This window comes from Oreochromis aureus, linkage group 3 (assembly GCF_013358895.1).
Source record: "Oreochromis aureus strain Israel breed Guangdong linkage group 3, ZZ_aureus, whole genome shotgun sequence".
NCBI lineage: Eukaryota > Metazoa > Chordata > Actinopteri > Cichliformes > Cichlidae > Oreochromis > Oreochromis aureus.
Genome location: NC_052944.1, coordinates 132,459,697 through 132,531,785, shown reverse-complemented (window position 1 = coordinate 132,531,785; position 72,089 = coordinate 132,459,697). Strand labels below are relative to the sequence as shown.

The following is a 72,089-nucleotide window of genomic DNA, read 5'->3' as shown; positions in this document are numbered from 1 at the left end:
CTCAGACAAATCACCCAGTCACTCAAATCAAATACTGACAGCATTCACACAATTAAAATCACTCGAAATACGCTTTCATACGAGTATTTTAAACATGCCTTTCATAATCAGAAAGAGCAAGTCAAAAGAAAAAAGAAAAAGAAAACTGAAACCTCTCATAACATCACTGAAGGTCAAATATCTTCATAGACCCAAAAGTAAGCATATTATTTCCCTAGTCAAAAGTCAAACCGTTACTCACAGTAATTTTAATCTCACAGCCTTTGTGTTTTGAAACTAAAAAGAGGAAGGAACAACGCCCAATTTAAACTGCGCATGTTGTCACTCAACAACACACACACAGAAAATGTAACTGTATATATTATCTCAAACTGAAACAAAACCCATCTAAAAATCCTAAAACATCTTACTTGACACCCCAAAACACACATAAACACAGACATCTTTATTAATTAAATTATCTCAAATTCAATTTCAGTTCTCAGAACCCAGGTAACGGTCTTAAGTATCAACAGTTTATGTATCCTATCTCAAAACCCATAAAAAGTCATACAGTCATGGCAAGAAATAAAACTTTACTTACATATTGTAATAAACAAAACCAGCGTACATGCATCAGCAATGTCTAGCAATCTCTATAAACTTCCTCATACTCTATTGACCTCTCAGCTGCCTTATTTGCATTCTCACACACACACACAGTCTAAAAATAATACCAGCCTGACTCACAGACTCAGACAAGTCTCTTAATATATTTACACAGACGTCCTATGATTACAACTGCCCAGATTTTAGGCTTCTCATTCCAAAACCTACACAATTTAGACAATTTTAAATTAACCCTCCAAGGGACAAACTCCCTGAGTTTTTGTGATCAATTTAACCAGTCTCGGCCCCGGACCGTGGTCACATATCTAAGACCCTACACAATTTAAAAGCATCAATCAACTCAACCCGAAAAGCCCCGTTATGTGGACACCCCACATCCCAGGCTTCCCCGAAGTTTTAAGTTAAAAGGTAGACGCCCGAAACCCGGTTTCTACTGACCAAAAAAGTGCAAACCACCGCCCCGGACGGCAAACTGACCCAGTCAGTGGCCTATTTTGGAGTTTCCCAAGTTCTCCACGAAAGGCCAAGTCGGACTATCCCTATCCAAGGAAGATCGGCGTCCTCAGGAAATTTGGAGCGTCACCTCCGAGAAATGCACTTGTTAGACTCCCAGAGTCCCGCTCTATACAATTTAATTATTTTGAAGACACCCCAAAAATCACAAACCCACCATATCGGTGTCCAAGCCCGGCTTTATATTCAATTGAGACTTTAATGTCACAAACTTCACCAATTACCTATTATTCTAAATTCTCTTTATCCTAAATCCTCTTTATTCTTATTCCTTTGGGACTTTAACCCGGTACCTTTAGTGAGACTCTAACTCACTTTTACTCTTTTTCTTATCATTACTTCAACTTCAACTTCTCATGAGATTTTCACCAAAACCAAAACAGACCTTTACCAGTAATTTTCAGTGAGTAGACTTTCAATTTTGTCAGAACCAATTCAGCACTGTTTGGAAATAATTCAACAGGTAGTGCCTTACCTTTGAATAAGCCGGCTTATGTCCACTCACTTCGACCACTGACTCGTGTCTGCCTGTTTGAGCACCTTGGACCCTCTCAGTCTCAACCTCCAACTTTTCTCCCTCAACCGGCCAATGCACCAAATGTTACGGGTTCAGAAATTGAGGATGAGAGTAAAACAATGATGGTCCAGAAGAGGTCAATCAAACAATTGATTTTAATGAATACACGCAGCGTGGAGAGGTGCAAACTGCAAAGCAGTTGTACATCTCTACCCAAAATACACTCTAGATTGCTTTTATAACATCAGGGTATTGTAACGCCCCTTCTTGCGTTTACAAGCACATAATTTGCATGTACAGAACATTCATGTATTTTAAGAATTAACTGCAACATAGAGGTTCCTCTTTCTGGCATCCTCTTAAGAATATGGTGATGATCTAAGGCCTTTGAGGTCACCATGGACTGGACATCCTTCCGTCACCTGTAACTAAGCAAACTCAAATACCACAAGAAGCTGAATACATTCAGGCCTTTGCTCAGGTACTATTTTACTGTAACAATATACTCAGCATATGAGTTATGATACATATATATTTAACTCAATCATTTTAAAGTAGTTATAACTGCACCTGTAATAAACATGTTAATATTTGATTAGGATAACCCCTATAATATAAATTATAACATAATGCCAGCAGCTTCAATAAACACTTTGATGAAATGATACTTAATGCAATGATAAGATGATGGTTATGTAAAATAATCCCTGTAATTCCACAACAGTCAGGAGGGATCTGATTGGCTGCTGCAGGACGTGTGGTTATCCAGAGACGAGCAGAGGGAAGCAGTTTCCCCCTGATGAGGTTTATCAGCAGCACATCCACTGAGGTGGACTTTCTAGAGTCAGTTAGGATTGTAGTTTTGTGGAAGTCCAGAGGAAGTCGACACTCATCCAGACCATCAAAGATGAACACAACCTGGAAGTCTTCAAAGCTGCAGATTCCTGCTTCTCTGGTTTCAGTAAAGAAGTGATGAACAAGTTCCACCAAGCTGAACTTTTCCTCTTTCAGCACATTCAGCTCTCTGAAAGTGAATGGAAATATGAACTGGATGTCCTGGTTGGCTTTGTCTTCAGCCCAGTCCAGGGTGTATTTCTGTGTTAAGACTGTTTTCCCAATGCCAGCCACTCCCTTTGTCAGCACTGTTCTGATTGGTTCATCTCTTCCAGGTGAGGCTTTAAAGATGTCTTCTTGTCTGATTGTTGTTTCTGGTCTGTCTGGTTTCCTGGATGCTGTTTCAATCTGTCTGACCTCATGTTCATCATTGACCTCTGCAGTCCCTCCCTCTGTGATGTAGAGCTCTGTGTAGATCTGATTCAGAAGGGTTGGGTTTCCTGCTTTAGCAATGCCCTCAAACACACACTGGAACTTCTTCTTCAGAGTAGATTTAAGTTCATGATGACAAATTGCAGCAAGATGTTCTGAATAACAACAAAAATACAACATCGACAATCAATTCATGTTGTTTGCAAAATTCTCATGAGAATTTCAATCTAATTCAATTCAATTTTATTTATATAGCGCCAAATCACAACAACAGACGCCTCAAGGCGCTATATATTGTACAGTAGATCCTACAATCATAGATACAGATAACCCAACAATCATATGACCCCCTATGAGCAAGCACTTTGGCGACAGTGGGAAGGAAAAACTCCCTTTTAACAGGAAGAAACCTCCAGCAGAACCAGGCTTAGGGAGGGGCGGGGCCATCTGCTGCGACTAGCTGGGGTGAGAGAAGGAAAACAGGATAAAGACATGCTGTGGAAGAGAGACAGAGATTAATAACAGATATGATTCGATGCAGAGAGGTCTATTAACACATAGTGAGTGAAAAAGGTGAATGGAAAGGAAAAACTCAATGCATTATGGGAATCTCTGTCAGCCTACGTCAATTGCAGCATAACTAAGGGAGGATTCAGGGTCACCTGGTCCAGCCCTAACTATATGTTTTAGCAAAAAGGAAAGTTTGAAGCCTAATCTTGAAAGTAGAGATAGTGTCTGTCTCCCGAATCCAAACTGGAAGCTGGTTCCACAGAAGAGGGGCCTGAAAACTCAAGGCTCTGCCTCCCATTCTACTTTTAAAATACTCTAGAAACAACAAGTAAGCCTGCAGTGCGAGAGTGAAGTGCTCTAATAGGGTGATATGGTACTACAAGGTCATTAAGATAAGATGGGGCCTGATTATTTAAGACCTTGTATGTGAGGAGCAGGATTTTGAATTCAATTCTGGATTTAACAGGAAGGCAAGCCAATAGTTCCAGTCAGGACTCTTTCTGGAGCATTTTGGATTAACTGAAGGCTTTTCAGTGAGTTTTTAGGACTTCCTGATAATAGTGAATTACAGTAGTCCAGCCTGGAAGTAATAAATGCATGAACTAGTTTTTCAGCATCACTCTGAGACAGGATATTTCTAATTTTAGAGATGTTGCGCAAATGGAAGAAAGCAGTCTTACATATTTGTTTAATATGTGCGTTGAAGGACATGTCTTGGTCAAAAATTACTCCAAGGTTCCTCACAGCGTTACTGGAGTCCAAGGTAATGCCATCCAGAGTAAAAATCTGGTTAGATACCATATTTCTAAGATTTTCAGGGTCGAGTACAACAACCTCAGTTTAATCTGAATAAGAAGCCGAAAGTTAGTGGCCATCCAGGTCTTTATGTCTTTAAGACGACATTACTGCACTTTAACTAATTGGTGTGTGTTACCTGGCTTCATGGACAGACAGAGTTCTGTTTCATGTGCATAGCAGTGAAAATGTATCCTGTGTCTTCTAATGATAGTGCCTAAGGCAAGCATGAATAATGTAAAAAGAATTGGTCCTAGCACTGAACCCTGTGGAACACCATAGCTGACCTTAGTGTGTGAAGAGGACTATTAGATAGATATGATACAAAACACTGCAGCGCCGTACCTGTAATACCTACAGCATGTTCTAATCGCTCTAATAGATCAACAGTATCAAACGCTGCATTAAGGTCTAGAACAGGGGTGGGCAATTCCAGGCCCCGAGGGCCGGTGTCCCTGCAGGTTTTAGATCTCACCTTGGGTCAACACACCTGAATCACATGATTAGTTCGTTACCAGGCCTCTGGAAAACATCAGGACATGTTGAGGAGATAATTTAGCCATTTAAATCAGCTGTGTTGGTTCAAGGACACATGTAAAACCTGCAGGGACACCGGCCCTCGGTGCCCACCCCTGGTCTAGAAGGACAAGCACAGAGATGAGTCCACTGTCAGAGGCCATAAGAAGATCATTTGTAACCTTCACTAAAGCTGTTTCTGTGCTGAGATGAGCTCTGAAACCTGACTGAAACTCTTCAAATAAGCCATTCCTCTGCAGATGATCTGTTAGCTGTTTGACAACTACTCTTTCAAGGATTTTTGATATGAAAGGAAGGTTGGAGATTGGCCTATAATTAGCTAAGACAGCTGGGTCTAGAGATGGCTTTTTAAGTAAAGGTTTTCAATTCAATTCAATTCAATTCAATTTTATTTATATAGCGCCAAATCACAACAAAAGTCGCCTCAAGGCGCTTTATATTGTACAGTAGATAGCACAATAATAAATACAGAGAAAAACCCAACAATCATATGACCCCTATGAGCAAGCACTTTGGCGACAGTGGGAAGGAAAAACTCCCTTTAACAGGAAGAAACCTCCGGCAGAACCAGGCTCAGGGAGGCGGCCATCTGCTGCGACCGGTTGGGGTGAAAGAAGGAAAACAGGATGAAAGACATGCTGTGGAAGAGAGACAGAGATTAATAACAGATATGATTCGATGCAGAGAGGTCTATTAGCACATAGTGAGTGAGAAAGGTGACTGGAAGGAAAAACTCAATGCATCATGGGAATCCCGGCAGCCTACGTCTATTGCAGCATAACTAAGGGAGGATTCAGGGTCACCTGGTCCAGCCCTAACTATATGCTTTAGCAAAAGGAAAGTTTTAAGCCTAATCTTGAAAGTAGAGATAGTGTCTGTCTCCCGAATCCAAACTGGAAGTTGGTTCCACAGAAGAGGGGCCTGAAAACTGAAGGCTCTGCCTCCCATTCTACTTTTAAATACTCTAGGAACAACAAGTAGGCCTGCAGAGCGAGAGGCTTAAGTGCTCTAATAGGGTGATATGGTACTACAAGGTCATTAAGATAAGATGGGGTTGATTATTTAAGACCTTGTATGCGAGGAGCAGGATTTTGAATTCAATTCTGGATTTAACAGGAAGCCAATGAAGGAAGCCAAAACAGGAGAAATATGCTCTCTCTTTCTAGTCCCTGTCAGGACTCTTGCTGCAGCATTTTGGATCAGCTGAAGGCTTCTCAGCGAGTTTTAGGACTTCCTGATAATAGTGAATTACAGTAGTCCAGCCTGGAAGTAATAAATGCATGAACTAGTTTTTCAGCATCACTCTGAGACAGGATATTTCTAATTTTAGAGATGTTGCACAAATGGAAGAAAGCAGTCTTACATATTTGTTTAATATGTGCATTGAAGGACATGTCCTGGTCAAAAATGACTCAAGGTTTCTCACAGTGTTACTGGAGGCCAAGGTAATGCCATCCAGAGTAAGAATCTGCTTAGATACCATATTTCTAAGATTTTCAGGGCCGAGTACAATAACCTCAGTTTTATCTGAATTAAGAAGCAGAAAGTTAGCGGCCATCCAGGTCTTTATGTCTTTAAGACATTCCTGCAGTTTAACTAATTGGTGTGTGTTACCTGGCTTCATGGATAGATAGAGCTGCGTGTCATCTGCATAGCAGTGAAAATTTATGCTATGTCTTCTAATGATGTTGCCTAGGGAAGCATGTATAATGTAAATAGAATTGGTCCTAGCACTGAACCCTGTGGAACACCATAATTGACCTTAGTGTCTGAAGAGGACTCTCCATTTACATGTACAAACTGGAGTCTATTAGATAGATATGATACAAACCACTGCAGTGCAGTACCTGTAATACCTACAGCATGTTCTAATCGCTCTAATAGGATATTATGGTCAACAGTATCGAACGCAGCACTGAGGTCTAGCAGGACAAGCACAGAGATGAGTCCACTGTCAGAGGCCATAAGAAGATCATTTGTAACCTTCACTAAAGCTGTTTCTGTGCTGTGATGAGCTCTGAAACCTGACTGAAACTCTTCAAATAAGCCATTCCTCTGCAGATGATCTGTTAGCTGTTTGACAACTACTCTTTCAAGGATTTTTGATATGAAAGGAAGGTTGGAGATTGGCCTATAATTAGCTAAGACAGCTGGGTCTAGAGATGGCTTTTTAAGTAAAGGTTTAACTACAGCCACCTTGAAGGCCTGTGGTACATAGCTGATTATTAGAGATAGGTTGATCATATTTAAGATCGAAGAATTAATTAATGGCAGGACTTCTTTGAGCAGTTTTGTAGGAATGGGGTCTAAAAGACACGTTGATGGTTTGGAGGAATTAATTATTGAAGTTAACTCAGAAAGATCAATTGGAGAAAAAGAGTCTAACTTAACATCAATGGTACTAAAAGTAGCTGTAGATAATATTACATTTGTGAGATGATTATGGGTTATTTTTTCTCTAATGATTTAAATTTTATTTGTGAAGAAGTTCATGAAGTCATTACTAGTTAACGTTAAAGGGATGGTTGGCTCAACAGTGCTCTGACTGTTTGTCAGCCTGGCTACAGTGCTGAAGAGAAACCTGGGGTTGTTCTTATTTTCTTCAATCAGTGACGAATAGTATTTCTCCAGGCTAAATGATGATCCTCTAAATTTGTGACACGCCATTTCCTCTCCAGCTCACGAGTTATCTGCTTTAGGCTACGTGTTTGAGAATTATACCACGGAGTCAGGTACTTCTGATTTGAGGCCTTAGTTTTCACAGGAGCTACAGTATCCAGAGTCGTACGTAGTGAGGAGGTAAAATTATTAACAAGATAATCGACCTCTGTTGGGGTAGCGTTCAGATAGCTGCTCTGCTCTATGTTGGTACAGGGCATTGAAGATGATAACAGTGGGTGGATTATATTTTTACACTTAGTTACAGCACTTTCAGAAAGACATCTACTGTGATAAAGTCTACTCTCCACTGCTGTGTAATCAATTATTGTAAATGTTATCAGGAAATGATCAGACAGCAGAGGGTTTTCAGGAAACACTGTTAAATGTTCAGTTTCTATACCATATGTTAAAACAAGATCTAGAGTGTGATTAAAGTGGTGGGTGGGTTCTTTTACATTTTGAGAGAAGCCAATTGAGTCTAATAACAGATTAAATGCCATGTTGAGGCTGTCATTTTAGCATCTACATGGATGTTAAAATCACCCACAATAATTATTTTATCTGAGCTGAGCACTAAATCAGATAAAAAGTCTGAGAAATCAGAGAGAAACTCTGTGTAAGGCCCAGGTGGACGATATATGATAACAAGTAAGACTGGTTTCTGAGTTTTACAGCTGGGGTGGACGAGGCTAAGCATCAGGCTTTCAAATGAATTAAAAGTCTGTCTTTGTCTTTCGTTAATTAATAGACTGGTGTGAAAAATTGCTGCCACACCGCCCCTCGGCCTGTGCTTCGAGGTTTCTGGTAGTTAGAATGACTCGGGGTGTTGATTCATTTAAACTAACATAATCATCCGGCTGCAACCAGGTTTCTGTAAGGCAAAGTAAATTGATTTGTTGATCAATTATTAAGTCATGTACTAACAGAGACTTGGAGGAGAGAGACCTAATATTTAATAATCCACATTTCATTGTTTTACTCTTTGGTTCAGATGTGGATACTGTATTGTTCTTTCTTTGTGATTTTTATGTTTAAGTTGTTTATTGCTGGTTTTAGTTTGTTTTTTGTCTTTTGGGAGCTGACACAGTCTCAATGGAGATGGGTTTTTGGGGGTAGCAGGAGGAGAGAAGCTGCAGAGAGGCGTGTAAGACTGCAACTCTGCTTCCTGGTCCCAACTCTGGATAGTCATATTTTGGGGGTTTAATAAATTTGTCCATATTTCTAGAAATGAGAGCTGCTCCATCCAAAGTGGGATGGATGCCGCTCTCCTAACAAGACCAGGTTTCCTCCAGAAGGTTTGCCAATTATCTATGAAGGCCACATCGTTTCTGGGACACCACTCAGACAGCCAGCAATTTAAGGAGAACATGTGGCTAAACATGTCACTCCTGGTCTGATTGGGGAGGGGACCAGAGAAAACTACAGAGTCCGACATTGTTTTGGCAAAGTTACACACCGATTCAATATTGATTTTAGTGACCTCCGATTGGCGTAACGGGTGTCATTTCTGCCGACGTGAATTATGATCTTACTGTATTTACGTTTACCCTTAGCCAGCAGTTTTAAATTTCCTTCAATGTCGCCTGCTCTGGCCCCTGGAAGACAATTGACTATGGTTGCCGATGTCTCTAGCTTCACATGTCTGAGAGCAGAATCACCAATTACCAGAGTTTGACCCCCGGCGGGTGTGTCGCAGAGTGGTGAAAAACGGTTAGACACATGAACAGGTTGGTGCTGTACCTGGGGCTTCTGTTTAAGACTATGCTTCCTCCTCACCGTCACCCAGCCCCCCTCTTTCCCCAGCTGCTTGGGGTATGCCGTTACCTTCTGCTGCACCAGCTACAGAGGCCTGGTTAGCTACGGGTGTATCAAGGGTGCGAAGCCGAGTCTCCAGTTCAGTAATTCTGGCCTCCAGAGCTGCAAATATGCTACATTTGTTACAAGTATCATTACTGCTAAAGAAGGCCGAGGAGTAACTAAACATCTGACACAATGAGTAGGAAAGCGCAGGAGGGACAGGTGTTAATAATACGGGTAATACTACAGGTAATTTCCCCGTAGGGAAATTACTCCTCTGCATTTAACCCATTCACCCCAGTGAAGCAGTGGGCAGCCACTAATGCAGCGCCCGGGGAGCAGTGTGTAGGGAGGGTACCTTGCTCAGGGGTACCTCAGAGTACCTGTTCAGTGGAGTCGAACCCCCGACCTTCCGATAATAGGGCAACCACTGTACCTACTGAGCTATCAGTGCCCTACTGAGCTATCCCTGTCCTGTTTTGGAGGAAGGTTCAGAGGAGGGTGGAGATTGTTACCATCATGGCTCATCCGGTCAAGATGAGAATGAACAGTCACTTTAATACAACAATTACGGCTTTTTTTTTTTAGGCAGAACAAAATGGCCTGCATTTGTATAGCGCTTTACTCAGTCCCTAAGGACCCCTTTACACTACATTCAGTCATCCACCCATTCACGCACACATTCACACACTGGTGATGGCAAGCTACATTGTAGCCACAGCTGCCCTGGGGCGCACTGACAGAGGCGAGGCTGCCGGACACTGGCGCCACCGGGCCCTCTGACCACCACCAGTAGGCAAACATGGGGTTAGTATCTTGCCCAAGGATATTTGGCATGCAGCCAGGAGGCAGCCTGGGATCGAACCACCGACCTTCTAATTAGTGGCTGACCTGCTCTGCCACCTGAGCTACAGCCACCCACCCAGAACAATGTTCTGTTTGATGAGGGTAAATAAGGGTTTATTAGAGGTGCCTCGACTTTGCTGAGGTCTGAGTTATTGCAAAAATAGAAGAGATGAAGAAAAGTTAAAGGGCTCTAAGATTCGTGAGGAGAAAGCGTGCTAAAAAAAAAAAAAAAAAAAAAAAGAGGTCACTATGGTAGAAAGATTTCTTATTTACACATTTAAGTAAAAGTTAAAGGATCAAGATTTTAGTTTGAGGTCTTGTCGGAAGAGGCCATGATGCTAGCGAGTTTGCTACGAGCTAAGCTAAGGTAACAAAACAGTAAAGACACAGTGATTGAATACTTTTCTTTAAATTAGGGAGTGAGTACACAGAGTGTGCTTCTGATGAAGCACGTGAAGCTTATACTATGAAAAAGAAGGTATTTAAAAGTTTTTAAGTAAATTGCTATGCAGATAAGGTACTCAAAAACACCACTGTGTGTTGGAACAGGAAGTGACACTCTACCTGAGAGAGAGCGAACACCAAGTGACAGCGCCTACAATCCCCCTGACAATCCCCCTAAGAAAAGACATTAGTATCTTCAGATAAATCCTCTTACTGCTCTGCAGACAGTCAGCCAGCTCCTCCTGCTTTATTCTCCTCAGGAAGTCCACTGTGATCTTCACAAATGCCTCTCTGCTGGTGCTTCTCTGACTCTCTAAGCATTCTGGGTAATCTGGACTCAGAACCTTCTGGATCTTCTTCAGCTCGTTCTTCACAAAAGTGATGATGTTGTCCTCCAGCAGCTGGAACAGAATACTTTATGAATGAGCCAATCAGACTGAAATCATGGAGCCAAACATCAGATCCATGTTGGACACACGGACAATCCACTGGTCTACAAAGAGCAGCATGGAGATGACTGTGAACAGAATAGATGTAACAGTAGTTGTTGTACATGTACAGACCATAAATATGGAGTCCAGCTGTGTTTGATGCTGCTGGGCAGACTGACCACTGGGAACCTCTGAGCTCTGCTGGTCCACTCTGTGGAGGAACCATGAAGGATTAGTTCAACACTCCAGAAGATCCAGATCCAGAGGTTTCTGCCGAAGTAACTTCATGTGAATCAACTTTGTCAAACTAAACTCTCAGATTTTGAATATATCAGGCATTTTCAGTCTGTTTTTATGGACTCCCTTTCAGTGGTGATGAATGAAGCTCATGGTGGTTGTGAGTTCTCAGAATTTACTCTTTGAGCACAAGATTGATAACCTCTCGGAGAAGCTCATGGCTCTCCAACGGGATATTGAGAGACCAGTGACGGATTGTTAGACCAACTGTGAAATTGACATGCAGTTGTTCGCACTAAAGGAAAAACCACCATCATTTCATGCGGCTACCATATCAGCGCCACCTGTGGTCTCAAGGCTGGAGCTGAACATCACCCTGATAACAGACGGTGTTTAGACTGTTCCTCCCTATCCTGCGCAAGGCCATCTGGGTTGGCTGGAAGAGTGTTTACTTAGCCTGGCAGGGCGAAGGACACTGTCTCAGCTAAACTCAGGACACACACACACTCATCCCCCCTCCCTTTCCAAATGCCTCCAATGCTTGTCCCCTCCCGGGAAGATGGCGGGTCGACTGAACCAGCACAGACATGCTGCAGGACCGAATGCGCTGTCTACACCGGCTCTCTCTTACCCTTTACCCGCCCCTGTTGCTTGTCATGTGTTTCTATGGTGTATTGATTGTCATGTGCTTTTTGTGCTGGGGTGTTTTTATTTCTGTTCTCAAACTGTTCTCCCACTAGGAGCTCAGTCTGAGTGGAGTTTTTTGCTCTCCTCCTCTCACCTCATGTTATGTATTTTCGTTGTTTTTTTCCTATCAACCTACCTCTCTGACACGTCTTCCCAATGTGAATTGGGATTAACAATGTGAATTATAATGTGAATTGGAATTATGAATTCAGTGAAGCTTCTGTCTGCTGGAGTCAAGAGTCCACAGGTGCGTATACTGAATTACTCAACACAGGTACGGTAGCTCATGACAGACAAAATGGTGCACAATGATCATTTCACCAACTGATCTAAATATATGAATAATTATCCTAGGTGTGTGCATTAGTGTTGGACTTTGAGCTGTGTGCTGTTCCTGTTCTTCACCCTTTCTAGCAGCTGTCCTGTAAAGGTTTGTCAGCTGCAGTGAATCTACAACAACAGCAGGAGATGTTTCTGGAGTTTAAACACTCACAGATCTGACTTTGGGACTGACCTCAAACAATATGTTGTCATGGTAATAGTCTACACTAGGTGTCGGAAACCCTTGGCACGCGTGCCACAGCTGGCAGACGAAGGGTTAACTGATGGCATGACCATAGCTGGACTGGTGATTTTTCGTTTTTATGGACCGATGTTTTTTTTTTGTTTTTTTTTTAGTAACGGTATAAACAATTAAAGGTGGCGGATTGTCCAGATGCTGGCTGATGTGTAAAAATAACTAAGTTGTTTGGTGGTGGCTATGGCGGAGCTGCCACAGTGACCAGCTGGTGGATGAGGGAAAGGGGAGGCAGGAGGAGGAGAGACCCAAAGTGGGCCGATCCTAGCGTCAGGTGAACTGAACTTCAGGTAAGAAGATATGACCTGCAGTCTATCTGGGTCAGATATAAACCAAGTTTAGGTGGAGTTTATTTTCGTTGTGCTGACTTTTTACCATCAGTTACAATAACTGGTACTGCGTGCTAGCTAGCATGACGGAGTTTCTATACAGCTGGGTGGGTGCTATGATGTTACTGATAGCGAACTTTATTTTATTCATAAGGTTAGTTAGTAGAGTTGCCAACCGTCCTGTAAAAAAACGGAATCGTCTCGTATTCAAAGAAAATATTATGCGTTTCGTGTTGAGCTGAAAAGGAACACAGTTTGTCCCGGACTTCAGCCAGGATGGAAAAAGACACATAGCTGGAGTTATTCTGTCTTCACGCTGCACAGCTGCCTCCTCTTCTCTCATTCTCTCCCCCTCCCTCTCCCGTTGCTACTTCAATCATGAAACTGATCAATGATCAGCTTATCGGCTCTCTTGTTTGTTTATCGCCCACTTTGCACCAGAAAAAGCAACACAGAAAACACAACAGCAGCACGTTTAAGCTTGATCAGCTGTTGTTAGAATTTATTTAATATTAATTTCTAGTATCAGCTGATGTTTGCTGGAGCCACAGCTGTAAAGCTGCTGGTCATGATGTCGGTTTGGTTATCTGGTGAGAGGGAAACATGCAGATGAAACCAGGAGATGTCCTTACTGAATCATCAGAGCTGAACAGGTGATGGAGAAACAGGTTTACCTTTTAGGTGACATGAATGAGCTGAAGGGAAGTTATGAACTGTTTCTGAGAGACAAATAACACCAGGATCCCTTTCTAAGTGGCTGACTGCTAGACCCACCCCTGCACAGTTACCAGCTAAGTTTTGCCAGGGGGGCAGGTAGGACATTAACAGGGAAAGGGGGGCACAAAGAAATACGTTTCTTTCTTATTCTCATTTAAAATGTCGAGCCTTTAATAAATAATTATCTGAATCTTACAACCAAAGTTTTTATCTGTTTTCATTCAAAGGCTTTATGGCTTTAATACCTGGTGGGCCGGTCTCTAGTCAAAATGCCCGGGCCGATTTTTTGTCCCAGTCCAGCCCTGGGCACGACACACAGTGAATTAATCTGAGAAGGTGCATTAAAAATTAAATTGCCGGGCCAGCAGTGCACATCACAAATTAGCTCACATAGACACATTAGTTATGCCGCTTCTTAATGACGGTGTCTTAGCTAACAACCCCAACTACCAGATTCAACTTGTAATTGACTAAAAATAACTTAGCCTACCGTTGAGAGGGACGTTGCTAGCTGGCAGTTTTTTCAAGCGATGTTGAAATTTCCACATTCCAACACTTCAAATGCTTCATGAGCTGTCTGCTCACCGCGGAAATACACGGACACATCCGTAGACTCGAGACAGAATTCACAGTGTGTGTTTGGGACCAATGTTTTATTTTCTGGTCAAAGCAGAAAGCTTTAATGAGCAGCTGGATTTCTCTCGCATTAACTGGCTGAGTTAATTCCAGTTAATGCAACATCGAAGCAGCTGGAATCTACAGCTGTGCATCTTCATGGAGCTTTCATTTTCACCTGCTGGACATCACTACCTGACAAGTTTAACTGTCTTCAGAACATTGCAGAGGCCTTATTGACAGTATTTGGCTCTACATATCTGTGTGAGGAGATTTTCTCTCACATGAGTGTCCTCAGGTAGCTGTCTGAATGCTGGACACTCGGAGACCTGTGTCTCTGAGTGGGAGACCAGAGATCACATTAACATGTGTATCTCTGTATTAACAAACATGCCATATTGGCTTAGTTTATTTTTCTTATCATTGTTGTGAGGAGACCATAAATAGCATTTGCATTTTCTGTTGTACAGTTCATTTGCTGTTATGGATAAAAAGTGTCTTTTTTTGTTTCAAAATAGCTGATAACTATTCGCTGATAGCTGCCAACATCTGCGAACAAATATAATTCTATAAAGTTGTTCTATATAGTGTGTAACTGTTGATATAGAGCGTTATTAAATTTATTGTTAATGCAATCATATGGCACATTGACTTCTGAGGAAATTTTAGATGGCACTCATCATCAGAAAGGTTGCCTACCCCTGGTCTACACACTCATTGGCTCACAGTCAATGTAGTAATCTTTGTGGTTTCAATGTTTACTTTTTAATTAATTTGTGTAAAAATCTGAGGATGTTTCAGGTCATATTCATCCAGGAAAGCACAAACATCTAAAGGAGCTCATCACAGTTTTCTGACCTCGTTGGTCCAGGTTCATCACCAAAGTTTGGAGGGTCACCTCTGGACCGGTCACTCCTCAGAGACGGACGGCTGGATCCTGCAGACTGTGACCTCTGACCTCTGCAGACACAAACATGTTTTATTCAATGATAACTTATCTGATAAAGTGATTGAAGCAGCTGTGATCACACAGACTGCAGATAATGCAGCTGTTTCCTGTCAGTAACATCCTCTTAGATTAGAGTTCAGCTTTTTACAGGAAAACTGGACAAAACTGATTTTTGTTACAAATTCATTTTCATTTCCTCTCAGCTCACAAACAGTCAGAAAATCAACCAGAATCAACACTGATTATAATGTCAGAGCAGAATTATTTCTGTAACTCAGTGAGTTCAGCTCTCTGACCTCGTTGGTCCAGGTTCAGCACTGAAGTTTGGAGGGTCACCTCTGGACCGGTCACTCCTCAGAGACAGATGGCTGGATCTTGCAGACTCTTCAGTCAGTCTGAGAGGTAAACCACAAACACTCAGTGAGTTCATATTAACAGGAGTAACTGAGTTACAGTCGCTGACCTCTGACCTGTCATGTAACCTAGAAACCAGGTTAATATGTCTGTAGGTTCTCAGTCATCCAGGTCATGTGATCTAAGGAGCTTGGAAAGAGACTTCTTTAATTTTCTTATACACGTTTCATAAGTGAAGACGTTTCATCTGAGAAGCTTCTTCAGTTCTAAAACCGAACAGTGGAGAGTCCCAGATATTTAAATCCTCAAGGTAAAGAAAGCATGTCATTGACCAGCTATTGATCATGTGATCAGGCACATGATCAATGGTGGGTTTTTTGATTCTCAGTAGCTCAGCCGGATCTCTGCCGCTGACGGCAGCCGGATCGCTGCTTCATGTTTAAAGGAGCTTTCTTTATCAGTCACTTCATTATAGGAACAAGAAGCTCATCAGATCCTGTCTGTGTGACACTGAAGGTGAGATTAACATTGAAAGATGCAGTCGCAGTGTGAGCCACTAACATTATCATTTATATATGAACTCACAGGAAAAGAGTAAACACACTCGTATGTGAGAATGAGGCGAGTATCAAAGTGCTCAGAGGAGAAAAGCTCCATATAAGAACCATTGTTCCCAGTATTATTCCAAACTGTTCCAGCCTATGAAGCTGAACTCTGTGTGAACAGCTGACCTGTGTCATGTGACCAAGAACACAAACATGATCTACTGTCAGATCAGGACACTTCACAGTTATTGTGTTACTGTTTAACAGCACACTGCAACATTCACACGTTCATCTAACAAACTGGATCATTAACATTTTCACACACATTTCACTTTGATTCTCTACAGATTCAGCAGACAGAAAGAAGTTGATGAGGAAACAACAGTTCAGTTCATTTCTGTCCTCGTTGATGAAAATGGCAGCGCTGCTGAGGAGCAGGAAGTGGGGATCAGACTGAGTGAAGAGTTTTAGGTCAGAGAGTTTGAGAACATCTCCCCTTCCTAAAATAATCTCTGAGTATCTGCTGTGTTTGTGGAAACACTGCAACACACACCGCTGCACATATGAACATAGAAATGTGTGTGAAACAGAGCTGACATTAAACATGATGGAGGATTTATTCACAAACACACAACATTTACACACACATTACCTCTCTGCAGGACGACACAGGCCTGATTCAAAGTAAATACCAGCATCTTTAGACCCATCACTCTGTAAGGACACAGAGCTGGGTGGAGGTCCAGGTTTGAGTCTCTGATGGATCCTGAAAAAAGTTATAAATCTTCAGTAAAATTCTCATCACATATCAGCTGATATTATGGGTGTTAGCTTACTTTTTCTCAGCTGACTGTTTTTGCTCAAATCTCTTAAGTACATCTTTGACTGAGTTACTTTCATTGGCCACACAGCTGGGTGGAGGTCCAGGCTGGTTCCTGTGAATAATGATGGAGCAGTGATGTGAGTGCTGAGCTGTGACATGGAGAAGAGTCATGGACAGTTAGAGATGGTCATCTCACCTCTGAGCTTTGGTCTGGCTCTCATGTTCCCCACACAGAGTGCTTTTAGAGGGAGGGACTCCCTCCTCTCTGTCCTCACACTGATCCATGCTGCTCAATTCAGCTCACACACACTTTCTACCTTCACCTGCAGAGGAAACACAAATCATTCATGTGCACATCAACTGAAATCCTCCTTTCCATCATGTGTGCTGTCCAAATATCAGCTGCTTCTTTTCTGCTTCATCTCAGTGTCAGCTGAATGCAGTCAGACAGCAGTGTGAGGCAGAGGAAGCTGCCATCAGCTGCTCTACTATCAGTCCACTAGATGGAGCCGTGAAGCACACACGATGCGTTCACTGACACACACTGATTCACTGTGACTGGAAGCTTCAGTCAGTCCAACACGTCTGAACAACATTTTAAACATTTCAGCTGATCCATGATTCAAAGAGGATCAGCAGAGTTAAAGCTACACACTAATTATTCCTGCTGAGTTTGCAGAGAACTGCACACACACTGATTTACTGCTAATGAGAAGCTTCTTCCATCCAGTAATTCATCATCCATCAACTCTGCTGCTGCTCTCAGTCCTGGATTCTGTGACGTCATCACGTACGCTGCGTCCTCTGTGGACTGAGTGAACTCACAAAGTACAAACTACAAGTACACAAACACGAACGTAGCTCAGAGTGACGGACACACTCGGCCTCGTTGGTCCAGCTGTGAGTCCGTTACCATGAACTATGGAGCGGCAGATTTGTGCTGAACTAAGCTGCACACAGCTAATGTTAGCCAGGAAACATTACACACTGACTTTAATGGAGAGACCGGAAATACAAACACAAACAGTTTGTTGTCTGTGAAGGTTCTCAGTCATCCAGGTCATCGTAGTCAAAGGAGTTTGCAAAGAAAAGCGTCTGGACTTCTTTGAGAAAAGAAGTCCAGACGCTTTTCTTTGCAAACTCCTTTGGCCAAACAGTTTGTTGTGTGAAGAAATCAAACATGAGCTGAACAAACAGTAAAGTTCCTAAAGACAAACTGTTAAAGGAGGAAACAAAGCAAACTTACAGTTTCTTCACAAACACCAACAACAAGCTCCACTCCACACCTGGACACTAAACACGGACACACAGGTGAGCTGCTTCCTGGAAGGAGGCGGGACTCCACCTGAAACTCAGCACAGGTGGGAGGGGCTCAGCTGTGGGTGTTGATGTGTTAACTTTAAAAATATGCCATCTGACTGCTCAGACTGAGTCAGAGTAAAGTTCACATGCTGACGTGTGAAGACATGAAACTTTGTTGTAGCTGCAGGTGTGAACACACTGATCCCAGATCAGCTCTGCTGTATTTGTAACATGAACATTTCTGCTGCAAAGCTTCAAATGTTCAGCATGCAGAATGCAGTCAGACAGCTGTGTGAACATATTTGGTTACATCAGTCATCCATATTTACAATAAAAAAACATTACAGTCATTTTATTTTTAAGGACAGCCAGGAAAAAGCAGTACAGTGCTGTGTGTGACTTTAATGGAGAGATGAAGGTTGTAGAGAAAGGCACACACACTGATTTACTGGTAATGAGAAGCTTCGTCAGTCAGCTACTGACCATCAATCATCAACTCTGCTGCTGGACCCTGGTCACACACACTAAAAGATCTCCACATGTTATTTTAGAAGAGACTATTAAAGGTCATGAATGAGACAAAGGCAGGGAGGCGTCCTTTACAGCTAAACAGCAGAGTGAGAGAACAGCCAGCACCTCTACATTTATCACATACAGCACATGTATGATACTGACAGGGATGATAAGAATTTAGTGATTCCATCATTGATATTACTTATTGATCCTCAGTAGCTCTGCTCTGACAGTCACCACCATCACTGAGCAGCATATCAAAGACATTTGTGCACATTAACTGCAAGTTGTGGGTCAAATGTTTGTGCATGTTGTTTCCTCTTTGTTGTGATCAGTGTTGGTCATTACTCAAAAAAGTCTTTATTACACAAATACTTCATTATACTCCTGTTACTTTGATGTTACTGTGTAAAATGAGCTGAAACACTGTCTCATAATCACCATAATATAAAGCTGAGGCTGCAGCCCCACACACCTACACAGATCCTGATGAGGTCACGTGATGTTTCTCTGAGTGTTTATGAACACAAATCAAAGATGAAACAAAGACACTTCAAAGTGATTCTACTGTAGAAACATGAACAGGTAGAAACCTGCAGCCTGACTGCTCACCACTTTGTTACCTGTCCAAGTTCAGCAGCAGCAGCTCACTTTATCACGGTGCTGGTCTGGGGTCAGTGTTTACTCAGCTTTAACATCACTCTGGGCTCTTGGCTAGCTTAGTGTTAGCTTAGCTTTAGCTTAGCGTTAGTACTCTGCAGGTGTCTCGTCTGTAAATATTAATCACAGTGAAAGTAAAGGACGTAAAGGCGAGAAAAACACGTCACCTGAGTTGTGACGTCATCACGTACATTGCGTCCTCTGTGGACTGTGAGTGAACTCACAAAGTACAAACTATAAGTACACAAACAGGAACGTAGCTCAGAGTGGCGGACACACTCGGCCTCGTTGGTCCAGCTGTGAGTCCGTTACCGTGAACTATGGAGCGGCAGATTTGTGCTGAACTAAGCTGCACACAGCTGATGTTAGCCAGGAAACATTACACACTGACTTTAATACAAACACACACAGTTTGTTGTGAGAAGAAATCAAACATGAGCTGAACAAACAGTAAAGTTCCTAAAGACAAACAGTTAAAGGAGCAAACAAAGCAAACTTACAATTTCTTCACACACCAACAACAAGCTCCACTCCACGAAGTTCAGGAAGTGAAAGTAAACTTTGAGCCTAATGCGGCGTTTGAGGACACTCGGGAGCATCGAAACAATGTGCTGCGTTCAAGATAACCTCGCAAAATCCCAAACATCTGGCAGGTCGTGATTTATTTCTGCTGGTTTTCCTGTTTGAAGCACAAAAACGCATTAAAAAACGAAACCTTGCAACTCAAAAAGGAAAATTCACAGAAGAATGTGGAGTAATTGTTATATATATATATATAAGAGATTCATAAAACTGAGGACAAAAGATGCTGAAATAAAGTACAAGTTATATAAAAATAGATTAGTAAATATTATAAGAACAAGTAAGAAAGAATATTACCACAAATTATTGGAGCAAAATAGAAGTAACACACAAGAAACATGGAGGATATTAAATAGCATAATCAAAAGGGCTCAAAAAATAAGAATTATCCAGACTATTTTAAAAAGATAAAGATATTGTGCTTGATAAAACTAAAGACATTGTAAATGAATTTAATGATTTCTTTGTAAATGTTGGCTTTAATTTAGCAAAAGAAATTCCAGAGTCAAGAAATAATAATGACCTAAATAAACATATTACTCAGAATGTGTCCTCCATGTTTATTGGTGCTGTAACTCATAGAGAAATAATTAACATTGTGAAGACATTTAAAAATAAAAAGTCCACTGACTGTTTTGGTATTGACATGATGTTAGTTAAAAGTATTATAGAATATATAGTGCAACCTTTCGCATACATTTGTAATCTGTCCTTTCGAACTGGTGTGTTTCCCTCACAAATGAAAATAGCAAAAGTTATAAAAACGGAGAGAGATGTCAGTTTACCAATTACAGGCCAATATCACTACTCCCACAGTTCTCAAAAATTTTAGAAAAGTTATTTGTTAATAGACTTGATAAATATATAGAGAAGCATAATCTCCTAAGTGATAACCAATATGGCTTTAGAATGAAAAGGTCCACTTCGATGGCAGTGATGGAACTTGTAGAAGGGATATCTAATGCAATAGATAACAAGGAATATACTGTTGGTGTTTTTATAGACTTACAAAAGGCATTTGATACAATTGACCATTCTATATTAATGAATAAACTAGAGAGATATGGTATAAGAGGGATAGCATATAAGTGGATGAAAAGTTACCTGGATGACAGATATCAATATGTTGAAATCAATAATGTAAAATCTAATCAGTTGAAGGTATCTTGTGGTGTTCCTCAGGGCTCTGTGCTGGGCCCTAAATTATTCATATTATATATAAATGACATATGTAGTGTTTCCAAACTGTTAAAATGTGTATTGTTTGCTGATGATACCACTCTGTATTGCTCAGGTAAAGACCTAGAACAGCTTCTGACTACAGCGGAAAAGGAGTTAAATATATTAAAAACTGGTTTGATGTAAATAAGTTATCGTTAAATATAAAGAAAACAAAATTGATTATTTTTGGCACTAGACAAATGAAAAATGTATCTAAAATCAGGGTTAATGGAATTGAAATTGAAAGAGTGTATGAAAATAAATTTCTTGGAGTGATAATTGATGATAAGTTGAGCTGGAAGTCTCATATAAACCATGTGAAAACAAAAATGTCAAAACCATTGCTATTCTCTACAAAACAAAGCATGTCCTGAACAAAAATCATTATACACACTTTATTGTTCTCTGTTGCTTCCATATATGACTTATTGTCTGGAGATATGGGGTAATGCATATAAAACAAATACTCTTCCTATTTTCAAGTTACAAAAAGAGCTATAAGAATTATAAATCAATCAAACTATATAGAACCAACTAACATTTTGTTTATTAATCTGAATACCCTAAAATTTTATGATTTAGTCGAATATAAAATGGCACAGATAATGTATAAAGCACAAAATAACTTGCTTTGCCGCAGTATTCAGAAGCTGTTTAAAGTCAGAGAGAGTCAATATGACTTAAGGGGAACAGATGTCTTTAAAACAAACAAGATAAGGACAAACATAAAGCAAAGATGTGTTTCTGTTAGAGGAGTTAACCTGTGGAATCGTTATGACAGTGATTTAAAAGGTGTCGTTCATTTTTCTTGTTTAAAAACATGTTTAAAAATAGAGTATTAGAAAAATATATTAATCAAGAATGAAAAGAGCAAAAATAATAATTCTGAAACTCTTGATTGTTTTGCTGTGGAAATTTTTGTTTGTTTGTTTGTTTGTTTGTTTTTGCTTTGCTTTGTTTTATTCTTTGCTTCGAGCCCTGTGTACAGGAGCTGCATGCAAAAGATTTTTTGTTAAAAGGGTTGGCATAATAAGCAAATGCTTCAGCCAATACCTTTTGATTAGCCTTGGCTCATGATTTTTTGCTTTTTGGTAATCTTTATTTTGTATTCTGTATGCTAATCAATAAAATCAATCAATCAATCAAAAAAACATCCGTCATTACTTTGTTGTTCTTCTTCCTGCAGCCTTTGAATAGTTCAGCACTAAACTGATGTTTCTTCAAAGCTCATTTCAACCTGTTGAAGTCATGAATGAAAGTGCAGACTGAGTGGAAGAGCCAAAGTGAATGTTTATGTTTTGTTTGTTATGGTGGCGCAGGTCTTTAGATTGTCCTGCACCTCAGGTAATTGCATCCCGCTCCATAGTGTCATCACATCTACAGACTGTTACATATTCTCACCTGGTAATAAGAAGCTGCTCACAGCTCCAAGATTAACAGACTGAAGGAAATACAAATGAAAGTTACAGTAAACTGAAATCTTGGAAACATGAAACAGCTGGGAAATATGTTCATGTTGCATAAAACACGTGTTGCATTACAGATATTTATATGATCCATATTTAAGGTGGGATGGGCTCATCCAGCCACTCTCACACCATCATATCACCATCCTGGGTTAGTGTCTTGGTCTCAGGTCACAACATCAGCACAGTCTTGGCTTGGCTGAGGTAGCTGAGTGGTTCTTGTTGTCCCTGACAGCTGCAGGGACAGGGCCATCAGCCATGCAGCAGCACAATGACTGCTCAAAGTCAGTGTGGCTCAGTCTACTGTAAACATTGTCCTAAAGTGGTGGCAAAGTGGCTGCAAGCTGGCTGTACATGCACTGTGTCCAGTACTCCCAGTACGTGCACCTGCAGATGATATCCACAAAGCTCTGAGTGTCACAGAGTGGGCCTGTGCTCAGGTCACTCTGCCCCATTGAATTCTACTTACAGAGTTTTACAAGTGTGAGTAAAGTTATATATACAAGTTGGTGGCTGATAAGTTCTTGTAGTGACCCCTGACCCCGTGGTTCTTATTGGTTAATAGTAGCTTAGAGCATCTGCACCAATCATAAAGCACCAAGTTTGGAGCTCGTGGGTCTCTGCAAGTAAGTCCCTGTAATGTTGGCCAAGCCTGATATACTAGAAACATCTGTCATTACCAGCAGATGAAGCTGCCCTTAAAGCAGGATCTCACTTTAAACCTGACAAAAGAATTTGCTATTAGCATACTATGGTTATATGTCTCTCTCTCCTGTCTCTCACCTGTCTGCCTGGGCGGAGCTCAGCTGGGCTCCGCCCTTGGCCCACGCACCTGCCGTGAATCTACCTGATGACCTGGACTCCTGGGCTATTTAAGCTGAGGCTCAGAAGGCTTCTTCACTGGGTCGTGTAGTGATGTGCGATACCACTGATTTTCTTTCCGATCTGATACCAAGTAATATTCAGGGTGGTACAATACTGATCCGATACTGATACTTTGTACAAAAATTTATTTTATTTATTGTATCTCAAATTATAGCATCATAATGATTACAGGACATCAGATTACTTGTTCTTATCACTTAATAATGCAGAGTTCATCATACAGAAATAAAAAAACTGAAGTTGTGCTATTTGAACACCTTGCCTGCCTGCAGCACTAAAGGACTCCGTGAGAGACGTCTGTCTCGCCCTAGCAGCACCTGTCCCTGTCCTCCTCTACAGTTCGTCTCAACATAAGCTGTGATATGATTTACTCTGAGGTGTTTGACAAGGTTAGTGATGTTGCCACAACCATACATGCCAACCCTCCCGATTTTTCCGGGAGAATCCCGAATTTCAGTGCCCCTCCCTAAAATCTCCCGAAGCCACCATTCTCCCGATTTTCCACCCGGACAACAAAATTGAAAAACCATATCGCAGAATTCATAGCGCGGCCCAGCCAATTCCAGTTTCCAACAATGGCTACTACTACTGCAGCTACTTAGTTTTAATATTACTCTTATTTCTCTTTCTGGGTCGGAAAATAAACTTTTAACATATTTTCAGGTGAGAATGTAGCTGTGTAAACCTCAAAATATCTGAGCCGATCGACACATCGTTTTCAAACCCCCGTGGTAAATGGTAAATGGCCTGTATTTGTATAGCGCTTTTCTAGTCCCTAAGGACCCCAAAGCGCTTTACACAACCAGTCATCCACCCATTCACACACACATTCACACACTGGTGATGGCAAGCTACATTGTAGCCACAGCCACCCTGGGGCGCACTGACAGAGTGCCCCAGTAGTCTTTCACTACTCGGGTTAAACATGATATATAAGTCACTTTGATAACTTAAAAATGTTATTGTTTGGCTTTTTTCAGTGTTTTATTTGTTTGTGAGTAAATCGGTTTGGCTGAGATTAAAGTTATTAGATTAGATTAAATTAAATGTAACTTTATTAATCCCTCGGGAGGGTTCCTCCGGGGTTTTCACACAGCTGAATAAACGTCAAACAGAAAATGATTAAACAGAAGAGTTTACGCCAGCGCCCAGTTATATTTTAAACAGCATGGAGCAGACAGCAGAGTTTCACTCCACCGAGGGAGCTCGTGACGTACTACCCGGCTTTCTTTAGACCGCGATGGCCGGGTCCTCAGGTGGAAGCAGCCTCTGAATTTGGACACCCCCGCTGTTTCCGGGCCGGCCAATAATAACGGTGACATTTAACGTATTTTATCCGATAAATAAACACTGTAAAATTTATTTATCACCCCCCCCAACAGCCCTTTTGAATATCTCCCTAATTCTGAGGTCACAATGTTGGCAAGTATGGCCACAACACCTCACTTTTTGCCACATGTATCGCAAACCACGGCTCAGCTGTTTGTGGAGGTAAAATACGTCCGCACAATTATGCTCAGCCATTGTTGTGAGTGCGCACGCCAAGGGGCTGCGAGACATTTATACAGCCGTATTTCGCACATGATTATGAAAGGCGGAAGAGGAAGTAGTTCCTTTGAATGTAGACAATCCGAATGTTATAGTTTCTTCTCACTGTGTTCCTGTTAATGATAAACTACAAATTTACCCTAAATTACTAAAATATCGATATTTTAATGTGAAAATCGATTCTAGAACATAAATGATTGGTATCGGAGGAATCGATATTTCAGGATCGATCCGCACATCACTACTGTGGAGTTACGGAGCGAGTGAGCGGAGCGTGTGTTGGACTTTGTCCCTTTTCCCCTGGACCGTTGCACATCCTGCCCTGTACACGTGGGGTTTGTAAATAAATGTACGACTGCTGTTCTAGTTCAGCTGCTCTGCGCCTGCTGACAGGTGCAGTTATTATATGACATTTTATTATTGTATTGTGGCGAGCTCAGGAAACGGAGGAGACAGAGGTTTCTTTGGTCTTGCTTTCGGCGAGCTAGCCAGAAAGCACAGCCGTTTATTAAGCCTTCTTCTGAGAAAACTGCCGCTAGCAACTGCTCAGCGGCAACCAAAAACAACAACACAAAAAAGGCGCCCTCACCGGAAAACACACACAGAGGGAGCGTCACCTGTTACCATGACAACATAACAACAAACGTAACTGCAAAAGAGAACATAAATGTCCATAACATCCCCCTGCAGCCCTGGCCCGCTACATAGCCCCCACCTAAGGGGTCAGTCGTCCCCGACAACCCCATTACCCCACACAAAGTCCTGCAAACGTCCCGGTGCCTTCTTCTGGCGCACCGGCCGGTCTCGACAGGCGGGGAAAAGTCACTCAGGTCAGAACATGGGCGCTGCCAGCATCCCTGCCCGGCATCTGCCGGAGCGAGCGGTCGATACGGGCGAGAGTCTGTCCTGGTGCAACACCACCAGGCGCCCGGCCCGGCATGCGAACACGGTACACCACTTCTGTTAGCCGCCCACGACCTCCGCCGCCCTTGCCAGTGACTGCAGAGCTTGGGGACACTCCTCTCTTCTTGAAACGGGCAGTACACCCAAACCTTGTCGCCAGGCACGAAAGCCCCCGGCACTTAGTGTCGTAGGCTCTTTCTGTCGCACTCCGCGCTGGCCTGGGCCTGGCGGGTGTAGTCATGAACCACCTGCAGCCGCTCCTCAGCCTCCTGTAGTAGTCCATCTCCGCCCGCCGTCAATCTCCGGCTCAGGGGGGACCCGAACACCAGATCCACGGGCGTCCGGAGCTCCCGTCCAAACATCAAAGCGGCAGGTGTGCACTGGCTGGACTCCTGAACCGCAGTCCGATACGACCAAAGGACCAGGGGCAGATGTCGGTCCCAATCCCGCTGGTGGCGGCTGGTGAGAATGGCGAGCTGGGTGGCCAGCGTGCGGTTAAAGCGCCGACCAAGCCGTCGCTTATGCGGGTGAAGCGGTGTGGTTCTCGCCTTCTCCACCCCAGCCGCCGACAGATCTCCCAAGACCTTCGATTCGGGTTACGCCCCTGGTCACTGTGGAGCTCAGCGGGACCCCAAAACGGGTGAACATCTCCTCCACCAGCTTCTCCGCCGTCGTCGACGCACTCTGGTCCGGCACAGCGTAGGCCTCCGGCCACTTTGTGAAATAATCCATGGCCACCAACACGTACCGGTTCCCTGCCTCCGTAACAGGGAAAGGCCCTAGGACGTCCACTCCCACTCGCTCCATCGGGGCCCCCACCAGGTACTGTTGAAGGGGGGCAGTGGAGCGTTGAGTTGGGCCCTTCTGTGCCGTGCAGGTGTCACAGCAGTGCACATGAAGTTCCACATCCCGTCGACAGCCCGGCCAGTAGAACCGTCCTCTAAGACGGCGGAGAGTTTTGGCATTCCCATAGTGGCCGGCCCCCACCGAGCCGTGGACGAGCTCGAGCACCTGCGACCGCAGCGACCGAGGCACCAACAGCTGCAGGAGATCTCTGCCCTGCCCGGGGGCCCGCCATCTCCGGTACAGGAGGCCGTCGTGGGTCTCCAGATTGTTGTACTGGGAGTAGTAGGCCTTCACTTCGGGCTCCTGTCCCGCCACCCCCGTCCAGTCGGGGCGTTGCGCCACCTCCAGCCAGGCCCCCACCTGAACCAACGTTGCATCGGCCTCCTGCTCCCGCTTCAGCTGCTGCGGGGTCAATGGGAGCCACCCCCCTCCGCTGGCTGTGGCCTGAGCAGCAGCCACCCCCAGCGCCTCCTGGGCTCGTTCCTCCTGTCGCAGACAGTAGCGACACTCGACGGCCATGCAGGGCCTTCTGGAGAGGGCATCAGCGTTGCCATGCTGTCGACCTGCCCGATGCTGGATCTCAAAGTCGTAACCCTGAAGGACCTCCAGCCAGCGGGCCACCTGACCCTCCGGTGTTTGAAGAATTCAGGAGCCAAGTCAGAGATGCATGGTCGGTGCGCAGGAGGAACCGGCAGCCGTGCAGATATGGCCGGAAGTGCCGCACCGCTAGCACCACAGCCAGCAGCTCCCGCCGGGTCACACAGTAGTTCCTCTCGGCTCGCCCCAGAGCTCGGCTGAAGTACGCCACCACTCGTTCTCCAGCATCGTCCTGCTGGGAAAGGACCGCCCAACTCCTACATTGCTAGCGCCAGTGTCCACAATGAAGGGTTGCGGGCGCCGGGTAGGCCAAGACTGGGGCTCTGGTGAGGGCCTCCTTCAACTGTGCGAAGGCCGCAGCGCAGGCATCACCCCAGCCAAACGGCTGGCCCTTGTCGGTTAAGCGGTGGAGGGGGCTGGCTGTCGTCGCGAACCCCTTAATGAACCGACGGTAGTAGGAGGCTAGGCCCAGGAAGCTCCGCAGTTCTTTGACGTTCGAGGGAGTTGGCCAATCCCGGACCGCAGCCACCTTTGCGGGATCGGTGGCGATACCCTGAGCGCTGATCACATGGCCTAAGAACGTAGTCTCTCTTGTCAACAGCCGGCACGCCGCAGGGTTGAGCCGCAGCCCAGCTTGACGGATGGCATCAAGACCTCGCTCAGGTGGGACAGTGCACTGTCGAAGTCGCCACCATGTACCAACAGGTCATCCAGGTACACAACACAGCGGCTACGAGGGATGTTCACGAGCACCCTCTCCATCAGCCTCTCAAACGTCGCTGGCGCATTGCAGAGCCCAAAGGGCATGACCCTGAACTGCCACAGCCCCTGTCCAATGGTGAATGCAGTCTTAGGCCTTGCTTCGGGGGCTAGCTCCACCTGCCAGTAACCGCTGCGTAGGTCGAGGGAGCTGAACCAGCTAGAGCCGCTGACGTAATCTAGGGCCTCGTCGATCCGTGGAAGCGGGTACGAGTCCTTCTTGGTGACTGCGTTGAGACGGCGGAAGTCCACGCAAAACCTCGGGCTGCCATCCTTCTTCCCCACCAGGACCACGGGTGCCGCCCATGGGCTGTTGGACGGCTCGATCACCCCAGCCGCAGCCATCTCACGGATCTTTTCCTCTGCCACCTGCCGTTTTGAGAGGGGCAGCCGATGTGGGCGCAGACGGATGGGTTGGGCAGAGCCGGTGTCGATGGTGTGCTGGACCAGCCCTGTCTGCCTGCAGTCTTTGTCGCTGGCGGCGAAGATGTCCGCATTCTCGTCCAGGAGGCACCTCAACCGCTGGCGCTGGTCAACGTTGAGACCTACGCTGCTGCGCTGCCACAGGTCACCAACAGCCTCAGTTGTCTCGGTCGAGGGAGATTTATCGGGTTGAGAGGCCGGGGCTGAGGTGCGTAGAGATGACCCAGAGCCACCGGCACCCGAAATCTGCTGAGCGGCAGCCGCCCGACGCCTGTCTCGTCTGGCTCGGGTTCCTCCGCCTCCTGCTTTTGACCGCACTCAAGGGCAAGAGTCTCTGTGCCAAGAGTGATAGCCCGCTTATGCGGTGTCGACGCAGGCCCCCAGCGGTCAGCAGATCCAGGCCGATGATGCACTGGTCTTGAATGTCAGCAAGCCAGAAGTCGTGAATCAGCTCCAGATCCTTCACCGGATCCGCAACGGTTTCTTCCCCGCATATCAGCTCTCTCCCCCGTCACTGTCATCAGCTGGGTGTCGGTGGGCGACCAACCCTCGACCAACGACCCGGACGTTCCAGGAAGCACGCCAGGTCGTATCAGGGAGATGGTAGACCCCGTGTCCACCAGGGCCCGGCATGGCTGGCCCTCAACGCAGCAGCTCAGGTAGAGTCCCTTGAGGTGCCCAACCCGCCCACCACCGTGCATCGCCCTTGGAGGGGGCAGGGAACTGGGGCGGTGGTCCCTCACTACACCGCTCCCACCCCGTTTCCCTGTGGCTTCGTGGTTCTGGCCGCCGGGCAGGTGCTGGGCAGTCACGCGCCACGTGGCCAGGCTCATCGCACCTGTAACAGCGGTCGGTGGGACGACGACGACGCCTCCGAGGCACCGAGGGCTGCAGCTGGCATATCTCCGCGACCGCCCCCTTCCCGTCGCAGTCTGCGGCTCTGATTTGAGGGTAGCTTGGGGGGCGCACCTGCTGGTTAGGTGGCGAGGTGAGCACCAGCTCGGCCCTTTCAGCCTGAAGGAGCGCCTCACTGAGAGTCTGAGGCATGGCCAGGCGGACGTGTTGGCGCAGTCGCTCTGGAAAAAGTCCACGCAGGAAGGCATGCAGGCTAAGCTCCTCACGGGCTGCTGCGGGAACTCTGGGTAGCCACGACGAGCATACAGCAACACATCCGCTGCAAAGGTGCCCAGGCTTTCCCCCGCCCACGGCTCCGGTTGGTCAGCTGCTCCCTGCTCTGATCAGTGGAGTGCCGCTGCCCAAATCGCCCTCGAGTGCTATGGTGAGGGCCTGGAGCTCATGCTGTTCTGACGTGGCTAGGTCAAGGAGTACCTGCAATGCATCTCCTTCCAATGCTAGCGCTAAGTGTGTAGCAGCCTCGCCGTCCTCCAGCCATTATGTCTCGCGACTAGCCGCACTTGTGAGAGGTAGGGCTCAGCGGGGTTAGCCCGTTATATTTCGGTACCTTAGCTGGCGTTGCAGGCGTCACTGCTCGCCGTCGGGGCCCGTGTGTCGGCCGACGGAGGCAGCCCATCAAGCATTGCCCTAGCATCGGTTGCGGCGGGCCGCCGTCGCTGTGCACTCGCGCCGCCGGGACCCGTCGGGGGACTTACATGGCCGCTAGCTTCCTCTCTCCTCGATCGCCAGCTTCCCAGGCGAGCAATGTTCTCCTCGATAGCTTGCTCTAGCCTCCGAATGTCTCTCTCCATTCCGGCGAGGGTGAGCAATCCCACTTCTGACACCAATGTGGCGAGCTCAGGAAACGGAGGAGACAGAGGTTTCTTTGGTCTTGCTTTCGGCGAGCTAGCCAGAAAGCACAGCCGTTTATTAAGCCTTCTTCTGGAGAAAACTGCCGCTAGCAACTGCTCAGCGCGGCAACCAAAAACAACAACACAAAAAGGCGCTCCCTCACCGGAAAACACACACAGAGGGAGCGTCACCTGTTACCATGACAACATAACAACAAACGTAACTGCAAAAGAGAACATAAATGTCCATAACATCCCCCTGCAGCCCTGGCCCGCTACAGTATTATCCATCCATTCACCTCTACTTTTCTTGCATTACATCACATAGTCAGCATAATATGTTTTTTAATGAATGATGAAAGTGGGATGAATTTAATGAGCCCTTGTTGAGAGAGGTGGGACAGAGAGAGACAGAAGTCCCCCCCTCACCTCTTATTGCCTGTACTGGATCTGGATTCATCGTCATCCCTCCAACAGCGACACAGCGATCGGGCTCACCAATTGGTGATAACGACCTACTGTTTCCTGGAACAGGACCAATTGAACAATTAGATAAAGCAGATTTAAAAACTCTTCATGCCATCTGTGCTCATTAAAGTGATATCATGCAGTTCATCTTATCAACAGCAGAGGGCCACAAACCACCATCAGTGAAGAGTTCAAGGAGATGTTAGTGACAGAGCTGTAAGTATTGATCTGATCAATATGGAAGTTCATGTTTCTTTGATTGGATCAGCTTTTAAAAGCAGCTGTTTTTATACATGAGAGAAACATGAGAGATGCAGATTGTTCACATTATCCCCATACACAACATGTTTGTATAGAAATCATTGTGACACAAAGATTTAGATTCTTGTTTCACAACGTGCATGAACTTAAAATCTTTAGTTTCATACTTGTAAAGTATCAAAAAGAATACATTTATTCCAATGTACTTCTTGTACAAAAAACTGATTGGAAATGCATTTAAAAAAGCTCCTGCCATGACCTTCCTTGTGTGAGCACACACACACAGTAGCACATGCAGCGTTGCACACGCACACACGCAGAGAGAGAGAGAGAGATCATTAATACAAAGGATTGCAGCAGCTTTTGGATTTTCACGCTTTGTTGGATAATATGAACAGCCACATAAAATGTATTCCATTTTTTTGCCTTTTGATTCAATTAATGTGTCTTTAAATCTACCATACCTTTCTTGTTCAAAAAGTTTACTGACGTAGTAAAGAAGTAGCTAGGGAACTCAGTAAGTATGAGCCACAGTAGCTTAGGGACACTTTCTCAAATAAAGAGGATTTCATCATCTGCAGTTCATGAAAAAAAAGTTTCTTAGTAGCCTTAGAATTAAACATCTACAGTATAAAGAGACATACAGGTCAGTATCTCTCCAAAAGTTGAATCTGTTCATCTGGACGTAGCGTTTTGTGGGAGAAACATTTCGTCACGCATCCAAGTGACTTCTTCAGTCTCAGCTGACTGCAGGTTTCCAACCTTATAAACAGTACATTTGCATAATGACTCTACATTGTGTGTGACAGTGGAGCTGTTCTCAGAGCAGTTCACTCTGCAGCACTGACTGTCATCTGCACTTCTTCTCATTCCTCTGTCAGTCACTGCTGGATGAAGCTCTCCTCTCCACCTCCCAGTAACATGGCCCAGTCAGAGCGTCTCTACACACAAGCTGCTGCTGCTTCAACCTCTCTGGATCATCAGGACACAGCTCCTCCTCTCTCAGCACACACACTGTCCTGTTTACCATCATCACCTCCACCTGCAGAGAGAAGGAAGAAGAGCAGAAGAGATAAACGAGTGTTTCCAGAGACTCTTCATCAGCTGTCAGTCAGTGATGCAGCACATCCAGTATAAAGAGCAGCAGGGACTTCAGTGCTGGGACTGTACTAGGACTCATTGTTGCTTCACTTTTTCTAATCTTTGGATTTTTATTGAAGTTGATGAAAATGTTTTTCCCTCCTAGTTTGAGTTTGGACTTTCATTCATTAGAAGAACCTTGGTGTGTCCACTCTGAGCTCTGTAGGAACCCCAACAACAAGCCCAACAATCCAGATGGACGGTTCCAGCTGTTAACTGGAGGAATTCCATCCAAACATCTGCTCTCACTAAATTCTTCCTCACCTACAGACTGTGTTCTTCACTGCTTTAAACTTGGAAATGAATGCAGTCATTGGTCTGCGTGCTGCTTTGTTCAGAGAGCTGATTGGCTGTTGACAGCGTTTGATCAGAGCGTGTCAGCCATTACTATGGTGACCATAAAGGTGAGAAACAGGAAGTGTTTAGTACAATACTGCTGACAGCACCACCCACTCACTCCATCACTCTACTGACCTCAGAGTCTCCAGTCTGTACGCTGGACTCTCCCTAAGATCCCACAGCTGCTTCACATCTGGATCCTTTAGCTTGTAGTTTCCTCTCAGGTCCAGCTGTCTCAGATGGGAGGGGTTGGACTTCAGCGCTGCTGCCAGATAATCACAGCTGATCTTTGACAAACCACACCTCATCAATCTGTATAAAGAATGAAAGATGTAAGTTTATTAGACAAAGTGTGAGCTTGAAATCATTCAGTGTTTCATTATCTATTTATTTATTTCACAATCTGTTTGAGCATCTTAATATTATTCGAAATAAATTTTTTTAATGGCTAATGACTAAAGCGTCCTTTACGCTGCTGCTCTGCTCTCCACAGTAAATAGAGAGGGAGCCTCTCTCTTCAAACGCTAGCTTGACAGCTGCCATCTTGCAAACATACCACCTGGCAATACTTCCTCCCACATTGCCGCTTCATGCACGTGAAAATTGCATTTTTTTAAAGTGCGACCAGTTCGCTTTGGATGCGGTCCGAGGTGCGAATGTGCACGCGACCAGCTAGGGGCGTGTGGCGCTCTTTGGTTGTGTCTACTGTGTTCAACACAATAGACACAATAGTCATTTCCTCATTCATGAAGTCAAAGCTCAGAGGAGAGATTTCATTTGCAGATGTTTACATTTATACAAAAAATAAATCACAGTTTAACATTAGTAAGCATTAACCAGCATGTGATGCAGCAGTGTCAGTTGGTAAATGTGCAATAATTCCTGCTCCAAACTGTTTCTGTTTCACAGATTGCTGTGTGCCGTGACCTTTGACCTGCTAAAGAGAGTCAGCTGTGGATTATTCATTGTAGTGTCTGATACTTAGAACTGTGAGGAAGAACACTACACAGTTAATCAGTCTGGTCTGCATCCTGTGGAGGGCAATGGGCCGTAGGTTGAGTATCACTGTTTGATATGCGAACATTGTTCTGCTGCAGTCAATGGACTAAACCAGAGAAGAAGAAAACAGACTTTACCATGAAGATCCTCAGTGTGGATCAGTATAATATCAGCCTGATGTCTGCAGTTTAGTGTCAGCACAACTTTCACATCATATTCATCTCAGCACAACTAAAACATGGTGACTGACCTCAGAGTTTCAAGTTTACATCCTGGACTCTCCAGAAAACCACACAGATGCTTCACTCCTGGATCCCGCAGGTTGTAGTTCTCACTCAGGTCCAGCAGTCTCAGATGGGAGGGGTTGGACTTCAGCTCTGCTGCCAGATAATCACAGCTGATCTCTGACAAACCACAGTTAAACAATCTGTATAAAGAATGAAATATGTAAGTTTATTAGACAAAGTGTGAGCTTGAAATCACTCAGTGTTTTATAATCTGTTCAGAGCTGAAGAAGGTTCAGAGTGTAGAAGTTTAGAAAATGGATACTCCAAACAGCTGAAGCCAACAGGAAGCAGCTTCAAACAAACACAACAAGAGAAAAAACTCTGAATTTTGCTTCCACTGTGGCGTCATGTTACTTTGTGTCAGCTCTGTTCTCACTTCCTTCATTATCCTTCTGTGTTTTTATGTCAGAATCTCCCTCGGTTTTGTGTTGCGATCTTGCCTAGTTTGTTGTGTATCTTCAGTTTAGTTGGTTTTGTTTTGTCTGGCAATAAATCTGTTTTGAGTGTACTTTTCGTCTCCTGGAGTCTGCATTTTGGGTCCTCCATTTGTGCCTGCCACACACAGTTTTTGACACAAGGATACTCATGTTTATTTGTATCGGGAAAAGCAGGGAAGACATGGACATGAAGTCTGTCAGGCTGCCTGAGTCCCCTCACTCACATCAGCTCAGAACTCTGCATTATTTACTGAGTAAGACTCAGAGGATCAGATGTTCTACAAAGAGCCAAACAAGACTTCCTGTCTGGTCTGTGGGCCTTCTGATCCACAGTGTCAGCACAACGTTCACATCCTCACAACTAAAACATGATGACTGACCTCAGAGTTTCAAATTGACATCGTGGATTCTCCAGAAGAACACACAGCTGCTTCACTCCTGAATCCTGCAGGTTGTTGTAGTCTCCACTCAGGTCCAGCACTCTGGGATACGAGGGGTTGGACTTCAGCGCTGCTGCCAGATAATCACAGCTGATCTCTGACAAATCACAGCGGTCCAATCTGTATAAAGAATGAAAGATGTAAGTTTATTAGACAAAGTGTGAGCTTGAAATCATTCAGTGTTTCATCATCTGTTCAGAGCTGAAGAAGGTTCAGAATGTAGAAGTTTAGAAAATGGAAACTCCAAACAGCTGAAGCCAACAGGAAGCAGCTTCAAACAAACAAGAGAAAAAACTCTGAATGTTTCACATTAAAGTCGTACATTTTTCATAAAAACATGACAAAGACTTGAAAAAGTCGTGTTTTCCTTCCAAGAACCACATGGCTTCACTTTTAAAGGTGAAGTGTGAAAGAAATGGACATATTTGAAGTCCAACACCTTTTTCCAGTCACATTATTAAAGCAGACAAACTACAAGCTCATTTTCATTCCAACAAGTCATCTTCTGACCTGGACTAACAACACTGGTCTCTATGTGCAGCTGGCTGTGAGACCAGTGCTCAGGGAGCGTCTACAAAGTGCAACACTGAAAGAACATCACACACTCATTTGCTTCCATCACACAAACATCTACTGTCATTATTGTCACCAAACTCTGTGGATCCTTTATTGCAAATTCAAATAGGATTCAAATGGTCAGACAAAAGAGGGTTATGAGGAAATATGATGAAATGTTGTGTATTAGCAGGAAGTTATTGAATCATTTTTCTCAGAAGCCAAACAAAATGATTGACAAACATGTTTTTACAAACTCAGTGTTGGACTTGGATCAGCAGGATAACCTGGTGTTTAAAGACCAGTGTTATTGGTCCATGTGGGATTAATCCAGCCACACAGAATTAGAATAATCACAGAGGTACCCTGGGTAATGATGAAGCAGAAAGTGGCGTTTGTCATGAATCAGCTGATGGGATTTCCTGCTTTTATTATTGTGCTGACGCAAATGACAGCTGTGAGCTCGTTCTTCAACAGTCGAAAAACGTGTGAATTTTGGACCCAGACGTGTAACACAATTCAACACACCGAAGCATCCGACCTGAACAGTTAACAGAGAAGGCTCCCCTTCAAAGTAAAAGCAGTATCAAAGAAAGTCTACAGTATAAAATAGAAAAGACAGAAAAAAGCTTGGTTGTTTTGAAATTGGGCAGAAATGAAACTACACTAAGATCAAACGTGACAGACATTTCATCCCATGTCAGTTTGGCCTCATCCTGGGCCGGATTATCCAGCACACACTCTGACCTCAGGCCCAGGGGCCACGCACAGCTGGGCTCCATCCAAGAGACAGGAAACAAACCAACATGATAATAAAGAGCACCATGTGATCTTCTTACATTTTAGCTTTTCAAGACAAACATAGTAAAAACATGACCATATATATGTTTTCTGATAACATGATGTGACAGGTAGAACAGAGTAAAGTGGTGGTGTTACAGCCTTTCTCCCCTCTGCTGCCGAGGCTGTTAGTCTCTCCCAAACTCAGCTACAGGACTTCCACATGAATGAAAGCAGCAGAAGTGGCTTTACAAATGAAAGAGGAAGAGGAGAAGAAGAGGAGAGGGAGGCCACCCTGACCATCACTCCAGCTGAAAGCATCACACTTCCATTAAAGTTGGTGAGAAAATGTTGAGCAGGATGAGCTGCTGGCTAATCTGGAGGCTGTAGCAGCAGCTCACAGTCACAGTGGATTTCCACTCATAAAAAAGCTCTGGCTGCTTCATTTCTCATTTCATATGAGAGACTTTAAAGCTTCAGTAAAGTTTTACTGTGATGCTTCCATATTCCAGTGAGGCCTCCATAATGATTCCAGCTGTTCTGTACACACACTGTGTGCCCTGTATGTCTAATTATTGAAGAAGGAAAAGAAGTCGAGCGATCGAATCCAGCTGGCGAGGGTCCATCACACATTTGTGCCCAGGGCTCATCCGGCCGTGGCCACATGGAGCCATCATGGCTTTAGTGTGAACAATAAAATAGGCAGTGGTGTTTCCACAACTGATCCACAACATAATGACATTAAAATGATGGAATTACATGGAACTGACAGATCCTGGTTCAGCTCCAGTCTGCAGTCATGTCAGCATCATGTCCCACCTTCACTGGAGGCCTTCTTTGGCTTTATTGTCAAACTCTGCTCTGATTGGCTGGCCTTGAATCCCTGTTACCCATAATGCAACAGGCGTCAGACACAGGCAGAAAGACTGTGAGATGTTTTATAAAGTGAAAACAGTTCTTTTGTTTTTAATAACGTTGAGCCAAAGTGAGAGAAAAGGAGCTTCATGGAAGGAATAAATGTGATGAATGAGTCATTACATCTACACCTGAATCATAACACCTTCAACACTGCAACAGGCGCAGCCATCGGCAATCAGCTGTGCAACACTCACACACATATAACAACTGTTTTTAATATTTAGGCACGTAGATCATTTATGTGCTTCAGCTCTTCTTACATTTTACCACCAACACGTTTCAAAAGCAGCAGCTTTTACTTTGAAGGCCAGCTGTCTCTGTTTCCTGTTTTCATTGTTGGATAATGAAACAAGTCAGATCTTCAACAGCCTCATTCACATCCCTCACACTCTACAGCCTCATCAGGACTGACTTCATCTTCACTGACTGATGGAGCACAACATGAACCTGTGGAGGCTGAAACACTGTCCTTTCAAACATCTCCCCGTCACCACTCCACTTCTGTCAGCCTTTAAATGAACCCTGCTCAAGTCTGTCACTTCTATTTGGAGCCAAAAGAATAAACTGTTGTTCAGTCATTTGACAAAACACAACATTTATGAAAGCACTCAAACTTCTTCACATTTGTCCTCAGACACATCTTGATCATTTAGGAACTAAAGAAAGTTTCAAACATCAAAGACCTGAAACATAGAAAAACAACAACAGCTGTAGTCAGTGAACTCACCTCAGAGTCTCCAGTCGACAGTTTGGACTCTCCAGTCCAGCACACAGAAGCTTCACTGCTGAATCCTGCAGCTCGTTCCAACTCATGTCCAGCTCTGTCATATGGGAGGGGTTGGACTTCAGAGCTGAGGCCACAACTTCACAGTGAGACTCTGAGAGCCAACACTCAGTCAGTCTGTGATGATAGAAAATATAAATGTGTTATTATAAAAGCAGAAAATCTGCATTATAAACAGACTGAATGTATATGAAGACAAAACAGAGTGATGTCATAATCTGATGAACATCTGCTCTTCACATCTGTGCTTCAGCTCCTCTTACTGTGTTTGACATGACACAACGATTATGTTTATGTGTCTTACTTTATTTCCTCATTATCACAAACATGATCAACTCAAATAGCTAATGGAGAACTAGTGACACATACACATGATGAAGGCCGTGTCCACTTAATACTACACTATACAGGGTGGGCCATTTATATGGATACACCGTAATAACATGGGAATGGTTGGTGATATTAAAGTCCTGTTTGTGGCACATTAGTATATGTGAGGGGGCAAACTCCTCAAGATGGGTGGTGACCATGGTGGCCATTTAGAAGTCGGCCATCTTGGATAAAACTTTTGTTTTTTTCAATAGGAAGAGGGCCATGTGACACATCAAACTTATTGGAACAGTCACAAGAAAAACAATGGTGTGCTTGGTTTCAATGCAACTTTATTTTTTCATGAGTTATTTACACGTTTCTCTTTGTTCACAGCCATTGACATGTCGAAGAGGTTAACACTTATTAATACAAAGCACAGCATTATTGAGGCACTTCAAATTATTTAATCCCAACAAAACCTACTCTAACAGCAGGGACAGTTACAGGAAAACTTTTCCTCCCCCGTTTGTGTGTTCCTCACCCGATCCAGTTTGCCCGGCTTAACGCTTGCTCGATTACTAACAAATCGTTTATTTTAAACAATCACTTTATGAAGAAATCTCTAAACTTCATGTGTTTAACTGAGACATGGCAGCAAAGCATGGATGATATTTACTTGAAGTAGAGCAGGCGATATGGCCAAAAATATTTATCACGATATATACAGTGGAACCGCGACTTACGAAATTAATTCGTTCCCGAGGGTCTTTCGTAAGTCAAACATTTTTGTAAGTTGAAGCACCCATTGCGCGTTTTGAGTGAGGCGATGCTGAACGATAGGCTATAGGCTAATTGCTTACTAGAACAACAATACGTTGTTCAAGTGGGGGCCAAAGGGTTGTCACGGGATTCAGAAGGCATTGTGAGCATTGTAGGCTCAGCCAATCAGAGCCAGTGGATTTCGTTACTGGGGCATTTTGTCGTAACACGGGCAGAAATATTGCTGTTCAGTGCCTTCGTAACTTGAATTTTTCATGAAACAGGGTATTTGAAAGTCTGGGTTCCACTGTATTAAAAAATTTGTGATAAAGATATAACTGACGATATAATTGATGCTAGACAAAATAGAACTCCACAACTTTACTAGCACAAAAAATCCATCCATTTATTTTCACTTAAACAAGCAGCTGTTTATTTATGTGCATTAAAGCTATATAAAAATTTAACAGTGCAAATGCAAATTCCTTGCTGAAAGTTTAACCAAAAGGCAGTAGAAATGGGCTGACACATCCTGAGCATAACCATGTATAATATCCACTGAAGTTAAAAAGAGGTGCTTTGCAACATTACACTGCAGTGTGCCAAATAAAAATATTTTAAAACTCCTTTTTTGCGTTTACGTGTGGACGAGGAATACAGAGTTCTTCACGCAACATCAAAGGTGTATGCCTTTTTTCACGTCACGCTCTGCACCACGTTATTGTTTACATGAGATGAGAATAGCAGAACAGCAGATAGAGACGAAATACTGTTAATCTGACTAGCTTCAGGTTTTACACGCTTACATATACACACCAGCTACTGTCTCTCTATTTAGAAAGGCAGAGGCATCACGGTGTCATTATTTTACATGTAGTTGTTTTTTTTCCTGTGTAATAATATTCAACATTGCTTTCAATACATTTTTCAATCCCTCTGCAAAACTGTTGGATACTGTTGGTCCGGGGAGAAAATTGTGTCAGGATCAGCCTGATATTATTTGTATCCCGCTGTAACTTTACTGTATAAAGAGCTAACATCTCCAAAATGCCAGGAGTAGTTAATCATTACAAGAAGTGTTTGTGAACTAAAAATCAAGAATGTGGGATACTGTTTGTCTGGGATTTTGACAGTCCAAAGCGTGCTCCCGATGAATGTAATACCAATTCTGCAGGGAGACCTACCTCAGCACTTGTGCAGGTGAAACCAAAGGGCAGAATTGCTTCACCATATTTTCTAGTCTTTGGCTTAGAATGAAGTTGGTTTGGAAACATATTCAGCGATGCTTCATCTCCTGCTTTGCGTTTGTGTGGGCGCCCAGTGCTAGCAGTGTCCAAGCGTTGTTTTTCTTTGTTTGTCCCCCCCCTGCAATGGCTCTGCGGGCCCCACACTTTGGGAAGGTCTGTGCTATATCATGCTTAGGTAACTAGCGAAACTAGCGAGTTAATTTCCGCTAACTTCCTGCTAGCTTCTAACTCCATTAAATGTAATAAATAAATTCTGTTTTCATGGATGCCTGGATGTTAAGCTTCATAGTTACACCTGGTAAAGCAGCAATGCTGATCGTTTTATTAAAGAAGAAATAATTTAGACCGTTTTTAACTCTCAGTGATGCTGCAGTGTTCATTTGACTTTGGGATCTGAAGCGGACGGTGTTTAGGACCCAGATTACTCCCAGATTTACGTAGGATGAACAACCGTCCTCTTTTCCCCGGACATGTCCACTTTTCACGTTCTGTCCGGGGCGTCCGGTGGGATTTTTGAGATGGATGAAATGTCCAGGTTTTCCTATAGGCATACAGAGGACCCTTATGTGCAACTTCGTTCCCGAACTTCTGCGTTGTAAGTAGTTGTTCCGCGCTCACAGACGGGACAGAGTGTGCAGCATCTAGTAAGTTGACTGAGTTCTTTGTTACACCTGGGGAAAACGAGGATGTTGTTGTATCTGCAGCAGAAGGTGCACTGGCATTTCATATTATGAAGCGTCACAATAGCTACAGACCCATGGATTGCACTTGTCTGTTGCTAAAAAAAGAAGCCTTTCCAGACTTTAACAAAGCAAAAAAGTGCCTGCACCGAGACTGAAGCTATTGTCAATGCTGTCATAGTGCTACATTCAGTTGAAGTCACTCCTTGAGCTCTTAATGAAATCCAGTACTGTGGCATTTCTCATACTTAAGTAACTATGGAACAGCAGGGCTCGCAAAACTTCAAAATCCCTGGTAGCCCTTCGAGCAGGGACTCTTCAGTTTGTGGTAGCCCAAAATAAATTTAAATAAAATAGAGAGCAATTTTTTGAGTGATGTTTTGTTTCCGTTACAATATTATACTATAATACTGTAACGGAAACAAAACATCACTCAAAAAATTGTTAAAACACAAATTACAACATTGTATAAAAATTACAATCATCAACTCAAATACTTGGTTCTAATTGAACAGAAATTTCTATGAACTTGTAAGAACTGTGTAGAACATGAATCATTCTATCAGATCCTGAATTTGAAATTTCCACTAAAGTCACTGGTAAGAGGCAAGTGGAACCAATTTTGCCAGTGGTAGTTCACTCTTTGCAACATAGCACGCTGTTCTAAACAGATTTTTCAGGTTTATTTTTAGTATGTTATTTGCAATTGTTTGCAAGTGTTCTGGCATTGATCACAAACCTCCTAGGAGAGGTCGTATTTTCTCTTACTGATATGTGGTATAGCAAACACACGTATATCTGTTTTACTCTAAGTGCCTTTTGTTCAGATGTACCGCTGGACTCCTGGCACCAGCTTTGGGGAGTCCTCACGGGGTCACACTCTGACACCACACACACACACACACATCCACATTCCAATGTAATGAACAAACGCACCCACTGGTGTATATAATAAAGAGCAGGACAAAGGGAGAGCGGACTCTTGGAGACCTCGCTTCCATGCGAGCGCTCTGAGAGCTCCCCTTGTATACAAGTAAAACTGTGCTTCTCCTCTCTGATTCTCAACTGAAGAAGTGTTTAAGAATACATCTCTTGACAGGTTTTTAAATAATTTTTTTGACTTTTTGACTTGTAAAAGCCTATAAGACATTTCACCATTCATTTACCGCAGAGAGAAGGCATTATTTAAATATGTTAAATTTTTCTTTAAGCAAACAGTATTAATAAAATTCTTCATGACAGGGCCAAGTGTCCTCTTTTTTGGAAATCAAAATATTGTCACCCTAATTTATGAGCACCTTAGTCCCACAAATACGGCAATAACGACGGCCTACTTGCATGTTCTACAAAAAACAAAAGTGCTTTGGTGGGCATCTGTCGGACAAACACCAATCCAGTTCCACATCACTGAAGTGGCACCATTTTTTAGAAACCAATTCTTGTTCGTCCGTTTCACTGAATGATCCGCTTTCTCCCTTCTCATTCTCCGTTACCGCCATGCTTTTTCAGCCATTATTATCTATTGCGATATTTCATTTTCTTATCGTTGCCTAACATTGTACCGGTATTCCCGTGAAGGGTATAATATGGACCAGCCCTAACTTGAAGGATTTCTGCTTGGCTGCCTGCTCCGTCATCGGAACTCGACTGCTGGTGGTCCCAGGCACTCGATTTAACTCGTGGTGATTGGACGTTTCAGGCAGTGGCACCAAGGTTGTGGAATTCTCTTCTCCTGTTTTTACGCTGTACAGACTCCATCGATTCTTTTAAGAAGCAGCTGAAGACATTTATTTTTATGTATTGTGAAACACTTTGTGATTTTTATCTGTGAAAAGCGCTAAATAAATAAATTTTAACTACAACTCACAGACACACACACACACACACCAATAACAGCCCACAGTTGCCTAAAGAAGAATAAAACTACAAAGAAGCTCTTCATAGATTCTTATTTCTGTCTCTCTAACAGCAGCGTCTGAATGACCAACAACACCAGCAGATTTAAAATACTGCCCCCTAATGACACAACACAGGTACTACATGTAGATGTGAGTCTACGACAATGCAGCGTACGACTACCAATGCAGGATCATGCTAAGTGCACACACACATTTCCTGATCAACACAAAACATCATTTTATCTGAGAAACTCAAACTAATGAGAGTCGTTTAGTACTGTGTATATCTGAAGAACTAAACTACTGATCTACACTGATCAATGATGTTGATGATCACATCTGGACTCACCGAGCCTTTCTGCAGTTCCTCACAGCTGGAATCAGTCTCAGTCGTCCCTGCCATGATGTGTTGTACTTCTGCAGGTCCAACTCATCCAGAACCTCCTCTGACATCTGCAGCATGAAGGCCAGAGCTGAGCACTGGATCTCAGAGAGTTCCTTCTCTGATCTGTTCTCTGACTTCAGGAACTCTTGGATCTCCTGATGTACTGAGAGGTCGTTCATCTCCATCAGACAGTGGAAGATGTTGATCCTTCTGTCAGGAGAGGTTTTATCACTGTTCATCTCCTTCAGGTTGTTGATGACTCTCTGGATGGTTCCTGCACTGATTTCTGTCTGACCCAGCAGACCTCGTAAGAGTCTCTGGTTGGACTCCAGACAGAGGCCATGAAGGAAGCGAACAAACAGGTCCAGGTGGCCATTTTTACTCTGGAGGGATTTGTTTATGGTTCTCCTCAACAAATCATCTGAAAATGAAATGTAATAGTAAGGATCATCTGGATTATTTTCCAGGAAGTCCTTCAGCACCTCCATCTTCCCGTTACTGTGACAGTGGAACATGTAGACAGCACCCAGAAACTCCTGAATGCTCAGATGAACAAAGCAGTAGACTGGTTTCTGGAAGATCACACACTCTCTTTTGAAGATCTCTGTACAAACTCCTGAGTACACCGAGGCCTCTGTCACATCCAGACCACACTGCTCCAGGTCTTCTTGGTAGAACATGATGTTTCCTTTCTCCAGATGTTCAAACGCCAGCCTCCCCAGCTTCAGAAGAACTTCCCTGTCAGCCTCCGTCAGCTCCTGTGGACTCGTCTCATGTCCCTCATGGTACTTGTTCTTCTTCCTCTTTGTCTGAACCAGCAGGAAGTGTGAGTACATGTCAGTCAGGGTCTTGGGCAGCTCTCCTCTCTGCTCTGTAGTCAACATGTGCTCCAGAACTGTAGCAGTGATCCAGCAGAAGACTGGGATTCTACACATGATGTGGAGGCTCCTGGATGTCTTCATGTGGGAGATGATTCTACTGGACAGCTCTTCATCACTGAATCTCCTCCTGAAGTACTCCTCCTTCTGGGCGTCAGTGAAGCCTCGTGCTTCTGTTAGCCTGTCAACACATGTAGGAGGGATTTGATTGGCTGCTGTGGGTCGGGAAGTTATCCAGATGAGAGCCGAGGGAAGCAGATTCCCCTGGATGAGGTTTGTCAGCAGCTGGCTGACTGATGACTTCTGTGTGACATCAGACAGCAGCTTCCTGTTGGTGAAATCCAATGAAAGTCTGCTTTCATCCAGGCCGTCAAAGATGAACAAAAGCTGAGAGACAGCCAGCTTCTCTGCTGTGACCTTCTGTAATGTTGGATGGAAAACATGGAGCAGCTCCAGAAGACTGTACTGCTCATCTCTGATCAGGTTCAGCTCCCTGAATGAAAGCAGAACCACCACACTGACATGTTGGTTCTCCAAGCCCTCTGCCCAGTCCAGAGTGAACTTCTGCACTGAGAAGGTTTTTCCAACACCAGCCACGCCGTTGGTCAGAACCACTCTGATGGGTCTCTGTTGGTCAGGTAAGGCTTTAAAGATGTCCTGGCACCTGATTGGAGCGTCATGGAGGGCGTCCATCTGGGAAGCTGTCTCCAGCTGCCTCACCTCATGTTGGGTATGAACCTCTTCACTATGTCCCTCTGTGATGTAGAGCTCAGTGTAGATCCTGTTGAGGAGGCTTCTACTTCCTGTTTCATCACTTCCTTCAGTCACACGTTCACATCTCCTCCTCAGACTGATCTTATGTTCATCTAAAACCTCCTGCAGACCAACATCTGCTGAAAGAAAGAAAAACAGAAAGAAAACTCTTCAATGTCTGAACAACAACAAGAAGTCCAGTTTTCAGAAATGAGTCCATCAGCAGACAGATGTTCAGTCTTACTTTGTACACAGCTGCTCTGACTGGCTGTCTGCAGTCCAGCTCTGCTTCTGGATCTTTCTCCACACTGGGGACAGGAGGAGTCTCCTGATGAAGCAGACTGGTCCCAGTATGAGGAGATGCACTGTCTGCAGAACCAGTGTCCACAGCTGGTAGAGACTGGATCCTTCAGGACGTCCTGACACAACGCACAGCAGGACAGCTGCTTCTCCTCACAAACGCCACTCATCTTCCTCTCTCTGTGAACACATTTCTTTATCACTAACAGTTGCTAAAACTATTCAAATTTAAAAGATGGTGCAGAAGTTGTGATGGTCACAGAGAAAAAGTGGAGATACTTTTCTGTTTGAAGGTCTGCAAACAAAGTGATGCTTCATTGATTTCATCAACACTAATGAGCTGCTTTTCCTGTCTGCCTGTCTTATTAAACACTCAGTGATCTGCCTGCAGATTGCTATGAATATATACTTCTAGTATATATTCATATAGTCCGCCCATTCCAGTAAGGATGGGTGGACATGTCTCAGCCTCCACCACTCTCAGCACTGGAGCCCCCCAGGGGTGTGTTCTGAGCCCCCTGCTGTATTCTTTGTACACATATGACTGTGTGGCCACTACCAGCTCCACCACCATCATCAAGTTTGCTGACGACACCGTCGTGGTGGGCCTGATCTCTGACAACAACGAGACGGCCTACTTGAAGGAGGTTAGGAATCTGGAGAACTGGTGCCAGAGGAACAACCTCCTTCTAAACATCAGTAAAACAAAGGAGTTGATAGTGGACTTCAGTACTAAACAGGAGAGGAACTACCAGACCCCCGTCATCAACGAGTGCCCAGTGGAGAGAGTGGACAGCTTCAAATACCTCGGAGTTCACATCACGCAGGACCTGTCATGGTCCTGTCACATCAACACCGTGGTGAAAAAGGCCCGACAGCGTCTCTACCACCTCAGACGCTTGAGAGACTTCCGACTGCCCTCCAAGGTGCTCAGGAACTTTTACTCCTGCACCATAGAGAGCATCCTGACGGGAAACATCTTAACCTGGTTCGGGAACAGCACCATGCAGGACAGACGAGCTCTACAGAGGGTTGTGCGATCAGCTGAGCTCCCTGACCTGCACTCAATCTACAGCAGGCGGTGCTGGACCAAGGCCAGGAAGATCGTGAAGGACCTCAGCCATCCCAACAACGGACTGTTCTCTCTGTTGAGGTCAGGAAAACGATTCCGCTCCCTGAAGACCAACACAGAGAGACTGAGGAGGAGCTTCTTCCCGCAGGCGATACGGTCTCTCAACCACACCACCACATAGTACTGACCCACACATATGGTTCTTACACACACACTGGACATTCTGGACTTTGTTTACACTTCATGACTTAAATCACTTTAAGCATATTTGCACTGCATATTATTTCGCTGCTGTTATTGTATATATATATATATATATATATATTTATATTTCTTCATACATTCTTATATATTTCTACACTGTGTATTGTGTATTTTGTTGTACAGTTATTTTATTTTCAACTTTAACTTATATATTTTATTCCTTCCTAGTTAAATTTACCCTTTTTAATTTTCATATTTATTTCCTATCTTATTCATAGCCTTTTCTTTTTTCTTTAGGTCACGAGCAGTTGTGTAAGCATTTCACTGCATATCGTACTGTTTATGACTGTGTATGTGACAAATAAAATTTGAATTTGATTTGATTTGAATTTGATTCCTGAAAAGACTTCACAATAAAAGCCTTCCAACAGAGGCCGCTGCTTATATTCTTCATGCCACTCCATAGATCACAGTAACGGACTCACAGCCGGACCAATGAGGCCGAGTGTTAAAAACGCTTCCTCTTTTTAGGTTTTGTGTGTGTGTTAGTTAACATTAAATGTCTCTAAGCAAGTGTAAATACGTATTTCCACGGTGGATGATCTACAGTATGTATATAAAAGATTCATATTTGAGTTTGTTGAAGCTTACTTCATATACCTAGAATCCTCGTGAGAACCAGCTTATTTATGTCCTCTGTGAAGGACATTTGTTTTCAGTCTATATCTTTTGAGTTATTCGAGCTACCCTACTAAGTCCTGATGTGTTAGATAGAGGACATCCTGGGCTTTCCATTGATATCTCATGTTTGGTGGCCACAAGAAAAGTTTAGTCTTCTGGCCTCAGTTTTCAGGAGGATACTGGCAACAGAATTCACTCACCTTCCAAAACACTAAACTCAGGTGTTCCTGTCTCTTCGATGACCGTATATGTACCAAATCAGCACCCAGGCATGCAGACTGCTTCTACAAATATCTGTGAAAGGCTCGCTCTCAGGAGCTCAGTGAAGTCCAGCGTGGTGCTGTGACAGGATGCTACCAGTGCATCAAGTCCAGCTGTGAAATGAGCTCACTGCTAAATGTTCCACAGTCAGCTGTTAGTGGGATTATAACAGAGTGGAAGTGACTGGGAACGACAGCAGCTCAGCCATGAAGTGGAAATCACAGAGTGGGCTCAGTGGATGATGAAGTGCAGAGTTTCTGCAGAGCCAATCAGGACTTCATTTGGCCTTCAGATGAGCTCATGAACAGCTTCATTAAATGGGTTTCCATGGCGACCAGCTGCGTCCAAGCCCAAGCACAATGGTGCAGTGGTGTAAAGCACACGGCCACTGGACTCTAGAGCAGTGGAGATGTGTTCTCTGGACCAATCACGCTTCTCCATCTGACAATCTGATTGATTACTATAGGTTTGGTGGTTGCCAGGGCAACAGTACTTGCATGACTGCATTTAGCCAAAAATAAAGTTGTCATCAACACTTGGCTGACATCATATTAAATGCTGTGGATTCAGAATTGGATGCCACTCAAGTTTACATGTGTGAAGGCAGACGAGTCAGTACTTTTGGTAATCCAGTGTAAAGTTGCACTGATTGATTTCCATGAACAGCACTGTGGTTCAGTGTTGTCCTGATGGAGTAACAGCAGCCAGTATGATCCAGGCTTTAGCTGCTGGGTCTCTGTGTGACCTGTTGGGATTCAGAGATTCTTTTATTGCTGCCATATACTCTGCCTTATGATAAATGCATTAATAACATGTTCTACAGTATTATTTTATCAGTAATATTGTTTACAGGGTTCATATTGCATTTGTGACCAAGTGGTCGGCGGGGTTATAAAAGAAATAATAAACTGACAACGCCACCTGAGGGGGAATTCTAGCCCCCAGGAAATATGAACTTTAAAAATGAAATGTAATTAAAACAACAACATTTGCACAGGTTCAGGGATGCACACTGAGGCCAACTCAAATATAAACACAATTTTATTTATTAATGTAAAATGAAAAACAAAACAACAGCGCACTAAATATCTAAAACGGTGTCCCAAATTACAATAAAAATAAATACAACTGGGACTTACCAGCAGCGGTGGACCAAAAGAACCACACAAAAAAAACCTACTATGGTCTATTCACCTGGTGCTGTACAACAAAAGAAGTGTGGAAAACGACCCACCACCTGAGGTCCCACGGCCGCTGGTAAATCCTCAGTTCGCTGAAATAAAAGCACGAGATAAACACATTAAAAAGGATAAAAACATGGAACATAAACAAGCTCTCAACCTAGAAAACAAAAGAAAGAAACAATTAAAAGAAAACAAAAATCGGTGATACAACACACCCAGTTATACACCACAGAGCACTGATTAAAAATACTTTCACTCGGCGAACCAGCCCACAGCTGGTGCTGGGTCCGATTATCCTTGGTCTGCTCGGTCTCACACAACTTCCCACAGCTGGGAGAAAGGGGAAAGGCAGTACCAGTTCGTATAACCGGCCCAGTATACGGCCGAGAATCGCCCCGGCCAGCCACAAAAGCTGGAGCGAACAATAGTCCAAAAGGGCGTAGAAAGGCAAGCTACAGGGGAAAACTGGGCCGCCGACAGTTTAACCGTAATATAACAAAATCAACAAAACAAGACAGCAGCAGGGCAGGTGCCCGACTCTCTACGTAGCCAAAGCAGGCGGTTGGTCCCCGAGAGGGCACGGCAGCAATCAAACCCTACAAATAAGAAAAGGCAAAACTAACCTTAGTCTTCTTTAATTTACAAAACTAGCAGCTATAAAATAAGCGGCTTACCCCAGAACTTGGAGGCGCTGTACTGCACGGCGGATGCACTCACGCGTCTCCTCACCACGGCTGGAGCAAAGGAAAGAAAAACAGCCGCGCTGTAGCGGGCCGCAGAAATATAACTACTAATTGCCGACGTTAGGGAGAGATCAGAAATCGAAGAGGAGACCTACCTGTAGCAATCACATGACCTGATCGCCTCAGTAATTTAACCAGCAAGCCAGCGTCTACCGCTGTATCGCACCAGAAGCTCGGGAGGAAATAATCCAACGAAAGAACCCGGCTTCTCTTTATACAGGTGAACGCCGCCCTGTAATCAATATACAGGTGGGCTCCTAGTTAACGTAAGCACGCAGCGGGAGCAAGCACAGGAGGGAGAGAGAGAAAGCAGTAGCGCAAATGGGGGCGAGAGAGAAAGAAAAAAGCGAGTAGCCCCTCCGGCTACACATTGAATATGTTTGTCATCACATTAACCTTTCTATTCACAGGTTTATTTATGATCATTTTATACACAATGCATATCTGTGCTTGTTTAGAGTTGATGTTCCATCCAAGAGGGTTTTAAGCTTCACTGGTGAGAGTGTCCAGGTGATACATGTTGAGGGAGGATGAGAACATAGCAGGTTGATTGCATGCATGCTTACAATACATAAATCTAGTAGCAGGCCTGAGCGAAGGCCCAAGTGTCTTCTGCTTCTTCGATGGTCCATTATTAGCTCTTAGGGGCCCTGAAGCTTGAAGTTATTACCTTAAAAGGAAGGTGTTATCAAAAAGAGAAGTTATATGTCTGTTATATGTCTGTTTATAGCTATCAGAGATGTACGAGATGTACCCTTGTCTGTAAACAATGACTGTACACAATGTATTTTTGACCTGTATTGACGTGTATGTGGGGGTGTGATCCTCTATGCTATAAAACCAGAACCCAGTGTATTTTTGTCAGAGCAAATAAGCCATAGGCTGATGATTGTTCTCCGTTGTCAATAAACTCATCGTTTGATTGCACTTTTCTGGAGCCTCCGTCGTTTGTTGTCTGGTCTAAAGTTGATCGGTCTCGCTTCAGACCTCTCAGACTGTTTAACAGATCAGACACAAAGAGAATCAGAGCAGCTCTTTAAAGACAAACATGAACCCACTCAGGTCACACTTTCCCCACAGATATGAGCATCACTGTCCTCAAACAGCAAATGACCAAGTCTAACATTTGGATGTTTTCTCTTTCATTGTTTTCTTTTTAATGAATCTTTGTAACAATCTGAGGATGTTTCAGGTCAGATTTATCCAGGAAACACAAACATGTAAATAGGGCTGTTCGATATAACAATATATATCGGATGGCGATATAAAAACGTGTATGGTTTAATTTTACGCTATTGTTTGTTTCGTGTTTCGTTTTTTCATCGTTTTGATGGTCACTGTAGTGTCTATATTAATTTCTTAAAGTTCTCTCTTTCTCTTATATTTAATATAACCACACTACGGACGGACGTTGTCGTTAGCAACAACGACGGTAACACCATCACGTGTCTGCATGTTTATGTTCCACATAAACCTTTCACAATAAAGCTCAAGATCCTGTTGAGACTTTTCAAAATAAACTGAATCACGTGAAAGAACAGATTATTTATGGATGAGAAGTAAAAAAAGAGCCGCCATGTGCTAAAAAATAAACCTTAGACTCAAACGTTAGAAGAGGCTTTTCCCCGCAGCACGCCGTGTAATAAATACTCACAAAGAAAACGGCGGCCGTTACAACTTATGTCTAAAAATGTATCGTTTCATGCATCGGTTAAAACACTCGACTCCAGCTACATGACGCCCAGCTGGAAACACTTCACGCAACACGAGCTGCCCGAGATTCACAGAATTTACAGAAAATGTTACATTTTTGTGATTTATATCGTTATCGGACGATAGAATTCTCAATTCGGGATATGAGATTTTGGTCATATCGCACAGCCCTACATGTAAAGGAGTCATCACAGCTCTCTGACCTCGTTGGTCCAGGTTCACCACTGAAGTCTGGATTTTGACCTTTGGACCAGTCACTCCTCACAGACGGACAGCTGGACCCTGCAGACTGTGACCTCTGACCTCTGCAGACACAAACATGATTGAAGCAGCTGTGATCACACAGACTGCAGATAATGCAGCTGTTTCCTGTCAGTAACATCCTCTTAGATTAGAGTTCAGCTTTTTACAGGAAAACTGGACAAAACTGATTTTGTTACAAATTCATTTTCATTTCCTCTCAGCTCACAAACACAGTCAGAAAATCAACAAATTTCACACGATATCTGATTTAAAAACATATGTGAGATTTATATTGTCAATTTATCCAACACTACTAAGCAGTCTTTACCTTTAAATGTAAGCTCCTGTCCTTTTTTATCTTTCTCCAGAGTGAAAGTTTTTAAATAAACTCATTGCTGCAGCAAAGAGCAGCACAACAGTGAGACAGATCTTTTAGCTTCAGTGTTCTTATTCTCCACTAAGTCATTCTGTCTCTAATTAGCTAACATAAACTAATCTGTGTCTATTAGCAACCAACCAACTCAAAGAGTTCATGTTACTAACAGCTCACCTCTCTGCAGCAGACACAGGCTGGACTTTAAAGTTAAAGGGCTCATCTTTAGACGCGTCACTCTTACAGGACACAGAGCTCGGTGGAGGTCCAGGTGGGTTCCTGTGAATAATGATGGAGCAGTGATGTGAGTGCTGAGCTGTGACATGGAGAAGAGTCATGGACAGTTAGAGATGGTCATCTCACCTCTGAGCTTTGGTCTGGCTCTCATGTTCCCCACACAGAGTGCTTTTAGAGGGAGGGACTCCCTCCTCTCTGTCCTCACACTGATCCATGCTGCTCAATTCAGCTCACACACACTTTCTACCTGCAGAGGAAACACAAATCATTCATGTGCACATCAGCTGAGAGCTGCAGAGGTCGTGTCTGATGTGTTGGACTAACATCCATCTGAGACACAGCTTTCATCAGTTCACTACAAAAAGTGTCACAGAGCCAAGTTCAGCCTCCAAATCCTCCATTACTGTAGTCCTACAAAGGTCAAACATGGCTGTAGCTTTATGTCAGTAACAATGTCCAGGACCGAGCTGACTGCTTACAGAGTTCATACTCTAACTGCTAGCTGCTCTGCTAGCTACGCTAACTCATGTTAATGCTGCTCAGAAAATGTTTATAAAATATTAAAGAGTGAAAAGTAAAGCTTGGAGTCACAGGATGATGCTGATGTAAGCAAACAGAGCACTGAGTTCTTCATCGTTGTTACAGTTGATTTTTTTTTAAGCAACAAAAAAAATCTTAAGGAAAAAAATGGAAATGCTGATAAATCTGTTTATTTGTAAGACAAACGTAGCTCAGTTTGTGGAAAGCTGCATGAAGCTGGCAGCGATATTTGTCTCAAAACTACACGTGGATGTGATGGAGAGAAATGTTTTAGATATTTGTGCACAGGAAGGTTTTTGATTTGTGAAGCTGAACATCATAAAGTGAGTATACATGGTGAGGATCTATTCAGGTTGGGATGTGTGGATTGAAGCACACGCTTGTGAGTCCTCAGATGAAACACACAAATCACTGCACACCTGTGTAAATCTGTGGATCATATGGTACCCAGTCGAGTTACTCTAGAGACCAGTTTGTCTGTTAATGAGTTGAGATCTTTTATTGGGACTCTTCATCCAAGAGAAACCCTCCCTGTCACCTGTATCCTTGGTTACTGACTGTCACCTGTGTGCACTGAGAGCAGCTGTGCAGCGCTGACGTCAGTGTGCGCAGCTGCAGGAGGGAGTTTCTCGCTATTCTCCCGAATAACTCAGTGACTTAATGACGCTGGGCCTGCGTGTTTCTGTTCCTAATTATTATTATTATTATGATTATTATGATTATTATTATTATTATTATTATTATTATTCAGAGAGATTCCAAACCATTTAGTGAACCTCACGTTACATGTTTCTGATGTGACCTCATCCCAGACACACGATGACAAACAACTTTACTCTAACTTTACATTTACTTCTTTCAGGAGAGTCCAGATTCCTACACAAACACTCAGAGCCTGAAACACAGAGACTAACTGAAAACGTTTTTTCCTCTTAAAATCAAAGCGACAGCAGAGAAAGAAACGACAGACCAAATATTCACAGCATGTTTCCTTTTTAAGGCACAAACATCTGTTTCCACGTCACGTACAGCGGCCTCACTCAGAGCTCAGGGCGCGGTCAGCCTCTTGGTCCAGCTGTGAGTCCGTTACCGTGAACTATGAAGCGGCAGATTTGTGCAGAACTAAGCTGCACACAGCTGATGTTAGCCAGGAAAACATTACACACTGCTAACGTTACCTTAACACGGAGCTTCACACGGAGACGATCAGCGTCAAAGTTCAGGAGAGAAAAACTTCGGGAAGGAAAAACCAGGGAGGGGCTTGTGGGACAGAGGGTCCACAATCCCACAGCCACAAACATTCTAACCAATCACAGCACTCCGTTTCACTCCGCTTTTGTTACGTCCCCTCCGCTTTTCCACAGCAGTAAACTGTGTCACTAACAGTCAGAGAGGATGGAGTCAGTGAACGCAGCACATTTTCTGTTGAACGTAGAAAAACACAGAATAGATTAGTTTGAGTGAATAAACAGCGCATGTTTGTCTGCACAGACCATAATAATAATGACAGGCGGCTGTTTGTTCAGAGCTGATTTATTTCTGCTCATTTTCCTGTTTGAAACAAACATCTGTCAACACTTTGTTTCAGCTTCACATTCATCCAAACATCCTCAGAGTTCTCTCCTGACAGTCAAACATCCATGATGAGAGTGATCATGGTCGAGTGTGAGGTACTAAACTTACTGTAACACTTTACCTTCATCTGATGTCAGTATGAACATCAGCAGGATTCTAATCCAGGACTGTTACTGCAGTAAATACTCTGAATACCACAGACAGGCTGATCAAACAGCAGCAATAACACCTGAAAATACATGAAACTAACAATAAAGCAGCGTTTCATCCTCACTGTGTGTTTGAACACACTGATCCAGGATCAGATTCATGTTTCTGACCTGAGAGTTTACCTGTACACTTATGATGCATTCAGGGTTCCGCAGCAGACTGTTGGCTCTACAACGGGGGGCTTTATCCTTCAGTGACTGCAAAAATAAAATCTGCTGCCACCAGTGTCCATTGAAAAATCTGTAAATTTAAGAATAATGTCTTATGTCACAATACTACAATACCATCATGGAATACAGATCATAAATCTTAGTTTACACTCATGAATCATGTTGTACACATTCGTAGTTACAGTTTGTTGTGCCATTCAAAAACCATCATAGCTCAATAGAAGCTCTGAAGTCACTCTGTCAACATGTCAGCACACGAGCTCACACATGACTGCTTCATCAACATGGAGCTCTGAGTGTTTATTAAAGGATCATTGTGTGAAAGAGACTCTAACACAGCTGACTGCAGCCTTTAGCTGTGAGCACACAGTGTCTCACATTTACATTCATTTACTGTCAATTACACTCAATAACTTTAAACAGCTGCTGTGGTTCCAGGGCTGAGCCCCCAGAGTTTCAGGGCCCAGTGACACCCCTAATCAGGTCTAAGATATCTACCTACTCTGACTGCAGGGCCCAGCTACAGGATCGGGTTCAGCTATAAATAGACTGCATGTTTTACAGGGACTGTCAGCACTAAAGGAGAAGAGGACAAACTAAACAGGACACAAACAAACACACACAGTTTGTTTATGAAAAAATTCAGTCAGTGAGTTTGATTCAAGTTGATCAATAATCTATAATCATGTAGATTTGTCTTCAAACAGATGAGTGATCCAGAGTTTGTCCTGAAATAAGAGCTGAACATTTAAGTCCAAACATCACAGGAACAGTCAAACTGTTAAAGGAGGAAACTACGGTGGCCTTGAGAGGCCAAATGGAGTGCAACTTTTAAAAAACACCAGCAATAAGAAAAACACAACAGAAATAGGAAAAAACAGATTTCCAAAAGCACACGGGAAGTGTTTCTGGGGAGACAATAACCTGATGGACGAGTTGCAGGAACCAAAAATATGCTAAGACACTTAAAAGAAGAAGTGGAGGATCTAAGATAAGATAAGATAAGATAAGATAACCTTTATTAGTCCCACACGTGGGAAATTTGTTTTGTCACAGCAGGAAGTGGACAGTGCAGAAGTTATGAAGCAAAAATTAGAATAAGATAAAATAAGAATAAATACAGTACACAACTGTACAGAATAGAATAAAATAAAATACTATATACAGTAGAATAAAATAGAATAAAATATACAATAAGATAAAAATAGAATACAAATGTTATATACAACTGAGTAAAAATACAACGATGCCAGAAAGATTATTGCACATTAGTGTTATTGCACATGTGTGGATGTGTGTGTTTGATCAGTTAAAGTCTTTGTTGTGGAGTCTGACAGCAGTGGGGAGGAAAGACCTGCGAAATCTCTCCGTCCCACACCGTGGTGCCGCAGATCTCCCACTGAAGGAGCTGCTCAGTGCTGTCACAGTCTCCTGCATGGGGTGGGAGATGTTGTCCAACAGGGATGACAGCTTAGCCGCCATTCTCCTGTCACTCACCACCTCCACTGGGTCCAGAGGGCATCCTAGAACAGAGCTGGCCCTTCGGATCAGCCTGTTCAGTCTCTTCCTGTCCCCAGCAGAGATGTTGCCGCCCAGCAGACCACACCATAAAAGATGGCTGAGGCCACCACAGAGTCATAGAAGGTCTTCAGGAGTGGGCCCTCCACTCCAAACGACCTGAGTCTCCGCAGCAGGTACAGCCTGCTCTGCCCTTTCCTGTAGAGGGCGTCTGAATTATGAGTCCAGTCCAGTTTGCTGTTCAGATGAACACCAAGGTACCTGTAGCTGTCCACAGCCTCAATGTCCATACCTTGGATGTTCAGTGCTTGCAGTGGAGGATGTTTGTGCCTCATGGAGTCTACCACCAGCTCCTTGGTTTTACTGGCATTGATCTGGAGGTAGTTCAGCTGGCACCAGTCCACAAAGTCTTGGGTTAGTCCTCTGTACTCCTTGTCGTCCCCATCAGTGATGAGGCCGACTATTGCAGAGTCATCAGAGAACTTCTGCAGGAAGCACTGGGTGGAGTTGTGGGAGAAGTCTGCAGTGTAGATGGTGAAGAGGAACGGAGCCAGAACCGTTCCCTGTGGGGCCCCGCACTGCAGGCGACCCTGTCCGACACACAGCCCTGAGTCCTCACATACTGTGGTCGGTCGGTGAGGTAGTCCAAAATCCAGGTAGTGAGGTGATGGTCCACTCCAGAGTTCTCCAGCTTGTCCTTCAGAACCGAGGGAAGAATGGTGTTGAAGGCACTGGAGAAATCAAAGAACATGATTCTCACAGTGCTCCCAGCGGTCTCCAGGTGAGCGAGGAAACGATGTAGGAGGTGAATGATGGCATCATCCGCTCCAATGCCAGGTTGGTAGGCAAACTGAAGTGGGTCCAGTGATGAGCTCACAAGGCGCCGAAGCTGAGCCAGGACCAACCGCTCCAGGGTCTTCATCAGGTGGGATGTCAGAGCCACCGGCCTGTAGCTGTTGAGGTCCTTGGGGCGTGAAGTCTTTGGCACTGGTACAACACAGGAGGTTTTCCAGAGCTGTGGGACTCGTCCCAGCCTCAGGCTCAGGTTGAAGAGGTGCTCCATCACACCACACAGTTGGTCCGTGCAGGACCTGACGACCCTTGAGCTGATGCCATCTGGGCCTGCTGCCTTCTTGCCATTAATCCTCCTCAGTTCCCTCCTAACCTGGGTGGTTGAGAGAGACAGGCTGGAGCCTTGTGTTGATTGTGTATTGGATGCTGTTGTTGGGGGTGGGGAGGGGTGAGCAGGGTGAATAGAGGAGGTGTGAAGTGTCTGAGGTGTCAGAGGTGGAACAGCAGCAGTGGGGGTGGGTGAGTCTGCAGCCGATGTTGGAGACTGCCTCATGGCTGAATCAAATCTGTTGAAGAAATGATTCAGTTCATTTGCCCAACTCACATCCCTCCCAGGTAGAGAGTTCTGATGTTTGTGGCCCGAGATGGTTCTGAGGCCTCTCCAGACTTCACCAACGTTATTCTGCTGAAGCTGGTTCTCCATCTTCTGCCTGTAGCTGTCCTTCCCATTCCTTATCAGTCCCCTCAACTCTCTCTGCACCCTTTTCAACTCCTCTTTGTCTCTGGATTTGAAGGCCCTCCTCTTCTGCTTGAGGACAGCTTTAATTTCTGGGGTAATCCAAGGTTTGTTGTTGGAGAAACACCGTACAGTCCTGGTAGGTACGGTGTTGTCCACACAGAAATTAATATAGTCAGTAATGCATGTAGTAAGGCTGTCGATGTCCTCTCCGTGGTCGTCACAGATCACCTCCCACACAGTGGACTCAAAACAATCCTTAAGAGCCTCCTCGCTCTCCTCCGACCATCTTTGCACTGTGCGGGTGGCTGGTGGCTCCCTGCGCACTAAGGGCTCATACACAGGGACAAGGTGCACCAGGTTATGATCAGATCTGCCCAGGGAGGGAGAGGTGATGAACTGTATGCCTCTTCTGCATTGGCATACAGTAAGTCCAGTGTTTTATTGTCTCTGGTTGGGCAGGTTACATACTGGGTGAAGGTGGGCAGTGTGGAGTCCAGTGAGGCATGATTGAAGTCCCCTGATATTATGAGGAGGGCTTTCGGAGATTGTGTTTGCAGTCTGCTGACCACAGAGTGGAGAGAGTCACAGGCTGCATCCGCGTTGGCGAGGGGGACATACACTGTTATCGCGATAACATGCGAGAATTCCGGGGCAGGTAATGCGGACGCATGCTAACGGCTAACAGCTCAATGTCTCTGCTGCAGAGTTGTTCTTTCACAGTGATGTGCCCAGGGTTACACCATCTGTCATTCACAAACACTGCCAGTCCCCCTCCTTTCCTCTTACCGCTCTCTCTCGTCCTGTCCGCTCGCAGCAGCTGGAATCCCGGTAGTGTCACGCTCGTGTCCGGAGTTAGCGGTGTTAGCCACGACTCCGTTAGCATCATGATGCTACATTGCCGGTACTCCCTCTGTGACCAGGTTAGCGACGTGAGCTCATCCATCTTATTGGGCAAAGATCGTACATTTCCAATAATTACAGAAGGAAGAGATGGTCGATAACGTCTCCTTCTCGGGCGACGGCGCTCCTTCCCACCACGACACCCCCGTCTTTTCCTCCTCAGCTCGCTGGGAATGTCGGGTCTATCCGCCCGGCAGTACCGCTGTGGGACTTAGCGCTAACAGCTGATCCTTACTGTAAACAAAGGATCCCTGCTCTGGGTCCCCAGACACGGGTGAAAAAAGTAGAAAAAAACTAAGAAAAACGACCAGAACTAGCACAAAACGGTAGAACATGGTTGCAGAGTCTAATTACTAATACGTTAGTTATAAAAAATTACGAGAAGAAAAAGATAAGAAAGAAAGAAACTCAGAATGAGCAGAGCTGCTGTAACAGGCTGCCGCGCACGGGGGGCGCCGGAATAATCAACATATAATCAAATAATTATATGTTGTTTATAATAATATAAACAAATAATCAATTAGACATTTAAAGTAGGTGATAGGTCAAGTTAGGTCAAGTTATTAGATACTCACACATGTAGCCCACACAGAGAATTGGGTGGCGACAGAAAGCTGGCTTGGGGGTTTATTGATGACTATACAGCCAAACCCCTAGCCTACAATAATATAATAAATCCTGTTTTGCTCCTACAATAGTACAATACTATATTCTCACAATGCAAACTACAGTGGGTCCAGGAGGGGGGGCATGAGGGTCTTGAGGTAGGAGAGAACCAGGTGCTCAAATGACTTCATGACCACAGACGCCAGAGCCACAGGTGTAGTCATTTAGCCCTGTGATCCTTGGCTTCTTAGGGACAGGGACTATGGTGGAGGCACATGACATGCCTGCAATGAGGAATTGAAGATGCCAGAAAACACTGGGGCCAGCTCATTCGCACAGTGTCTGAGAGTGGCAGAGGACACACCAAGCATCCTGCCTGTATGCACTTTCCAAGCATACAGGCTCTTAAACTGCTTCCTCACATGTGCTTCATGAATATGAAGGGTTGTAGTGGAAGAAGGTGGAAGTGAGTTGTGCTGTGAGTTCACTTGTCTCCACTCTGTGAGGGTCAATAACAAACTCATGAACAAGCTCTTATTCAACTGTTTGCAGAGAAGAAATCTGTGCCTACATATCTGCCTGTGTCAGTACAGGAAGTCATTTCATGAAATTAGCCCACTTCCTGTGGTCACAGTCATGTCTCTGCTGTGTGGTTGCTAAGCTGCTGTTATTTTTTCACATATGGACTTGTTTGCTTTCCTGTGTGACCCCTGCCCAGATCAACGAATGGACTTGGGAGTTTCCCGTGCCTCTGTGCTTCCCGTGTTTGGTTTCTCTGCCCCTGTAACTGTTACATAAATGTAAATCTTCACCATCACTCTGACATCTGTAGGAAGGTACTTTAAATGTTTTTTCTCAGTTGTAGACGTTGCTTAATTTTTTGTGTTTTGTTTTTCTTAGGATATGTTCTTTATATTTACATACAGTCATGACCAAAGGTTTTGAGAATGGAAATTGGAAAAGTTGCTGCTTAAGTTTTTATAATAGCAATTTGCATATACTCCAGAAAGTTATGAAGAGTGATGAGATGAATTGCATAGTCCTTCTTTGCCATGAAAATGAACTTAATCCCGAAAAAAAAAATTCCACTGCTGTCATTAAGGGACCTGCTGAGATCATTTCAGTAATCGTCTTGTTAACTCAGGTGAGAATGTTAAAGATCACAGGCCTGGAGATCATTATGTCAGGCTGATTGGGTTAGAATGGCAGACCTGACATGTTAAAAGGAGGGTGATGCTTGAAATTATCGATCTTCCATTGTTAACCATGGTGACCTGCAAAGAAACGTGTGCAGCCATCATTGCATTGCATGAAAATGGTTTCACAAGCAAGGGTATTGTGGTTACTAAGATTGCACCTAAATCAACAATTTATAGGATCGTCAAGAACTTCAAGGAAAGAGGTTCAATTCTTGCTAAGAAGGCTTCAGGGCGTCCAAGAAAGTCCAGCAAGCGCCAGGATTGTCTCCCAAAGAGGACTCAGCTGCGGGATCGGAGTGCCACCAGTGCAGAGCTTGCTCAGGAATGGCAGCAGGCAGGTGTGAGCGCATCTGTATGCACATATGTCTGTGAAGGTTCTCAGTCATCCAGGTCATCGTAGACTAAGGAGCTTGGAAAGAAAAGCGTCTGGACTTCTTGAGTTGCTTGAAGACGTTTCACCTCTCATCCGAGAAGCTTCTTCAGTTCTAAGGATCAGTGGTGGAGAGTCCCAGATTTAAACCTAGTGGGAGTTTCCCCCCAAAGGGGGACAAAGGACCCCCTGATGATCCTCTACCTAATCACATGAGCCAAGGTGTGAAAGCGGGTGTGGGTCCTAATCAGCCAGAGTTTCGGGTGAGCTCATTGTGAAACCTGGCCCCACCCTATCATGTGTTTTCCTGAGGTCAGATGGCCCAGGGTGTGAGTGGGCGTTAAGGCGTCTGGGAAGGGATCTCAAAACTGGATTATAGATGGCAGACAGTTGGTGTCGTAAACCCCCGCCTCTGTTCAAAGATGGTCGCTCACAGTGGACGTAAATGGCTTCTTTCACCCCTCTTTCAAACCATCTGTCCTCTCTGTCCAAAATGTGAACGTTGGCATCCTCGAATGAGTGACCCTTATCCTTTAGATGCAGATGAACTGCTGAGTCTTGTCCTGTGGAGGTGGCTCTTCTATGTTGTGCCATGCGCTTGTGAAGTGGCTGTTTGGTCTCTCCAATGTAGAGGTCTGGGCATTCCTCGCTGCACTGTACCGCATACACCACATTGTTCAGTTTGTGTTTAGGAGTTTTGTCTTTAGGGTGAACCAGTTTCTGTCTGAGTGTGTTGCTGGGTCTGAAGTACACTGGGATGTCCCTTTTCACACCTTGGCACATGTGATTAGAGGATCACCAGGGGGTCCTTTGTCCCTCCTTGGGGGGATACTCCCACTGGATTTAAATCTGGGACTCTCGGCCATTTGACCTTAGAACTGAAGAAGCTTCTCGGATGAGAGGTGAAACGTCTTCAAGCAACTTAAAGAAGTCCAGACACTTTTCTTTGCAAACTCCTTTGACTATTATTTAGAACAATCACAGATACTTAAAACTGACAAACAGCGGTGTATCACTGTTCCAGTGTTATCAAATCCACCAGCTCCTCACTTGTTTCTCTTTAGCGTTATACTTTTAATAATGAGCAAATTCCAAGTCTTTAATAATTAAATATTTATAGGTAATTTTTTGTTCACCATAAATATTAATAACAATGACATTTGTTTTTCTTTTAAAACATCAACATCTGAAGTGATTTAATTTGATCACAAACCTTTTCTTTTCTTAGGCTGAGTGTCCCTGATCTCTCAGAAAGAGGGTATGAAGCTCTGTCCTCAGTTCTCAGCTCCCAGTCTTCTACACGGAGGGAGCTGGACATGAGTAACAGCAAACTGCAGGATTCAGCAGTGAAGCTTCTTTCTGCAGGACTGAGAAGTCCACACTGTGAACTGAAAACTTTGAGGTGAGACTGATTGTGTGTGTGTGTGTGTGTCCAGGGGGGGAGGGGGGCAGAATTAAACAATCAGAATACACTCATAAGAAAAAAAAATAAAAAAGTAAAATAAAGGAACAACTAAACAGGGCTGTAGAGGCTCCTTAATTAGTCAGCACCCTCACTGTGCTTAAACAGCAGTGTTTGTTAAATGTTTATCTTTCATTTTTCAGACTGAGTCACTGTCAGTTCTCAGAGAGAGGCTATGAAGCTCTGTTCTCAGTCTTCAGCTCCCAGTCCTCTAGTCTGAGAGAGCTGGACCTGAGTAACTCTGATCTGCAGGATTCAGGAGTGAAGCTTCTGTCTGCTGGAGTGAGGAGTCCACACTGTAAAATGGAAACTCTCAGGTCAGGATTTAAATTTTTCTATTGTTGATCATCTCGAACCTGATATATATTGCTGCACAAACACTAACTTGATAAAAATGTTTTAATGTAAATAATCAGTATCTAAAGTAATTGGGGATTTCTGTTTATTTCATGTTTTTAATTTAAAATGAAATGTCAAATCTGATTCTCTCAGTCAAAAATCTTAATTCACCAAACCTTCCAGTTCGATTCCTGCCTGTACAGGGAGTGCAGAATTATTAGGGAAGTTGTATTTTTGAGGAATAATTTTATTATTGAACAACAACCATGTTCTCAATGAACCCAAAAAACTCATTAATATCAAAGCTGAATGTTTTTGGAAGTAGTTTTTAGTTTGTTTTAGTTTTAGCTATTTTAGGGGATATCTGTGTGTGCAGGTGACTATTACTGTGCATAATTATTAGGCAACTTAACAAAAACAAATATATACCCATTTCAATTATTTATTTTTACCAGTGAAACCAATATAACATCTCCACATTCAAAAATATACATTTCTGACATTCAAAAACAAAATAAAAACAAATCAGCGACCAATATAGCCACCTTTCTTTGCAAGGACACTCAAAAGCCTGCCATCCATGGATCCTGTCAGTGTTTTGATCTGTTCACCATCAACATTGCGTGCAGCAGCAACCACAGCCTCCCAGACACTGTTCAGAGAGGTGTACTGTTTTCCCTCCTTGTAAATCTCACATTTGATGATGGACCACAGGTTCTCAATGGGGTTCAGATCAGGTGAACAAGGAGGCCATGTCATTAGTTTTTACACCTTCTTGAAGAAGGTGTCTTCCAGAAACTGGCAGTAGGACTGGGAGTTGAGCTTGACTCCATCCTCAACCCGAAAAGGCCCCACAAGCTCATCTTTGATGATACCAGCCCAAACCAGTACTCCACCTCCACCTTGCTGGCGTCTGAGTCGGACTGGAGCCCTCTGCCCTTACCAATCCAGCCATGGGCCCATCCATCTGGCCCATCAAGACTCACTCTCATTTCATCAGTACATAAAACCTTAGAAAAATCAGTCTTGAGATATTTCTTGGCCCAGTCTTGATGTTTCAGCTTGTGTGTCTTGTTCAGTGGTGGTCGTCTTTCAGCCTTTCTTACCTTGGCCATGTCTCTGAGTATTGCACACCTTGTGCTTTTGGGCACTCCAGTGATGTTGCAGCTCTGAAATATGGCCAAACTGGTGGCAAGTGGCATCTTGGCAGCTGCACGCTTGACTTTTCTCAGTTCATGGGCAGTTATTTTGCGCCTTGGTTTTCCACACGCTTCTTGCGACCCTGTTGACTATTTTGAATGAACGCTTGATTGTTCGATGATCACGCTTCAGAAGCTTTGCAATTTTAAGACTGCTGCTTCCCTCTGCAAGATATCTCACTATTTTTGACTTTTCTGAGCCTGTCAAGTCCTTCTTTTGACCCATTTTGCCAAAGGAAAGGAAGTTGCCTAATAATTATGCACACCTGATATAGGGTGTTGATGTCATTAGACCACACCCCTTCTCATTACAGAGATGCACATCACCTAATATGCTTAATTGGTAGTAGGCTTTTGAGCCTATACAGCTTGGAGTAAGACAACATGCATGAAGAGGATGATGTGAACAAAATACTCATTTGCCTAATAATTCTGCACTCCCTGTATTCAGAAGGCTTGTACAGAGCTGTTTGGAGCCATTGCTCTAACAGTGTATAAATGTAACTGGGATTGGTGCTAATGCTAACAGTGCTAGCTGCTTCAGGCTTTATTTGCACATTATAAGGATATTTAGCTTATTATAAACAGTATATAAAACAGCGAGTACTGCTGGAACTTTATATTTTCATAAGCTAACAATCAGTGAAAAGTCTAGCCATGGATTTTGGAATTTGGACTAATCTAAGGTCTCAGCCTGGCTGTGTTGGACTTGGTGTGGAAGCAGCTCCCAGTTTGAGTTCAGGAGACAGACACCCTCTCTACCTTGAAGATCAGCTTCAAACTTTCCTTTTTGATAAAGCTTATAGTTAGAGCTGGATCAGGTGACCCTGAACCATCCCTTAGTTATGCTGCTATATGCTCAGGCTGTTGGTGGACTTCCCATGATGCTCTGCTTTCTTCTCCACTCCCCTCTTTTCACTCCTGATGCTTTTATATGTCACTACTGCATGTCCTTAACTTTTGTCTTCTCACCCCTTAGTTTGTGTTTTGTTCTTGTCTCTCTGAGCTCATCTCTTCTCTTTCCCTCACCCTGCAACCAGTCATGGTAGATGCTCCTCCTGGAGCCTGTTTTCACTGGGAGGATCTTTGTGTCAAAGGGAGTTCTTCCTTCCCACCATCACCAAGTGCTGCTCAAAGTGGATTGTCTGATGGTTGGGGCTTTCTCTCTAATATTGGAGGCTGTTACCTTACACTGTTAAACAGCTTAAGATGACTGCTGTTGTCTGTTGGGAGTTGTCACTTATAAATAAAGTTACATTGAATGGATGGATAGATGTTATTGTGACAAAGAGAAAATGATTGTTGACAGATGGATTGTTGTTTTGTGTGTCTGCAGTCTGTCAGGCTGTCTGATCACAGAGGAAGGTTGTACTTCTCTGGCCTCAGCTCTGAGCTCCAACCCCTCCCATCTGAGAGAGCTGGACCTGAGCTACAATCATCCAGGAGACTCAGGAATGAAGCTGCTGTTGGCTGGACTGAAGGATCCAGGCTGGAGACTGGACACTCTCAGGTATGGAGAGAATGTGTGATAGAGGAGGAAGAGCTGGAAACATTTCCTGCGTCCTTCACTCACCTCCTGTTTATTTCCTGCAGATGAGACATGAACAATCACACATACAGGAATATTTTCAGGGACAGACACACTACACTGATAAAAGCTATTTTGGAGAGAGGTATATATAATCTATGCAAATCATATAAGATTTACTCTATTATTGCACTCAGCCAAGGAATTATACAGTAATGGGTTAATTATACCCTTTTCTTAAGAGTAACAACATTACATTAAAAAATGCAGTAAAATATACCCCCAAACCGTGAGTCTTATGTTCCTAATTGCGCATGCGCCAGACCGCGCTTTTTGACTGAGCGGGACAGCAAGCAAATTCTGGGTCCTTTCTTCAGCTTCCATCGAACCACAGAAGTGAAGGTAAGCTATTTACATAGGGTGAATAATATATAATAGCACATGCAAATGGTAATTTTTGAAGTAATGAGCTATTACACTTTATTTGTACTGCTTAGGTCTGTGTAATGCACCATTACTTGAAATGAAACTTTGAATCTGTTGCTGTCTGTTAACCGTCTAGACAACTGTCGGTAAGTTGCAATGAAATATGTTCTTGGTGCGCTTTTTATCAGTCAGCATGCATGACCAGTCCCGGACTGGTAATCGGAACACTGAGGTCGTGTCCAAATTCATGGGCTGAATCCTCCTGAGGGCCCGGCCTTCGCGAGCTATGTGGCCGGGTCCTCAGAAGGTCGGGTAGGCCGGATGTAAACCTACGTTTAACCTGAGTAGCGAAAGACAGCGGTGATCTGAAAATGATGTGCCGGGAGTTGTGCCGTTCTCGGCGGCTCTAGTGACCCTCGAGCTCTCGGCTAGCTATCGAGCTTGTGGGTAACAGACGTCTCCGAAAATGTCGAAGCACTTGTGCAAATATGCGATATTTTGATAAACCGAGCAGATATTTGAAGTTTACACACCCACATTCTCGCCTGAAAATATGTTAAAAGTTTATTATGTGACCCAGAAAGAATAATAAGAGTAATTTTAAAACTTAGTAGCGGCCGCCATTGCCGGAAACTGGAGTTTGGCTGGGGCGCTATGAATTCTGGGATATGGTGGGCCACGAAGGACACACCGACCCATCCTTCAAATTCGGGAAAAGGAGGACGCATTGGTCAGCCTTAGCGTCGCTGTGACGTAATCGGTCTACAAATACGTTGGGAGGATGCAGCCCATGAATTTGGACACCCCCAATAATTACAATCGCGGTCTTTGCAAACCACTTTCCTTCCTTGATGGGAAAGAAAATGGACGTCAGACGATCTTTTTTTTTAATTATTATTATTATTTTGAGAAATGAGAGCGGCAATCCTTAAGTTGTGGTGGCTCTGCTTCTGGGTCAACACATAAAGCAGGTAAACAAACTGGGCAGATCATTCCCAACAGCCGTGTTTTAAAACTCTTAAAAAACAGCTGTTGCATCCGTCTGCGTCTCCCCATTGATCTTCACTGTAGCTCATCATCCCGGAGAGCTCACTGAAAGCTTTCTCCCAGCTGTAACTGGCGGCTTTGTTTTAGCAGCACCAGAACTTTCTGAAAAAGCTCTGAAGCATGCTTGCTTGTATTTTAAAATGTGCGCGGCAGTAGTCGCTTGTTCTGTCATGCAGATACCGCTTTGCTCCCGTATCTGCTTCATAATCCGCTCAGCTGTTCGCACTGTGGGGAAACACTGGGACACAGCAGCATCATGAACTCCAGCTATAGGGAGATTTTTCAGCAGCAAAACAAATAAAGCCAACGTGAAACGATCAGTAAAAAACAAAGACTGCTCTGAGAGTTTGAATTATTAACTGTATTTATTGATGTGTGGTTAGAGTATCTTACGTTCAGTAAGTAGGGGCAGGTCCCGCCTTCCTCACCTCTGGTTGGATAGAAAGTCTCTCCTACTTACTGGTGATTAAGATACTCGCTCACGAGGTGGGACAAGTATGTCTGAGAGAGGGAGGGCGTCTCATGAGACCATCAGTGTTGCCAACGGTCTCTGACAGAAAGTAGCTGAAGTTCCCCAGGGTGTCACACCAAAATAAAAGCAGGGGGGTAAAGCTCTCAGCCTGAAATGTTGTCCCAGTCCAGGCCTGTGCATGACTGTCTGACTGCTTGTTTTAAGTTTATAAATTAGTCAATGCTAGCTTTTTCTAAAATATTGAAATGGCAGATGTTAAAAAATAAAACAAAGTACTACTGTATCCCACTAGTATGTGTGAAAATACCCACTGTTGCTGCACCTAAGTTTTTTTTTTTTTTGAATTGTGGGATCAAATAAAATATTTTTGAATTGATTTTATATTATATTGGGTAGTGTTAGAACGTCAGTGCTTAATAATTGTTTTCATAATCATACGTCCCCAATTATTCAGCGGGCCACATATAGCAACCTGGTTCTTTTAAACACCTGGGGTCCAAATTAATTTTGAATATTATATGTCTGGGCTATAATTTGGAGAAATACGGCATGTTCTGTGAAGCATATTACATCTATGAATATGATCTATGAAGCTAATTCCATGACGCATGAATATTAATCTATGCAATTGCAAATGCCTTTATTTTAGTGAGGTAAGTACACAATCTGTTATTTCTGCATAACAGACCCTTGTTAAGTATAACAGACAGACAGACTTCTCAGATAAGAGGAGCAAAGAAAAACTGAAGAAGAATATTCACCTTATGTTTAATTTCTACCTTCATTAAAGAGACTCAGGTTGATAAATAACTTGTAACCAGGTACATGTCTGAAAATTTCTTTTGTGTAATGTATTTTCTTATTTTTGTTGCATGAAGAATCTGTGTATGTGGACACTCACTATTTGCCCTCTTTTTCAGGTCCTCACGTGTGTCCTTTGCAAGCAGAGGCTCGCTGACAGACGACTCTGTTACCAGTTCTAGGGCTGACGCACCCACCCACGTCCCCACCCCTGGTGTATCCTTTACAGGTATGCAAATTTCTAAAGAAATAAATCACATTGACCTTGAAAATGTGGTTAATCTTAACCAAAGTCCTCAGTTATGTGAAAATGAATTGGAAATGCAAGTTGTGCAACTTCACAACCACAAAAAGATTAGACCTGCTGAAACACATCAGGCTAATACATGGGCATTTTGGTCGAGTCCACTCCATACCCTGCCTTCATGCAGATTGCCCTTGCACTGTCAAGCCATGGGGTGCATTAGGACACATTTGTCAAGGCATCATTCACAGTCATCCCAGCCAGGCAACATCCTTTCGTTCACATGCATTGTCTGTAATTCATGCTCTTTTGACAATGAGAGGCAGTTTTTTGAACATCTTGGTGCCCATCTAAAAAAGTTTGAAACTGTGCCATGTGTTTTTGAGGATTGTGATTATCTTTTGCAGCTTATGCGTGCCAAAGGAGGAGCTGCTGGTTCCAAGATGAGACCTTTGCTGGACACTTTGAATGACGTATGTTATTTGACTTTTTTCACAAATATGTAATTATGGAGGGCTGCAGTGGGTAGCAAGAAGGTCCTGGGTTCAAATCCTGGCCCAGGGTCTTTATGCATGGAGTTTGCATGTTCTCCCTGTGCATGTGTGGGTTCCCCCCTGGGTACTCCGGCTTCCTCCCACAGTCAGAAAACATGACTGTTAGGTCAATTGGTCTCTCTAAATTGTCCTTAGGTTTGAGTGTGTGCGTGCATGGTTGTTTATCCTGTCTGTCTCTATGCTGCCTTGTGATTGACTGTCCAGGGTGTACCCAGCCTCTCACCTGTTGAAAGCTGGAGAGAGGCATCAGCCATGTTTTTGTTTTTAAGTAATTCAGTCTTAATGTATGTAAATCACTCCACTTAGTCTTTTCACTAAATTGTACAGACACAGAGCATTGAGAAGAAAAGGGATGTTGTTATCTGCTGCCTCATTAGCTACCTCGGGGAAAGACAAGAAGATCTTTTTCATGACTGCCAGGTATGTCATATTGATAACAGATTACTTATTAACTCAAGGGATCCTAATGTTCTTCTCTCCTGTCCTCTCCTATCCCCTGTTCTCCCCTTCTGCATTCATCTTCTGTCCGCTCCCCTCTTTAGATCAACTGAAATATATTGAAAAAGCATCTTAAATAAAATAAAACATGTGTATGCTTTTTGTTTCTTTCTTTTTAACACATAGGAATGTGAGGATTACACAGACAATATGATGAAGGTGATCGTGATCCACAACATCATGGCTGAGGAGGATCCATCAGATGTGTTCATTGTGATTGAGGGAAACCAAGTGATGGAGGGATGTGGAAGCCGAACAAAGGCATGTGTACTGCTGATGGGACTGATATATGCCCTCAACCTCGAATATCCGAAGGAGCTGAAGAACACATTTGACACTTTTCAAAAACTGTTTTTGGAACTTGATGGGGCCAAACTACTGAACAAGGTCCACGGCCTCAAAAATAAGCTTTTGCAATGCACACACATTTCCCCTCTTGTTCCCAGAGGATCTTTTGTCCAGACATAGCTTGATGGAGCTGTAATTTTTCTTCTGACAGCAAGCACAGAAACTATTGAATGTTGGTGTTAGTGTTCTGTTCTATCTATACATATGTTTGATAACGTACATGCACAGAAACAACCTTGTAGAGTTTCTGTGCTTTTGGCTTTTAAAATGGACTAAGTCGCCTTGGAAAGTGTTGTCTGCATTAGCTGTTGTGTTGCACTTTATTCTGTGTTTTTATGGAATAAAAACATTGAGATAATGAACCATTTGAATATCTTTTTTGGGGGGGTACATTTTACCTTATATGAATAGGTAATGTTTATCAACTGATAATAATTAAATTTTATTAGTAATTATCAGGTATTACCAACTAGCAAACAAGAGATAATTTTACCTAATTTTTTTACCTAATGAGTAAGTAGCTGTTGGATGTATACATAAATATGGGGTAAATTTTACCCAATTTAATTAAGTATTTCATAGCTTTTTATTGAAGCTATTTTATACACAATATATTGAACTAAATCAACCACAAAAAAGGCTATGCAAATTGTTACCTCAGATTTATTGGATAAATTCTATAGATGAGTTTTTACAGTGTGTAAAGATGCTGTTACAGTAATCAAGCCTACTGAAAATGAATGCATGGACTATGTCTGTGAAGGTTCTCAGTCATCCAGGTCATCGTAGTCAAAGGAGTTTGCAAAGAAAAGCGTCTGGACTTCTTTAAGTTGCTTGAAGACGTTTCACCTCTCATCCGAGAAGCTTCTTCAGTTCTAAGGTCAAATGGCCGAGAGTCCCAGATTTAAACCCAGTGGGAGTATCCCCCCAACAGCCACTTCACAAGCGCATGGCACAACATAGAAGAGCCACCTCCACAGGACAAGACTCAGCAGTCCATCTGCATCTTAAGGATAAAGGTCACTCTTTCGAGGATGCCAATGTTCACATATTGGACAGAGAGGACAGATGGTTTGAAAGAGGAGTGAAAGAGGCCATCTATGTCCACTGTGAGCGACCATCTTTGAACAGAGGCGGTGGTTTACGACACCAACTGTCTGCCATCTATAATCCAGTTTTGAGTTCCCTCCCCAGAAGCCTTAACGCCCACTCACATCCTGGGCCATCTGACCTCAGGAATTCACATGACAAGGTGGGGCCAGGTTTCACAATGGGCTCACCGAAACCCTGGCTGATTAGGTCCCACACCCGCTTTCACACCTTGGCGCATGTGATTAGAGGATCACCAGGGGTCCTTTGTCCCTCCTTGGGGATACTCCCACTGGGTTTAAATCTGGGACTCTCGGCCATTTGACCTTAGAACTGAAGAAGCTTCTCGGATGAGAGGTGAAACGTCTTCAAGCAACTTAAAGAAGTCCAGACGCTTTTCTTTGCAAACTCCTTTGACAATGCATGGACTAGTTTTTCCAGGTCCTGTTGAGACATCAGATCTTTTATCCTTGATATATTCTTGAGGTGATAGTAAGCTGATTTTGTTATTGTCTTAATGTGTTTTTCTAAGTTTAGGTCTGCATCCATCACTACACCCAAATTTCTTGCCTGAAGCGGTTTAAAGATAAAATTACGTCACTGTTACTAGAGTTCGAGCAACGATTTCAGATTTCAGTGCACTGGAGAAAGACTTCAAAGTTTTTTGCTCGACGTTCACCATGAATCCCTCTGAACTGCTTGTCAGCATCCAACTTGAAATAATAGACTTGCAGTGTGGCTCGGATTTGAAGGGCAAATTTGCCGCAGCTGGTTTGAATACATTTTATCAGAATCTCTTGCCAGATTACCCCAACTTGACAGCCCTCGCTGCAAAACTGTTGTGCATGTTCGGAAACATATCTTTGTGAGCAAGTTTTCTCTGTAATCAGCATAAATAAAGCAAAGCTGCGCTCAAGGCTCACGCACAAGAACCTGAATCACATCCTGGAGTTTGCTGCTGCTCAGGATATGACGCCTGATATTGATGATGAACGCTAAAAGATGGCCGGTATCAGGAGTCAAATAAACTATGCAACCCCACTGAAAGTGTTGCATGAGACACCCTGATATAGTTCTGTGAATCTCTGTGTGTTCTTTGTCCTCAGAATGTTAAAATAAACTTGAGACGTTTCATTATTAATAGCGATGATGTGCTTGTACTATTTCAAACTCACTGTCCCCAGGCTCCGGCTTTATTTTTATGTGGATCGTATTAAAACAAAGAAAACAATCTAAAATTGTTGTTTTTAAGCTATATATGCGATCATTCTACCGGTCCAGCCTACTTGGGAATAGATTTTCCTCCATGTGGCTCCTGAGCTAAAGTGAGTTTGACACCCCTGATCTAGCTAATCACACGAGCCGAGGTGCGAAAACGGGTGTAGGTCACAACCAACCAAAGTTTCGAGTGAGCTCATTGTGAAACCTAACCCCACCCTACCATGTGATTTCCTGAGGTCAGATGGCCCAGGATGTGAGTGGGCGTTAGGGCGTCTAGGAAGGTGCCATGTTCCTGGGTCTGTTGACCCAGCATTTTAAGTTTTACTTTATTTGGATGTTGTTTATCTTTAAGTTCATTAGATTAGCAAAGTTCATTTTTTTTGAAAATCCTTAGTTTGTTTAGTTTTGATTAGTTTCAGTTATAGTTTTAGTTGTGTTTGCAATAATTAAGTGTAACAAAATCCCAGTTTCATCATATCAGTCATTCTCTTCTGCTTATCCTTGGGTATGTTGCTATTCCAGCTACCATACCCTGCACAGGTCGCCTGTCTGTCGCAGGGCTAACACGCAGAGACAGACAACTCACATTCCCACCTATGGGTTCTTTACATAAATAAATAAATTAGGGCAGATGAACAACCGTTGATACCAGGCAACTATAAAACGTATATCTTGGCCGCAATGAGACTATTAACTCTTGCA

The 72,089-nt window shown here is 43.7% G+C and overlaps 1 protein-coding gene and 1 long non-coding RNA gene across 3 annotated transcripts; both read right to left on the bottom strand.

Annotated features, from left to right (window-relative positions):
* Positions 1–11,065: 11,065 nt before the first annotated feature.
* Positions 11,066–15,352, bottom strand: LOC120438140. Its single transcript, XR_005611694.1, has 3 exons — positions 15,334–15,352; positions 14,947–15,048; positions 11,066–11,196 (listed from the first exon to the last, which is right to left on the bottom strand). It is a non-coding gene; the product is annotated as an uncharacterized LOC120438140 (long non-coding RNA).
* Positions 15,353–31,919: 16,567 nt separating this feature from the next.
* LOC120438113 (protein NLRC3-like) lies at positions 31,920–51,731 on the bottom strand. Of its 2 annotated transcripts, XM_039608552.1 has the most exons (10): positions 51,667–51,725; positions 51,481–51,582; positions 50,891–50,992; positions 44,774–45,009; positions 42,863–44,669; positions 37,561–37,734; positions 34,521–34,700; positions 33,667–33,843; positions 32,553–32,729; positions 31,920–31,980 (listed from the first exon to the last, which is right to left on the bottom strand). In XM_039608552.1, exons 4-10 carry the CDS (start codon positions 44,997–44,999, stop codon positions 31,971–31,973), a joined length of 2,751 nt encoding a protein of 916 aa, XP_039464486.1. In that variant the 5' UTR covers positions 45,000–45,009; positions 50,891–50,992; positions 51,481–51,582; positions 51,667–51,725; the 3' UTR covers positions 31,920–31,970. The 2 variants fall into 2 exon arrangements, 1 of the variants encoding a protein (XP_039464486.1); XR_005611676.1 differs by lacking the exons at positions 31,920–31,980; positions 32,553–32,729; positions 33,667–33,843; ... (2 more) ...; positions 42,863–44,669; positions 44,774–45,009 and adding exons at positions 48,071–48,827; positions 48,906–48,994; positions 49,070–49,206 and having other exon boundaries at positions 51,667–51,731.
* Positions 51,732–72,089: the final 20,358 nt, after the last annotated feature.

Bases quoted from the DNA above. Each gene is read 5' to 3' on its own strand.
- LOC120438113 (XM_039608552.1), bottom strand. From the start codon at position 44,999: ATGAGTGGCGTTTGTGAGGAGAAGCAGCTGTCCTGCTGTGCGTTGTGT. The intron at 37,735-42,862 runs GTGAGTCCAGAT...CTATCATCACAG, and splicing joins AGGAACTGCAGAAAGGCTCG to ACTGACTGAGTGTTGGCTCT. The intron at 32,730-33,666 runs GTCAGTCACCAT...TTCTTTATACAG, and splicing joins TGTAAACTTGAAACTCTGAG to ATTGATGAGGTGTGGTTTGT.